The 72,089-nt window shown below is 40.3% G+C and overlaps 4 protein-coding genes across 6 annotated transcripts in view; 1 reads left to right on the forward strand and 3 right to left on the reverse strand.

The window, feature by feature from the left end:
- Positions 1 to 5,792, forward strand: part of LOC128622735 (stanniocalcin-2) — a 16,645-nt gene extending 10,853 nt beyond the window's left edge. The window contains exons 4-8 of the mRNA XM_053649443.1: positions 3,163 to 3,234; positions 3,303 to 3,531; positions 4,030 to 4,172; positions 4,849 to 5,060; positions 5,475 to 5,792. Coding sequence (XP_053505418.1) covers positions 3,163 to 3,234; positions 3,303 to 3,531; positions 4,030 to 4,172; positions 4,849 to 5,060; positions 5,475 to 5,724 — 906 coding nt within the window. The 3' untranslated portion in view covers positions 5,725 to 5,792. The remainder of the gene's footprint in view (positions 1 to 3,162; positions 3,235 to 3,302; positions 3,532 to 4,029; positions 4,173 to 4,848; positions 5,061 to 5,474) is intronic.
- A 1,873-nt stretch (positions 5,793 to 7,665) lies between these two features.
- Positions 7,666 to 25,642, reverse strand: bnip1b (BCL2 interacting protein 1b). 3 transcript variants are annotated; one of them, XM_053648010.1, is made up of 7 exons: positions 16,288 to 25,642; positions 16,030 to 16,122; positions 12,595 to 12,686; positions 12,395 to 12,499; positions 10,378 to 10,496; positions 9,011 to 9,056; positions 8,663 to 8,853 (listed from the first exon to the last, which is right to left on the reverse strand). In XM_053648010.1, exons 1-7 carry the CDS (start codon positions 16,432 to 16,434, stop codon positions 8,811 to 8,813), a joined length of 645 nt encoding a protein of 214 aa, XP_053503985.1. In that variant the 5' UTR covers positions 16,435 to 25,642; the 3' UTR covers positions 8,663 to 8,810. The 3 variants fall into 3 exon arrangements, with proteins under 3 accessions (XP_053503984.1, XP_053503985.1, XP_053503986.1); XM_053648009.1 differs by lacking the exon at positions 9,011 to 9,056 and having other exon boundaries at positions 7,666 to 8,853; XM_053648011.1 differs by having other exon boundaries at positions 8,751 to 10,149.
- Positions 25,643 to 26,339: 697 nt separating this feature from the next.
- Positions 26,340 to 44,670, reverse strand: crebrf (creb3 regulatory factor). The gene is made up of 9 exons (XM_053648006.1): positions 44,549 to 44,670; positions 37,294 to 37,477; positions 36,631 to 36,756; positions 35,309 to 36,521; positions 34,778 to 34,972; positions 34,066 to 34,255; positions 31,282 to 31,355; positions 30,934 to 31,056; positions 26,340 to 29,135 (listed from the first exon to the last, which is right to left on the reverse strand). Exons 2-9 carry the CDS (start codon positions 37,300 to 37,302, stop codon positions 29,017 to 29,019), a joined length of 2,049 nt encoding a protein of 682 aa, XP_053503981.1. The 5' UTR covers positions 37,303 to 37,477; positions 44,549 to 44,670; the 3' UTR covers positions 26,340 to 29,016.
- A 3,369-nt stretch (positions 44,671 to 48,039) lies between these two features.
- Positions 48,040 to 59,516, reverse strand: LOC128621961 (prenylcysteine oxidase-like). The gene is made up of 6 exons (XM_053648007.1): positions 59,168 to 59,516; positions 58,759 to 58,965; positions 58,021 to 58,195; positions 53,952 to 54,163; positions 51,946 to 52,086; positions 48,040 to 50,171 (listed from the first exon to the last, which is right to left on the reverse strand). The coding sequence occupies exons 1-6, from the start codon at positions 59,283 to 59,285 to the stop codon at positions 49,510 to 49,512; spliced, it is 1,515 nt and encodes a 504-aa protein (XP_053503982.1). The 5' UTR covers positions 59,286 to 59,516; the 3' UTR covers positions 48,040 to 49,509.
- Between the last annotated feature and the right edge of the window lie 12,573 nt (positions 59,517 to 72,089).

The raw sequence follows: 72,089 nt of genomic DNA on the forward strand, positions 1-72,089 counted from the left end.
CACGGCGCTCACTCACTCACACCTGATCGTCATCCCATTGATTGAAAACACCAGACTCTAATTTCACCTTCAAATGAACTGCTAATCCTAGAGGTTCACATACTTTTGCCACTCACAGATATGACATTTTGGGTCATTTTCCTCCATAAATAAATGACCCGTTGACTGAAAAGACTGAAGTACTGTGAACTTGTTATAAATTTTAGCGAGTACAAAACATCATCTCCATTTGTCCTCAGCAGTAGACACAGTCCTTTACTCACAGAGCCCAGATTTGTAAACACTTTAATATCATCTTAACTAAACATATGGGGGTGTGTGCAGCGGCCCCTGGGTTATTGATGTGGACAGTTTGTCTTTCCGTTTGCGGTCAAAAGATGTTTTGTACATAATTTGGTCTTGAGAAACCACTCTCTGACTCATCAAACTTACAGACTTGGTGTTTGAAGAAACACCACAGTTCCACAACACAACAGTTTCATTCAAAACAGATTCAGAATAGTTTTCCACAGGTGGGTCATTGGTCTGCGTCCAGTTCCCCCTGACATATGATAAATGATAAATACACACTGATACAAAAACAAGAGCTATAATGGATAAGTTAGCAAATGCATTGAGACTCCACAGGAAACACACTGTACACCACCCTCACTAATTCAACACTGATTAATGCTTTTCAGAATAGATTGTGGCCTTTTAATTTTTTTTTTTATTTTAATTTTTTGGCCACAACTGGGAAGGAATAGAATTGCTGGAATCACTAAAAATCTGATCTTTACGAGCACAATCATTTTAAAGTTTCTTTTTATTGTGATATACACCGATCAGCCATAACATTAAAACCACCTGCCTAATATCGTGTAGATTTGGTCCCCCTTGTGCCACCTCTGACCCGTCAAGGCATGGACCCCACAAGACCTCTGAAGGTGTGCTGTGGTATCCTGCGCCAAGACGTTAGCAGCAGATCTTTTAGGTCTCCGTGGATCGGACTTGTTTGTCCAGAACATCCCACAGGTGCTGAAAGAGGAATTAGTTGCCACTAAGGAATACTGTTGCCATGAAATACCCAGAGCATCACACTGCCTCTGTGGGCTTGCCTTCTTCCCATAGTGCATCCTGGTGCCATCTCTTCCCCAGATAAACGACACGCACACACATCTGCCTGTCCACATGATGTAAAAGAAAACGTGATTCATCAGACCAGGCCACCTTCTTCCACTGCTCCATGGTCCAGTTCTGATGCTCACGCGCCCATTGTAGGTGCTTTCGGTGGTGTACAGGGGTCAGCATGGCCAGTCCGCAGCTATGAAGCCCCATACGATCAGAGCCAGCATGAACATTTTCAGCCATTTGTGCTACAGTAGCTCTTCTGTGAGATGTTGTTACCTTCTGAGGTGTTTAATGATACTATATAAGCTCGCATATACTTTCTATCATTTTTATTCACTCATTTGTCTTCAATAATGGCTTTATACACAGGGTGGATGGCATGAGTATGGTTTGAGGCAGTCCATTGCAGGACATCACACACACATGTTCATTTACAATTGACAAGGTCAATTTAGAGCCACAGGCATGTTTTTGAAAGGTAAAGCAAAAGCTAAGAATCCAGAGGAACCCTACACTGATATGGGAGGACCATGGGACACTTGAAGTATTATCTGCCCACAAACAGTTCCAAGATGCCCATGATTGCCTAGGGTATATGTGATTGATAGAGGAGAGACATTATGCCATCCCTTCTGCCCAGAGAGCAATTGTGTACAAAGACATACTAGGTAATAAGCACTGTACAACTGGCCTTTAAAGTTTTAGCTATTTTGCCTTGACTACCTCTCACTCGGTGCTTGGATGGGTTTTTTCAGTTTCTGTCTCCGCGTTCATCGCCACTCGGTCCTGCTCTCTCTTATTTCACCTCCTCATTCCGCCATTCTGGTCAAACTGTTAAGCAAACTGACCGTTTAACTTTTATGACTGGCATGCTTCTTTTTTATTTCTTTTTTTATTGCTCATTGGAATAGCAAAACTTGTGTTGTTTTGGCCAGGTGAGAAAATGAATTAAGTCAAGGTGCAGTCCATAAACACTGCACCTGTGCTTGCCATATACTGATTAGAGCTCACCCTAAAATCGTTTTACTCCTTTATTATTATCCTGTCGGGGTTGTAAATAGTCTAATGAGTACCTCTTTGACCCCTTTTTATTACCTACAGTCAACAATAATGTTGGGGGAAGCAGTAATTGAATAATTGGTGTAAATCAGGGCAGTCGTAGCTCAGTGTTTAAGCTGTTGGACGCTTGATCGGCAGGTCATGAGTTTGAATCCCAGCACTGCCTAGCTGCCACTATTGGGCCCTTGAGCAAGGCCCTTAACCCTCAACTGCTCAGTTGTATAAATGAGATAAAATGTAAATCGCTCTGGATAAGGATGTCTCTCAAATGCCATAACTGTAAAACAATTCCAACGTTTCATTTTTTTACCTATACCAACTCACTGATGGAAACAGATGTGATATAGCTACTGTAGCCTACAACCTCACACACACACACACAACACCACCATCGAGACACATGCCTCTTTACATTCAGCTGCATAAACATTTCTATCCCCTCATTGTTTGCACCTCATACATTCTCATCTGAAGATTAAACTCTCGAATAATCCCACGTCCTTTGAGAAACACTAGCGCAGAGGAATGATCTGATCTGCAGTTAGTCTGATGAGTTGAGTATTCGAATGAAGCTCGAAATATGACTTGCTTACTTATAATTCATGATAATGGTATTTATTTCGTTTGCCCAGAGCTTTTAACTTTTAACTGCAAGAGGAATAAGACTCAAACATAGAAGAAGGTCTGTAGAAGTGGCCATAAAGATGAGAAAGTTCTTTGCAGCATTATTTTAGAGGTTCTGTGTAGGACTGTACCAACTGGAAGCTCTTCAAAGACTCTCTTAGTCTGTTACCCAGTTAGTCCTCTTCAGTACGGTTGGAATAAAAAAAATAAAAATATATATAATTGAGTTATATCTGACTAACTTGACCGCGCGCTTTGACCACGCGCCTCCTGGGTAACTATAGTAGCCCCTGGTGGCGCACTGATGTAGGCTGTTGTACAGAATAAGGCAGTGTGCGGTGTGGCACGTAACTCCTGCGCTTGTGATAGGTCAGCTGGGAGACTGACGGCACCTGCTCGTCTCCTTCCTCAAACACTGGAGAGCGTTTTAGTGGATATACTGTAGAGTAGTGAGAATCCATCCTCTGCAGCTCCACATTTGCGCATCTGTCTGATGCGCACTTGGATAGTCGCCTTTAGCTGCCTCTTACGGTTATGCTGCGGGAATCCGAAGGCGCACTGAAAGAAAGCTTCTGCAGTTCCAGCCAGTTTTATTAGCACTACCAGACATGTATGTGAAGCTGGCTGTAGTAGTGCTTGTGTTGACGGTACGGCGCAGACTGGACGCTACGGACACCTCTTCCTCCCACGAGAGGCCCCTTAACGTCCAGAAAAGGCGATTATCCCTACAAGATACAGGTAGACCTAAAATATGTTTTGTTTTCGGGTTGTTTCTCTCCTTTATTTTTTTTTTTTAAGAATAAGGTTTTCTATGTTTATATCCATGTACAGTGCACGCTTCTGTACTCCAAACAGCGCAAAAGCGCATAAGAAGGCTACAGGTGCTTATTCATTCACTAGGCTATCCAAAGCACTCTCTCCCTCTCTCTTTTTTTTCCTCCCTAACACTGATTCTCTCTTACATTTTTCGTTAGGCGAATGTTAAACCTAGTCTGAGATTTTGTTTGTGGTGAAAAGCCAAAGCACTTAAATACATGTCGGGATGTAGAGCACAACTTTACGCACCTAACTCACCTGACCAAAAATAATAATAATAATAAATAGAAAATTCCACAATTCCAACTCTGAATTCTTCAAGTCTTATATCAATATTAAATGTAAAGTTGTGTTGAAATGCTAATAGATGGGTTTGTGGGTGTCTTGTAACGCAATTGGGCCGCCCCTGCCTGGTTGTAGTGGAGATCCAGCAGTGTTTGCTGAGCGCTGGAGAGGTCGGATGCGGGACATTCGAGTGCTTCACTAACAACTCGTGTGAGGTTCGGGGACTGCACGACATTTGCTTGAGGTTCCTGCACAACGCCGGGAAATTCGACTCTCAGGTAACAAGCACACGTGTTAACACACCGGTAACTCCACTCATCATGAGTAGTCTAATGAACAAGCTGACTCTGTGAGACGCAGCAGGTTTCACAGCTGCACTTATGCACAGCTGTAGCTTTTCCATTTTCATAGGCTGGTCACTATGTACAGGACGCAATGAACGCATATCCTAATGTTCCACTACAACTAAGTGTAACTCGTGTGTGTGTGTGTGAGAGAGAGAGTATCACTGCCATTTGGGATAGAAATATATATATATATATATATATATATATATATATATATTACATACACTAATGCATTATTTGGTTGCATGTAGATGTTTAAGTCACTGTACACTGACTTATAGTTAAAGCTTCACACATCTACATGACGCTGTGCATGGCATTAACACCAATCTGACAATCCTTGAAATTTCATACTAAATAACTATTTTTATTTACTTACCAGAGACACAGTAGCTCCACGTATACTGAATTTAGGAAGGACCGTATATCAGAGGTTCTTATGTCCGTGTGCAGTTTGCCGATTTTCTAATGCTCTAAAACATTAAAAATGTCTATTAATAGTTGAATCAAAGCAAGTCATCAGGAGCCACCCTCAGCCCTCAGCACCTTTGCATTAGATAAGATGTCCCCTAAGATCTGAACGTCAGCTTTTTAGCATCTGCTGCAGGGCAAATCTTTCATCAAGGATGCACTGAAGTGCATGGCACATGGGCTACGTCACAAGTTCAGCTGCGTCAATCGCAAGTGTGTTTCCGTGAAGGAGATGGTGTTCCAGCTGCAGCGCGAGTGCTACCACAAACACGACCTCTGCTCCGTGGTCAGGAAGAACATCAAGGTCTTGATGGAGATGATCCACTTCCAGGATCTCTTTCCCAAAGGGTATGTGGTCTAAACTTATAACAAATGAGCGTCTTTTGATGATTTTTGATGGCCACTGCGCTACGCATTTAAGCGTTTTCGACATGTTTTTGTTCTGTACTAAAGCACAGAAAAATCAAGCGTCTAAGGCAGATTATTTGCTGCGCGGGTTAACTGATGCTTTAGTTTCACACCGTATTATGAGGGAAATGCTAAACATTTGATTAAATGTTAAAAGAAAGAGCAGGCTGCTAAAAAAAAATCTCGTATTACTATCACGTGAATGCTCTTGAGTAAGTGACCCTCAGTTCTTGAATATCTAGTAGAGGTGACTGGACTTGTGTTATCATTAAGATGATTCTCCGTTCATTCGAGCGACTCCGGAATCTTTGCTAATACACGAAGTTACCCTGTTGCTCACTTTGATATCTCTAGGCCTCATGTGGAACTGGTGAACATCCTGCTGGGCTGTGGTGAGGGGGTGCGTGTCGCCATTACCCGCCGTATTCACGCCCAGTGTGAGCAGAACTGGGGCGCCTTATGCGCCAGCCTGAGGCCCTGCCTGCCAGGCCACACCAAGATCCAGACGGTGCCCACCCTCTCTCCTGTGCCTGCTATGAGCAGCGCCAACTTCCTGCCTCCTGCTGGCCCTCCTCTCCCACACCCTGATGGACAGCAGGTTTAGATCCTTCGCTAAAGAATATGAGGCTCTTCCTTAGCCTTCAATGCCTTGATTGCACCGAAGTACGACACATCTTGAGGCCATCAATTCAAGCAGGTCTGTTAACGACACTCAAAGGAGGTAACCAAGTGTGTGCATAAATGTAGTATCGACGGTATTGTTACTACCATAGTAGGTTAGGACAGTAACAGCCCATGAAGTGACAGCTCCAGCTGCATTAAATACAAAACTGGAGACTCTCCATCTTCACATTTGACAAACTGGTGAACGTCTGCTGTCAACGATGGCGTCGAGAGAACTCTATAACCAGCGATCTTTTAAGCTCAAGCAAACACAATCGTTACAAATGACATAATGTCCATTTTTTTTCCCAGGTAGGTTATAAGAGTAAATTTATGGTAGTCTTTCTCAAGAGCATGATATATGTTTACGCTCTGATCCACATTTAGGTTTGGACAGTCTTTCTTCTGTCGAGTCGAATCATGCTTGGGAATGTCAAATTTATGTACACTGAATGTATTATTTCTGGGTAAAGCAGAGTGTCAAACGTGATTGTGTGCCAACTGATGCGGTAGAAAAACCGGGACTTGCGATTATAACTAATATCCAGCCACGTGACACGGCTAATTAAATAAACCATTTCATAAAAACGTTAGCAGGAGCACAGGCTTTCATTTGAGCATTTGAAGAAATGGAAAATCAAATTCAGATCTCTATGTTTCTGACCCATGATACGTATACTGACAAACAATAGAAAGAAAATGTTCTTTTTATTTTATTGAAAAGTTTAAAATAAATTGTGTACAACAATTCTAAGCAGGATATGAAACTACAGTAATATTTGGTACCTACCTCATCCTTTTAAAGCGCACCTATTACGGATTTGAAACAAGTAAATAAATAAAAAGCACTTTAACTTTCTCATCTTTTAAACTGCAGCATTACCTCCCCCCCACAGTGTCACAAACGACTCGTTAAATGATCCGTTCTAAAGGATTCGTTCTAAACTCCTCCTTTCAGAGAGCATACTCTGCTCTGATTGGTCAGATGTCCCAGTCTGTTGTGATCGGTCTACCCGATGTCTAAAAGGAAACTCCCACTACCGTAACGAGTTTCAGCTCTGTCTGTTTCGCGAGCAGCCGATGAAGACCGGAGGCGGGGTTTTATTGTTACAAACCTACGCGGATTGGTACAGGAAGTAAACTCTGGAATCACTAACGACTCGATTCGGGTGTTCAGAATCGGTTCCTTCTTTTGAGAGTCGATAACTCGGTTCGATTTTTGAAACCTTGCAGATGTTTTTACATTCTCAAACAGCTCTATAGCACACTACACGAAAGGTAATATTTAAAAAACCATAATAGGTGCACTTTAACATTTAATTATCAAGGCAACTTATTAAATGTACAGAGGTCAGTTACTCTCTGTGTAAATGTACATCTATTTTTTAAAATATTTATTTCTATTTTTCCAAATGTTATGCATGACTTGTACCTTCTGTACCATCATTCGTCACGTACAACAGTACCAGGTATGTGTTATTTTAATGTATTTTCTATACCACTTGTATTATTTATACGTTTTTGTATTGTTGTGTCAAATATTTCAGTATTTCCTTACATTCTGGTAGATCAAATCAAAAATCCACACGTTATTATCCACAAATATTATTTTCCCCACTTAAATGAATGCATTATTGGTCAATAAATTATGTTCGGGACATTTGTGTGCGAATTTTTTTCGTCGTTTCTTCTTATTAAACGACCCAATCTACTCTCAGGCATTCATACTTAGCGAAATGTTTATACAAACACCTCGGGGATGTTTGATGTTTTCTTTTCGTTTTTCTTGGGGGGGGGGGGGGATACAGTTTTGAAATAATTTTCAGTAGTGAATGTGCAACACAGTTCAAGAACAGAACTTAAATTATATTACAACACACACTTAAAAACAGTTCGTGTTTATTAAACAGTCATGAGGTCAACGGATTTGAATTAAAGATGTAAAACAAGGTAACTTTATCACAGTGGAGTCATCTGCAACAAACTATACCTGAATACAGGACACTGAATTTCACAGAGTGAGTGAAATGTGTGTGTGTGTGTGTGTTAGAGTGGGAAAAACACTCAAATGTACAGGACAGGTGGTACTCGAAGACTAGGGTTGGAAACCCATATTCTACTATTTTCTCATGTTCAGAGAAAGAAAAAAAAAATTGATATCTACTTGACAAAGTAATTGTATGTATTAAATGGAAAAAACACTACAGCACCATCAAGTGGTCTGACCTCTGAAGAACATCATGAGATACTAATAGCACCTCATTAATTAATAAATTACTATCAGAACGACTAAGAAAACAAAACAGGCATAATGCAGTGTACCTACACCTCAAGTATGTTTCTTCCCAATACTTCCTTTCAAAAATGTAGGCACAATCAACTCTGTAAAAAAAAAAAAAAAAAACACACAAAAAAAAAAAAACAACTAGAAACGGTTTCAAAATGGCTTAAAAATACGGCTTTCTAAAGGCCGTAAAGACCTCGCAAGAGCAAATAAAACGCTTTTACACTTTCAAATAGAGCGAGAGAAGGCACTTATGCGCACTGGTGTAAAGGTATGGTAAAAGAAAGCTTCGGGGTTTTAATCAAGATGCCTCCAACTAAACATACTTGGGCCAAGAATAAATATATTTCTAAAGAAAACGCTATATACAATGCCATTACTTCATAAACGCCCTTGAAATTCCCATTTTTAAAAATGTTACAACTTTTCCCATGTGCTCATACTGTTTCGTTTGCATAAAGTCAATACCAACGGCCCGACAGAGTATATATATACACACCACACTACCTCCATCACCAGAACAGTGCCAACAATTCAAGTATTTGCATATAGTAAAATAGACACTCGAGTTTTTTTTCCCCCCCTCATCCTAAATGAACGAGTAGAGCCTCTTTTTCAGGATGTAGAGTACGGTGGCAAAAAACAGAGCAAGTGCGAGAAAGATGAGGAGTTTGTCTGTGAGTTCACGCCGGTTGTATTTCAGGAGGAGCTTCCGTCCCAAGTGGATCGTGGACGTCATGGCTTTAAACCCTTCGCTTGTCTCCAGTACTGACCTCGACGATGTAGCTACGGATAGAGCAAAAAAGACGGACTACGTCTGTAACCGAGGCACATTTAGAGCCGTTCATTTAGCAAAAACATGTCGGCATGATTCTAACGCGTGGTCTCAAAGGTGTTATAGGAGCTGTGCTATGTTTTAGGAGAGGTGTGACGTTTTCATTACCCATTTGCATTTTTGCAGATTGGATCGCTGCTGATAGGACAGAGTTCTTGCTCGTATTAAAAAAAAAAAAAAGAAAGAAATAAGGGACATGCATATCAGATCCAGATCAGATTCTCTCCTTAGAAGAGTTGTGCACGCAAGTCTCCATCATTGAACAGCTGATCACTAACACATTAGACTGCGTGTTAAAATCTATAATGAATTCAGAAATGATTAATATGATGCTCATATTTATAAGTAGCTCATAAGTTCCTGGTTACACAAGTGCACCTTTTGACTATATAGTAAACAGTTATACAAGGGACATTATTTACAATCGCACTATTATTTACAATCATTCAGATGAGGATGGTTCCTCTCAAGGTTTCTTCCTCATATCACCTCAGGGAGTGTGTCCTTCGTACCGTAAACTCCGGCTTGCTCTTTGGGAACAAATTTGACTATTTATATAAAGTTGGCTAGCTAAGTGATAGGAAAGTACCAAGGAGAGTATAGGAGTCTCCGGCCACTACATCATCAAACAATAATGTATGGCCAAAAGTTTGTGTACAGCTGATCATCACACTAATATGTGCTTGTTGAACATCCCATTCCAGAGTTGGTCGCCCTTTGGTGTTATAATAACCTCCACTCTCCTGGGAAGGCTTTCCACTGAATTTTGGAACATGGCTGTCGGGATTTGTGTTCATTCAGCCACAAGAGCATTAGTGAAGTCAGTTACCGAAGTCGGGCGAGTCAGCATTCCAGTTCATCCCAAAGGTGTTCAGTGGGGTTGAGGTCAGAGCTCTGTGCAGGACACTCACGTTCTTCCACACAAATCTCCATGTCTTCATGGAGCTCACTTTGAGCACAGGGGCAATGTCGTGCTGGAACAGGTTTGGGCCTGTAATGCTGCTTCAGCATACAAATACATCCTAGACAATTGTGTGCTTACGACGTATCGATGTGATGGGCAGGTGTCCACATACTTTTGACCATATCACGTATAATCAATTACAAATCCTCCCCAAATTAGTTAAGTCCTAAGAAGGTGTCTGGCTTGCTAAATAGATACCGTGGCAAAAACTAACAGGTGTTTCGTCATCAATCGCACATCTCTGCAACTGGATGTTGACGGCATCGCAGGAGATCTCGGCTCTCTTATTGGAGGATTAGAGGATTAAGGTTTATTGTGGCAAAACGTCAGGTATTTATGCAGATTTTACTCTTTAAAATGTTTCACTAATTGATTACTAATCAGATCAGAGGGTCAGTCTCGATTGATAAACGAGCTGTATTTGGCCTGCCATTTGGATAACCCTGATCTAGAGATAACAACAGACATCATTAAATATAATATATAATAACAGAAAGCTGTGTGCTCTTACCCAGAGTGCCAATGGTCTCCTCACTTTGCTTCACCTGTTGGGCCATCAATCGGCTGATGCTCATCAAACTCTCAGTGATGCCACTGGATGTCTCCGTCAAGTTCTCCTTGGTGGCCTTCCTACCATCAAACAAATACAAGATAAAGTTATGGTCAGTAAGTCATCTAGGAGACATCAGAACAGCTTCAAAGTGCCTTGTGAGTGAGTTTCTCTGGAACTGTCCTGGAGGAATTATATCCAATTGATATTTCCCTCCGTTGCTGTTTTGATGATGGTGGAGGACAGTGCCTTCTAACAAACCGGTCCAAACATCTTGCACAGAGGTGTTCAACTGGGTTGAGATCTGATGACTGCGAAGTCACAATCCACCACAGATCATCCGTCTCAGTCAGCCTGAACACCGGAACCCCCACGGTGTTGTGTAGCGAGTCTTCCGCTGTACACACTGCTCACCCACGTCTGTGTCACTAAACATCACAGCGACCACATCACGATGTTTGCGAACGACAGCACTGTCACAGGGTTCATCAAAAACAATGATGAGACGGCCTACGAAAGAGGAAGTGAGACAGCTTGAGGTCTGGTGCGACGATAAAAATCTCTGTCTAAATGTCAGCAAGACTAAAAAGACCGTTGTCGACTTCAGGAGGACGTGAGCATCTGGAAACTGAGCAATTTCAAGCTTTTGCGTGCGCAGATCACAGACGACTTGACATGCTCAGTGGTGCTACTTGCATGTGTGAAGATGCACGTGCACACCCGTCCTCAACTGTTTCTACATGAGCGTCAGCGAGCGTTCTGCCTTGTAGCTACAGCATCTGAAACTGCAGAAACTGCTCTCGGTTGTGAAGGTTGTGAAGACTGCCCAGTCCATTAATGGATCATGTTTGAATGCTACTGCAGGACTGTTTTGAGCACACAGTCTGGAATATGTTCAGAGACACCGCTACATACCGCAACAACACAGACTTGGAGGAATACACAGCATCAGTGATTGGCTAGATCAGAAAGTGCATCGATGATGTAACTTCCTTCAAGACCATCGCAAACCAGAAACCGGTGCAGAGGTAAACTTGCTGTTGAAAACCTGAGAGACGCTGCTTATAGGTCTGACGACAAGGCAGCCCTCTGCACAGCAAGCGAGAATCTATCCCGGGGGTATCAGAGAGACAAAGCGCAACTACGCAGGAAGAAGCACAGTCACTTCATAAACACTAAGGTGACAAGGCGTATATGGCAACGTATTCAGGCCATCACGGACTACGACGGTCTACACCACCTGTCTGTGATGATGACGCCTCGCTGCCAGATGCACTGAAGGATTTCTACGCACGGTTCAAAGCGCAGAACGACATGCCAGCGTGGAAGACCACCCCAGCTCCCACTGACCGATTCCTTTGTCTGCATGCAGTAGATCCCAGGAAAACTCTGTCCAGAGTTAACCCACGGAAAGCTGCAGGTCTTGACAACATACCTGGCCGGGTGCTCAGGGAACGTGCTGATCAGCTTCAACATTATTTCTCTGAGCCAAGCAGTCATCCCTGTGTGCTTCAGGACGAGCACCATCTTCCCTGCACCGAAGGATAAAGCAGACACTGTCAAACAATGAATGAATGAATGAGTGTCCACACGCTCCTCATTAACTGGAAAAGCTTTTTACTCTTATCCAGATTCAAACACAGCGCTGATCTAATTGTGGAGCGGCTGTGGATCAGGTGGTAGAGCGGGTTGTCCGCTAATCGTAGGGTTGGCGGTTGGTTCGATTCCCGGCCCACGACACCACATGTCCTTAGGCAAGACACTGAAGCCCAAGTTGCTCCCGATGGCAAGTTAGCGCCTTGCGTGGCAGCTCTGCTACCATTGGTGCGTGAGTGTGTGTGTGAACGGGTGAATGAGACACACTCACTCCAAAAGCAATTAATGTACATCTGATCACTTCAATTAAGTAGCAAGTATTTAAAGTCATTCGAAAGCGGTTTGTTTCCCCTCAACACGTAGCACTGAGAACTTGACTTACCTTTGCCTTAATGACGAGTCCCCGCCGTGTACTAGCTCGTCTTTTTCCAGGTTATCGATGGCCAGCTTGCAGGCCAAGTTGGCTTTCCTCCATGCTGTCTGGTTACTGGTACAGAGGTGCAAAAACAACCATGACAGTAAATATACAGGCAACATGAAAAGTACAGCATGCAAAGAGCACAAGTCCCCTGAGCCTCTCACCTTAACATTTGTTTGTGATGACCTTCTGTTTCAGCCATAATACTGTTCTTATCGGTCTCTTTATCTTGTTCTTTAGCCATTTGTTCCATATCCTACCACCAAAAAGGGTGCATTGATCAGTTGATCATTTGTTGCAACAAAGGACATACTGGAACGACGACGATTATGGAGCTTTTCTGTAAATTCACCCAAAGGTGACAGATCTGAAATTCCCGGGGAAAACGTAGACACTTTCAAAGTGGTCAAAAAAAAAAAAATTCATGAATTTAGCTGTGTCAGTAGAACATAATATCTTTGGCGCATGACTGTGATTAGCTAAACGTTGACCATTCTGAAAGCATCTACATTTCCCGGGGAATCCCAGACTGTTCATCTTGTAACAAATTTACATTTCATCTTTAGATGTGAATTTTTGATATTTTGTATTTAGGGTCGAGAGTTTTTTTTTCGAAATCTTAAAACTGTACAAAACAAAGACAAAGTTCAAAAACAGAGAAAAAGACATCTGCAAACGTTAATCATAATCAAATGAAATCATATTCAAATAGTTTTCAGCTTTTCATCCATCCAACTCCCATCCGGAGTTGAAGTGGGTGTGTTAGAACAGGGGGTACAGGGAGGTACAGGACATTAGGGTACTCTAGGACCAGGGTTCAAAGGTGACAAGTGGAACAATCTAGTAAAATGCCGCCCACAGCATAAGAGCGCAACCCCTCAAGTTTTACCATTAATTTGTCACCAATCTGTATATGAGGACTGCAACTAACAATCGATAACGCTCACTTTGAAGAAAGAAAGAAGAAAAAAAAAAATCGACATGGATTTTTATATTCAAGTACTTGCTGCGTGCACTGTGTTCAGGTTTGAGACAATTTTAAAGAAAACAAAACAAAGGACCCTGGGTTTCAATTGTAAAATAAGTCCGACAGAGCCGTCAGATCAAATGTGAAAAAAAAAAAAAAAAGGTTTAATAGCAGCAAAAAGAAAGCTGTTTTTTTTTTTCTCAATGAAAAACACTGGTAGTTTCACTCAAACAAGTAAAAGCCAGATAAAAAACCACAGATAGTAGTGTGAGCATTTACTACATTTCATTCAATAGGTTTTTTTATGTAGTAGTAAAATGTGTAGCAATTATATTACTCGATTAGGCTGGTTAAGATATTTTAATTTTTTTTTTTGCCTGTTTAATTTTGGCTTGTTAAAGATTAATGATGAATGTCCATGTGCACAGTTTAGATAAAAAGGTAGAAAGAAAGAGCACAAATTTCAGATTTCTTGTGCAATTCTTGAAAATAAATTCCTTATCAAATCCCTTACATAATAGACACCATTTAATATATATATACGGTATCAGTCTTAAAGGCTCAGTAAGAAGTATGTTAAATTCTAAGGAAACCGGTCATGTAAACCAATAGTTTTCATATGTTAATCAGCAGTTTTCTTTTTTTTTTTTTTACTTCTAGCAAGAAAACCAGCTTTTGCTTTGTGTTAAGACTTTGCCCACTTCCTGCTTCCTGTGGGTTTTTTTGGTTTTTTTGTTCTTGTTGTTGTTGCAACTTAGTATCATCTAGTAAAACAGTACTAGATTAATTAATAAATACATTTTCTCATGAAAAATTATACAAAATATCGACAAAATATTCATCCTCAAATGTCAATTTAAACTGGAAGGGAGAAAACTGTTCTAAATGAAGTTGTAATAAGGAACGGTATGTATATAATTAATTAAGATCACATGAGCAAGAGCGCTGTACAGTACAGCGGCAGGATCGCGAGTGCGATGCTTCTTTAACACAACGGTTCTATAAAAAGAAATTAAAATGCTTAACTGAAATTTCAGACCCAATGAGCCTCATTTAGCAAGATGGATATGAATGGATTTATTTGTAAATCCTTCATATGAGCATTTAACACACGTATTCATAAAAACCTCGTACATTCTGAGAAACGCATCATTCGAAATGCATGCGTACGGAGACTAACTGACGTGCACCTTCGACTTGGTCGGCTTCAGATCATAATCTGTATGGGTTGCTGTACTTTTATATATGGCATATAACGACAAGGTTACATGGCTTGTTTTTATTTATATGTTTACAGCATTTATCCGGAACGATAGAACTTATACTAGTGCACTGTAGCTGATCAAAAACACATCCTCATGCTAGTCCATTAGGTCTGGGAGCAAGAAAAAGCAAAAGAGAAAAATTTTGTAAAAACCAGTTGTTGTATATTATTTATTAATTAAACAATTTAAAAAAAAAGTAAGCCAGCATAAATTAAGACAAATAAAACGAATCGTTTACCCTCATTGTTCATTTGATTTTCCCAGCTGTCTGTGCAACTGAACTTTTTTTTTTAAATTAATAAATAAATAAAAGTTTTGTGGACATCACTAAATGCAAATGAGGTGTGCTGGAAATTTGCTTTGCACGTTGTGGGTGAGCAACATACGCACGTGAGTACAAAGCAAATTGGGTGGAAAGTTTTCATTTAATTTGGCTCATGCAAATTTACACACCACTTTAAATTAAATGAGGTGATCAATGATAAGTGATGCCCATTGCAGGCAAATGTTCTGTATATTTTTGCTCAATGAAAATAGTTCCCAAAGAAGCCACAGCTGGATAGAGCATTGTGTGTTGCCATGCGATAACTGACAGCCTGTAGAACATGTAGTAATGGTTTCAATGTAATGAACTACTGCTAGAATGTGAGTGTTATGTAGTGCAGTGGTTTTCAAATTGGGGGCCGCCCAGGGGGCCTCAACAATTTGGTCGGAACCACCAAGCCCATCCCTCCCACGAGTATGTTTTCTCTTTCTCACTCTCAGACAACCCCCCCCCCCACACACACACACACAAAATCAATTCCTAATGTAATGTAAATATGTCAGATGTGATTATTAATAAAAAAAAAAGGGGAGGGGATATATTCAGAAGTCTGTATTTTTAAAGTGTGAGACCAATAAAGGTAATGGTTTTAATGGGAATTGTATTGGTTTTATTGGAAACTGGAATTGTCCCTGTGGTTATCTAATGGTAATTTGTTACCTTCTATTGGTGGCATGTTATGTCTAGTGGATACCATTAAGGACCAATAAAGGTAATGGTTTTAATGGGAATTGTATTAGTTTTATTGGAAACGGGAATTGTCCCTGAGGTTCTCTACTGCTAATCTGTTACCTTCTATTGGTGGCGTGTTATGTCTAGTGGATACCATTAAGGACCAATAAAGGTAATGGTTTTAATGGTTAGCTGAGGGATTGTAATGGTATTTGTGGTGGAAACCATAAGAATTTATGTGACGTATCTATTGTTTTGGTTGTTGTTTTTTTTTTTTGGGGGGGGGGGGGATCAGCATGAATATAATTAAACGATTCGGATTAGTACATTTACAATGTAAGTGGGTTAAATGTGATGTATATATCCTGACCTTTATTCGTTGAGTTAAGTGCTTGGATTTTTCCTTCACTGCAGCGTTCAGCTCCATTAACACGCTGTGTGGACCGCGACATTCTCGTATATCCTGGTATGAAAAACACAGCGAAGTGGAAACACGAGCAAAACTTATCCTGTTTCATTTCATCTACGTAGTTACTCATATTTACTGTGAGGCTAAAACATTTACAATTTAACCAACACTACTGAACACTAATGACGGAAAAAAAAGAGTTTGCACCCTACACCCTACCTGAATGAGAGCTTTAATCTCTAAATCATATTTGATGATTTCTTGCACACATATTCGAAAAGAGACGTCAGAAGACGACGCCATCTTTGTTGTGGTACGTAGAGCGAAAAGGTCCAAAACAAAACGAAAACGCTTTTTTGACGCCATCTTTGTTGTGGTACGTAGAGCGGAAAGGTCCAAACAAAACGAAACCGCTTTTTTGACGCCATCTTTGTTGTGGTACGTAGAGCGAAAATGTCCAAACAAAACGACAACGCATTTCTTTTTAGCTGAAAGGAGAGCTCCTCTAAACAAATTCAAAACTTTGGTGTTTTTTTAGTCCTTTCTACTATTTTATAGTAATAACCTTTCAAGTAAAGTGAAGAAAAACTTCTTATAAATACGTTGTTCTGAAATAAATTTCTACATGGAAATTCACTTCACCATTACACTCACAGTCCACTTTAATAGGAACACCATGGGGGCAGTACACCAAAACTGGACAGTTGAAGACTGTAAATAAACCAGGTGTATATTTATTTTTCCCTAATCTTCAACTGCTCAGTTTTGATAAGTCTGTGCCCATGATTCTTGTTCTTGGCTGACAGGAGCGGAAGCCGATGTGGTCGTCTGCTCTTGTAGCCTATCCAGCTCAATGTTTGAAGTTTTGTGCATGTTGAGATGCTTTTCTGCTCACCACGGTTGTAAAAGTGAGCATTTGAGTTACTATAGACTTCCTGGCAGCTCAAACCAATCTGGCGATTTTCCTGATCAACAAGGCATTTCCACCCACAGAACTGTCGGTCCCGCAATGGTTTTTGTTTTTTGCGCCATTGTCTGGAGACTGTTACGTGTGAAAATCAAAGCCGTTTATGAAATACTCAAACCAGCCCATCTGGCAGCAACAACCATGCCACGGTTAAAGTCACAGAGATCACGCTTTTCCCCAAGCTCTTGACTTGTATCTGCATGATTGGCTGACTGGATTAATGAGCGGGTGTACAGGTGTTCCTAATAAAGTGGATGGTGAGTGTACATTTGTCTTATTTCAACTATAAACCATTTTTTCTCAAAATGTCTCGTACAGTAAAAAATATATTCAATGTAGTGTGTCCAAATCTTTTGATTGGCAGAACATTCCATCCATCCTACACTTACCCTACACTTATTCTACACAGGGTTGCAGGGAGCCGGGAGCTGATCCAGTTTTTAACAAAAAATACAGTTTTTAAACGATAATGTTATTTATTGAAGCAAAAAAGGTATCCAATACCAACTGGGCCTGCGTGAAAATGTATTTGCCCCCATAGTTACTAATTCCCCAAATCTATGAAACTGCATTCATAATGGAGTTCAGCTGGACTAGACACAACCAGGCCCGATTACTGCAAACCCTGTTCAATCACATCAACACTTACATACAACTTTTTCAACAGCACAAAGTCGGTTAAAAGGTCTTACCCAGTAACACACTATGCCAAAATTGAAAGAAATTCCAGAAATGATGAGGAAGAAGGTGATTGAAATACATCAGTCTGGGAAGGGTTACAAAGCTATTTCAAAGACTCTGGGACTCCAAAGAACCACAGTGACAGCCGTTATCTCCAAATGGAAAAACTCGGCAAAGCAGTGAACCTTCCCAGAACTGGCTGAACTTTCAAAATTCCTCCAAGAGCACAGCGACGATTCGTCCAGGAAGTCACAAAAGAGTCAAGGACAACATCAAAGGACCTACAGGCCTCTCTTGTATCGATAAAGGTCACTGTTCATGACTCCACTATCAGAAAGACACTGCGGAAAAATGGCATCCATGGAAGAGTGGTGAGGTGAAAACCACTGCTAACCCAGAAGAACATTAAGACTCATCTGAATTTTGTCAAAACAAACCCTGATGATATTCAAACCTTTTGGGGGAATGTTCTGTGGATTGAGGAGTCGAACGTGGAACCATCTGGAAGACAGTGGTCCCGTTACATCTGGCGTAAACCAAACACCGAATTCCACAAAAAGAACATCATACCTACGATCCATAAGTTGAAACTCAAGCGTGACTGGATTATGCAGCAAGACAACGATCCAAAACATAGGAGTAAATCCTAGTCCTAGAAGTAAGTGAAAGTCTGATCTCCAGTTATTGGAAGCGTTCGGTTGCAGTTATTGCTGCTAAAGTCGGCACAACCAGATTTTAATTTTAAGGGGGCAATTAGTTTTTCACATTGATGATAGATGTTGAATAACCTTTGTTTTCTTGCTTCAATAAAATAAATAAATAAACAAACAAACAAACAAACATTTAAACAAGGTTACAAGGTTCCTTCTCAGGGACTTAGAATTTCAAAATCCTGCGTACATTTTCAACGGGATTCAGGTCAGGAGATCAGCTAGGCCATACGAGGTTATTTTGGCTGTATGTTTGGTGGTCTTGTTGAAACCTCCATTTTCAGATAGAGATTCAATTTCTTTGCCAATTACACATTAGGCAGATGAACATTACTTTTAGCATATTTATCAATGAATATTTATGTAATATTTATAGAAGCTATAAAGCTTAGAATTGAGATCGGTTTATATATATATTTTTTTCCACTATGATCACATTGTAAATAGTTTGTGGAACCTAAATGACTAAACGTCTTGTCGATATGACTTTTTCCACTTTGTCCATGTAGGGAAAACACGCCTATTGTTTTTTATTCAGAGAGACTGCGTTACTATTTCCAAGATCAAAGCAGTTGCAGTGTAGGGACCGGGGAAAACAAAGTTAGTAAGGGACAATACGATAGTCCCTTTGAGACTGGAGCAGTGATTTCAACGAGTGAGTCATAACTATTGATTTATTGTATTACTGGGCCACATGGGAATTTTGGTTAAGGATTGTTGTGCCATGAGGACAACGACAAATATTTGGCTTGAAGGACGCAAAAAGAGAGACAGAGCGAGACGGGTCATAAGCTAGAAAATATACGGAGTAAGACGGGGTTTGGGGTTATCCGGGCCATTTGGATATCAGGACAGAAATGTAAATTAAAACCCCAGAAACTAAAATACGGCTGTGTCTAATTTTTATTTGTGATATTAAAATCAATAATAGCATTAGACTATCATGGTTACAAGCAAAATTGTGGTACCAACTCCGGGCTGATACAATGCAGAGACATAATTACGGATAATACAAAATGAGAAAGAAACAAGAGGCACAACAGCACAAGTAGTTCAAAATTCATCACAATGGATTTTAAGTCTACTTCGTATCTGTACATTAACAATGCTCAAGTAACCGAGTTGTTTTCCAACCAGTTGTGCCTCTAAAAATGAAAGAAACAAAACAAAAAAAAAAAAAAAAACGTGAGAAAGAAAGAAAGGAAGGAAAAAAAAATCCAGCACAACACTGAAACATAAATAGAACAACTGTTAAGATATTGTATTTGAACAGGCATATATGTGAACTACAAATATAGACATTGCTAATAGGATCAAGTAACTGTTAGTTTCAGTAGGATACACTGCAGGTTTCTGCTTTAGAATCACCAAGAGATCTAGAACAGAGCACTTCGCAATGAAATACAGCCTTCCTACTGTGACAAAAAGAGATTTTACACTTGGGGGGGAGTACACACACAGTACTAGCTACTTAAAAAGATCCCATGCTAATTTATCTAGTAGAATACCATACAACATCAGAAGCATGACATCAAGGTAATGAATTGTGAAATTTTTTCTTCTTCTTCTTCTTCTCCTTCAAATGGCTGACGATTCCTTCAATTGAAAATTGAACGTTGTATGGGTTTCGAAACGAGCAAAGTCTTTTTTTTTTTTTTTGGCGGGTTTTCGTTTTACCTTTTTGTAAACCCCACGCCGAAGGTCGATAATTAGCAAGAACGATCGAAATTTGGCAAAGTTTGGAAGGAGATGTAAATCATTGCAGTGTGATGTGTGAATGTGGTGCTCAGAAAAAAAGTACAGGGGTTCTGTTATTATCAGGTTGTGTGGTTGTCTTCTGAACGTGTTCAGGACACAGTCGAGAAAACTGGGGCCAACAGTCCAGGTGACCCTACTAGTGCTCCAATGTCCTCCTTAAAGTAAAAAACAACAAACAACAAACAAACAAACACACACACAAGAAGAGCTACCACCGCTACATTTACACACCCTTCTCCCACCCGACCGCAGGTTCTGTCCATGCCCATCATAGTCATCCTTTAAAGAGGACGAGGCCTTGGCACGGGTGTTTACAGTGGCTCCAACTGATGTCAAATTGTCCACTGTCCAGCACAGTTTCTTGCAAGGGGGGGGGGAGGGGGAGGGGGAGGGGGGGAAAGAGGGGAAAAAAAAAAAAAAAAAAAAGTCCACGAGCCTGACAACAGATGCTAAGTCACAGCTCTCATACCACCGAGGGTGTTCAAGTATGTATTTTCAAAATTCAGCACCAATGGGCAGCGACACGGGACTCCTACCCAAAGTCCATATTTTGTTTTGCACAAATTAAGAGCTTCCTTACGTCCAAAAGCATGGAGGGAAGCGATGCGGCTATAGAGAGAAGACTCTGCACGTCTCGACGGAGGCGGTCAGGGAAAACATGCTGTCAGCTTGTACACGTGGAACGTCAACTGCTTCACTAACATATGAGCGAAAACAATACAGTCTTCTTGCTTCCTGCCCTCTCATCCACCGAAACAGGATCTCGGATCCATCGATTTCAGACAGGTCTACTTGTGTCGTTGTATTTGTATTTGGAAAACTGGGATTTCTGTTCGTCGGAGAGTAAACTGGTCAAGGCCATTTCCGTCGGTGCACGAATAACACTGTTCCGAGTAAAGTCACACATGGTAAATCAGAGGAACAGTACAACCAGAAGAATTGAGAGGCACAGTAATCTTGAACATCGGTGAGGGGACACAATGCTTACAAAGTCTGACATCGTCTTTCCAAGCTCCTCGGAGGGCCCTACGGAAGTCTTTAATCCACTACAGGTCTGCTAAACGTATTTCAGCAAGACCTTCTCATATATCATTCTGGAATTATGGAGAACAAAAATCAAGTTTCTTTTTTTTTTTTTTTTTTTTCAACTTCATATATCACTGTCAGCAAGCTGAGAAAAGAAATGAAAGTACAGGAAGTGTGATGGCAAGTAAAGATTACCGGAAAAGAAAAAAGAAAGAAGGTAAAGACAGTTCAGACTTGTGCATTCATCTACAAAACAAGAAAGAAAGAAAAGAAAGAAAAACGTGTGTATATTAACAATAACATTTTAAAACAAGTCTACATTATGACTGCAGCACTGTTTGAACGGTCTCTCAACGAGAATGTTCCACGAGTCATAACGTACAAGCTTAACATATTGAATTCTTCACTGAAGGAAGACTACATTCATCTTTACATGAAAACTGTCTGAGGCAAAGCAGCAACAGCTCTCATTCTACAGAAAGCTCAACACGATAAAAAGAAAACAAAATCTCGATTTTAATTCTTGGCATAAATGGGCTGAAGTCTTGATTTCCTTAGAAAACATCAATAAAAATCAAGTTCCTTTTGTTTGAATAAGGCACCTGATTTTGCAGGCATCATTTGAAAAACAAACAAAAATCCTTTTGTAATTTGAAGAAGTTGTTAAACCAAGTGCAACGAGGGTCTTTTTCAGCTGGAAGTTTCTGCAATCACAAACAGCTGGAGTGCCACTGAATTACGTCTACATCGAAATCTATAATACATCCCCCTTTGTGCTCATCATTTAAGGTCAGTGACGTGATTGGTTAGTACAGTCATGGACAAACGTAACGGCAGTGACGTAAACGTTGTGTTTTGCAGAAGTTTGCTGCTTCAGTGTTTGTAGCATTTTTTTTTTTCACGTTTCTATGGTATACTGGAAAACAATGATAAGCATTTCATGAGTTTGAAAGGCTTTTGTTGGGCAAAAACATTTATAGTATTTATAGTGTTGACCCTCGTTCTTTATAACTTCTGCAATTCAATCAGGAATACTGGATACCAGCTTCTGGGACGAATCCTGACCGATGGCGATCCATTCTTGCCTTATTAGTGCTCGGAGTTTGAATACAATTTGTGGGCTTCTGCTCGTCCGATCGCCTTTTGAGGACTGACAGGTTCTCTACGGGTTTAAGATCCGGGGGTGTTGTGTGGATACGGATCCAAAATTTCAAACGTAATGATCTCCAAGACGCTTCATTATCACTCTTGCCTTGAGACATGGTGCTCTGTCATGCTGGAAAAAAACGCACCACCGAATTGCTCCTGGATCGTTGGGAGAACTTGCTCTTGGGAGGACGTTTTGATACCGTTCGTTATTCATGGTAGGGTTTTCGGGCAGAATTGGAAGAGAACCCAGTCCCTTGGATGAAAAGCAGCCACACACATGGATGGTCTCAGAATGCTTCACTGTTGGAACGAGACAGGACTCACGCTAGTGGTCAGCTTTTCTTCTCTGGAGGTCTCAAACAGTCGGAAGGGGGCTTCATCGGAGAAAATAACTTCGCCCCGGTCTTCTGCTGTCCAATCCTTGTACTTCCTGCTGTTTACCTTTGAGAGAAGTGGCTTCTTTGATGCCCTTCTTGACACCAAGCCGTTATCCAAAAAAGTCTTCGCCTCACTATGCGTGCAGATGCACTCACACCCACCTGCTGCCGGTAGCGATCAAGCTCTGCACTGGTGGTGACACGATTCCGTAGCCGACTCCACAGGAGGACACGGTCTTGGCGCTTGCTGGACATTCTGGGACGTCTTGAAGCCTTCTTCACTGCAGTTCTTCACCTCTCTCCTTGAAGCTCTTGATGATCTGGTAAATGGTTCCTTCAGGTGCAATATTCTTTGCAGCAATTTCCTTGCATGCGAGGCCATTTTGATGCAAAGTGATGATGGCTGCATGTCTTTCTTTGGAGGTAACCATTACTAACACAACACCACAACGATTGGAAGCGCTTCTTCCCTCCTTTTACAGCAGTCCTCTTATAATCCAATCAGAACGATAGAGTGATTTCACCTGACTGGTACTCGTTCACTAGTACCTTCCTACGTGCTGATGATCAGTGAAATGATGTGAGCTAGTCGTTTTGTACCGGGCCAAATAAAATTTAAAAAACCCCCAATGAAGTGTGTGTGTGTTTTTTTTTCTTCCTGATAAAGTTTTAAAGTTTCTGACAAACTTTTTGCAATTATTAAAAAAAAAAAAATTGCATCTGATCACTCTGCACGATAACCTACAAACAATGTGAATCAACGCCCCACCAACTGAAGCAGCAAACCTGTGCGAAACACAACATTTATATCACAGCCAATACTTTTTAACCATGGCTGTAGATTCTCCTTAAAACAGGCTCATTGGATGGTCGATTACTCTGTCCTGTATGAAGTGAGTTAAGTCAGCATGCACAACGTTCATACTTTGTCATCATGCTCGAATAAATCAGATATTCATGAAACGGTACAAAAAACAAAACAAAACAAAACAAAAAAAACTTCAAAAGAACATTTACAAGCAAACGTAATCTTGAGGAATGCCATTCTATAGTACTCTTGAAGCGATGGTGTTTAAGCAACTAATCTCACACACCTACTTCTGTGCAACAATGTTTTAGGCTTTTAATTAGTAACAAAATAAAAGCAAAAACGCTCGGTGAAAAGGTCATTACACGAGAAACAAACTGACAAAACAACATAACAGACAACCATCCAATAGGTTAAATACACTAGAATGGGCATGTTTATTTAGCAACAGTAAGACAGGCTGCCTCTCATAATAAATGTTTGTCAAATGCTCTAAACCATTTATCATCCTTTTAATAGTAAATTATGGCCACCAGAAGGAACAACTTTTAGACTTAACCTGAACATTATTAGATACAATTTCTTAGAAAAAAAAACAAAACAAAACGAAACAAAAACAAACAAAAAAAAAAAAGGAGCAAACATTTCTTTACTGGGAAAGTTGAGAACTGAAGCAACATCCCGTTTTACTACAAAGACATACAAAAATGCACCACTTAGAGCAATGTCTCTCACATGCTCAGGACATATATTTACAAAAGAAAACTAGGCATGCCAAAATTACAAATGAAACGGAAAACACGTGAATGCAAACAGCTCTCTCTCTCTTTTTTTTTTTCTCAAACGTGTACTGTAGCCATTTTGGAGAATTATGCAAGAAACGTTTCAGTAACTTTCTACTAGGATTCCAACTGGCCGTTCTTTGTACAAATACAGTGGCAAATACTTAAACAATAAAAAATATTTTAGTTAGGAGTGGGCTCACACACACACACACACACACACACACACACACACACACGTCAAACAGAACAAGGAATGATTACTGATCTTCTGTACAATTTTACAAAATGATTAAGCAGCTTCAACCCAAAACAAACATTCATTTAAATTTTTTATATAGTGCAGACAACAAATAGAAGCACAATTTGGATTCAATAGCTAGCTTACTCGTTTTAAGATTGTAATCTGGCAATAATAAAGTTGAAATGGTAAATGAGATTCAGGATAATATGCAAAAACAAACAAACAAACAAACAAACAAACAAAAATACATCAAATAAACAAAAAACAATAAAATTGCTGGTTGGATCGTTATTTCTACCTTGGAAAAGCAGTATCAGTTGGAGGAGTATGAAGCAAATACAATAAAGGAATACATGCAAAATAAAATAAAATAAAAAGTTATGTACTCTAACTACACAATTGGTATTTTAAATATATCCCAGCTTAAGATAAAGTATGTATAATAAAATTAAAAAAAAAGTTTTGAAGATCAGAAATTCAAACTTCTTTTGATTAACCAGATTTGCAGCAGAGGCCCCATATTAACTCGAACTTAAAGTATATGTAAAACTCACATGATGCGATAGCTCTTTTTCATGCTGTTTTTTCAAAAACAACAGGAAAAAAAAAAAAAAAAAAAAGAGAGAAAAGAATTAAATTACTGGCTTTGAATAACAACCATTTCCTTAACTGTTCGAATGCCACAGAGTCTCCGAGTTAAACACTTAAACTCGCAATGTCGCATCAAATGCAAGAACCTGAAATAAGAACACGAGAGTCGAAGACAAACACAGATACTTTCCCACTACAGCAGGCCACTGACTTATAAACATGCACCTCCACCTTAAATCCCCATACTCGTTATCACTTGCCAAGTGTTTGGTTGTTTTTAAAAAAATTTTTTTGGTGGTTTTTTGATTACAAATTGGTCGTAACTATTGAGCGCCAACGCCAGGCTACGAAGCTTTAGCTCAAGTTGGTGCGACGAAGGCCCGGGAGATGTCGTCACAGCAACAAAGCTTTTAGAGCCTTCTATCAAGAATGGATGGGTGTTTGGAAAGGCATACAGGATGTAGTCTGATTAATTCCCTATGGCAAACGAGATTTGCCTTACAGTACAACGATATAGGTTTTTTTTTTTCAGTTTTTTTTCTGAGCCACTAATAAGGAGCTGACGCGTCCTCAAACACCTCAGAATTCCCCAGTTAAGTACTCATTACTTCTTTTTTAAAAAAAAAAAAAAAATTATTGATAACAATATTCACCTCTGGCAATGCCCAGAGAGAACATGTCAATACTGTACATCAACCTGAAGAACACCACAAAACAGAATTTGCACTTTTCCATAGGAAATGTCTACTAAAGGCAAATGGAGTTTGTGACACTTGACTTGTCACACGTGGGCCTGTCCTCTCGAGACTTCACTGTCAATCTGTCTTGGTTAAAGATGGTAAAAGTCAAGTACTCACTGCAGCATTCAAACAAGGCCGATTTAGCAGCAGATGGAAGGAAAAGAACGCGCTTTTTTTCTCCTTTTTTTTTTCTTCTCTTCCTCTTCTCTTTTTTGTCTAGACAAAGTGCTTTAGTTATCTTACATGTAATATAGTATTTTTGTATATACACAAGATAAATATAGAAGATATATCTCATTTCTAAGTATAAAGAGAACACTGCAAATTACAATAGCATCTAACATGAATGGTATGTACAAAATCTGCTACGCTGCCAAATGAAACAAACAAGAAAAAGAAAAAGAGAGAACGACTATGAGCTACGATGGTGTAGGAAACTTTTAGCTGAAATATCATAGGGGTTGTAGAGGAAAATATTCTCCCTTCTTTTATTCAATCAAAAATAAGAGCTCCACGAACACCCAAAGACAAACCATGACTATCAATCAAGTTTTTTTTTGTTGTTGTTGTTGTCGTTTTTCCTTTTTTTTCCTTTCAGATAACATGCAGTTCTGCATTGGGAAGTGCAGTGGCTTTTCACACTGGATAAGTATGAAGGTGCAGCAGCTAGCCATCATGGTGCAACTATAAAGCTCTCTCGCTCTCCCTCTCTTTCTCTCCCTCTCTTTCTCTCTCTCTCTTTCTCTCTCTCTCTTTCTCTCTCTCTCTCTCTCTTTCTCTCTCTCTTTCTCTCTCTCAGAATGCTTTCCTTCCTCAAAGTACAAGTAAGCACTCTTTTTTTTAGGCATGGACAAGGAAGAGCCTATGACTGGATCCGGGTCGGAAATATTTTGGAGTATGAGCTGCTGATGATAAATTCATCAAAGCCTTTTCTCCAACAAGGTTTATAGATATGCTCATAGAACATTAAAACAGAAAACCTCAAGGTAACCATTACAAAAATACAGAGAATAAGTCTTATTTTTGTTGTTGTTGTTGTTTCTTATTTCCGGGTTATTCACTGAATATAAAGCTATAGAAATGTGTCATGCTTATTAACATACGCATTGAAAAGGTACCATTTTATCAATACAAGTACGTGTATGCATGATTTACGGACTACACGCACGACATACGCAAAATAATGTATTTGTTGTATGCTTATTCTCCTCCGTAAAATTGAAAGAATATTAATTGTAAAATATTAATATTAAAGTGAACATTTTGGTTCTCTGATAACGTCATACATATGCAATTACAAAAAAAAAAACAAAAAAAAAAAAAACGCATCTTCAACTCTACAGTTTTAAAAGCATTAATGGACAAAATTGCAATGGTGGGAAACTGAACCGCTTGATCCTAGTACAAAGGTTTCCAAAGCAACGCTTCAACTTGAGAGCTGAAGAACAGCGCAAGAGCTCTAGGACGATGCGAATGAATGCTTCTTTCTGTAGATAATTGGACCCAAGCAAATTTCACAGTTCATTGAAAATCCCTGACCCTACAACTTTGTTGTTTGTTTTTTTTTTTTCCTACATTCAATACGGTGTCAGGATAGCTGTGCAAAACCTTACTGAAACTGGCTAGTTGCCAATTTACGTTGCATGTCTTTGGTACAAAAACAAAACAATCTGAATATAGTGTGCAAATCTCTTTTTCGTATTTAATATATATATGAATAGTTGTCTTAAAAGAAACCCTCCCCCCCCCTCAAAACACACACACGCGCGCACAAGCACACACATCCATCCATCCATCCATCCATTCTCCACTTAAATGAAGTACCAAAATAGAGAGAGGAAAGAAATATTTGTCAGAGCCATCTCTTATTTTTACCTAACACAGACTCTGTGGCATAAATCAATATTTTTTCCTACGTTCACTCAGAGTATCTTTATCGAGCTGAAATACACGACAAACCCGCAGGTCTGACGCGCCCTGCAGCTCTTCTTCTCCTTGAAGCATGGTCCACTTGCTTTCAAGTGAGATTCGCTATCCCCTCAACATCTACAAGGCACAATGAATCTTACTTTTTAATAAAAAGTACAAATATGAACAAGACCGAGTCGGGGGAATCGACTTTTGAGCCCCTTCGATGCGACCTCGGAAAAAAAACGTCCGGGGTCACTTGACGCGAGGGCACTTTGATCAAAGTGGGTGGAGTCACCAGTAAAAAATAATAGTTCTTCTCAGTTAAGGAAGGTTTAAATGGACCATCTGCTCCAGTCAGTCAATAATCTCTCTCTAGTCACCCTGAGACCATCAAGACAAAAGGAACAGAACATTCAAGCCCAGTCCTATCCTAATTGTCATGCAGTAACCCCTGTCCTTAATTTATACGCCTATCTTTCGCTTGGTTTCCAATAAAGATAGATGATTCAGATGTTTGTGTTTGCATTGGCTTTGTCAGAATTGGCATATAAGGGTGTAACTTGTTCAATCCTGCAAATGCCACAATACTAGAATAGGAAAGCAGAGGTTTAGATAAATGTTGTTGTTTTTTTTTTCTTACATGACCAGGTGATATATGACAATTAGTTAATCTCTCTAAAATGTCTTCTTTTTTTTTTTTCTATCCACGAGTCTTAATTACTGATCATAATGTTACTATATTCCCTAAAGAAAACATTTCTGCTTTCTGAATCCAGTAAAAGGGGCATCTGCTGGACATAAGGAAAAAATGGCTACAGCAGGAACCAGTTGCGTCTTCATGTCTAAATTGACGATACTTTCCGGGAGGTATCTCATAAATTGGCTTCTGAATTTTGCAAAATGGCGGCTTGCAGATGGAGGTTTTTGGGTTTGTTTGTTTTTTTTTTTTTTTTTAAACCAGCCACATGCACACGTGGTAAGGAAACTGAGACTACTGAGTGCAGAGATTTCTGTAGGTGCGTGGAAGGTGAACATATACATACGTATGCACAGAAAGACAGGTGTTCATATGCATGTATCCACATTAAGCATTTTGAGCATCTCCTGTTGACATGGGCATGCAGAGTGTTGGGCCGTTACAGTGTGAGACAGGAATGGCGTGGATGGCTTCGACTGTGCTTCAGAATACTATCTGTATATGCCTCTACACTTTCAGTGTGGGCACACGCAGTCCCACTAGACCTCCAGTGGGGTCACCCTTGCCTGTATTCTCAAGGATCTGGTTCACAAAGTCTGAAGTCTGGCCAGCTACTGGTGGCTGCACTGCACAAGGGTAAAGAAAGAAAGAAAGAAAAAAAAAAATGGAATAGAAAGCCAGCCATTATTCAGATCTTCTTTCAGATCTCCAATCTGAAAAGGCATATAGGTCATTATTTATTATAACACTACAGGTGCGTTTAAAAAAAAAAAAAAAATAGAATATTGTGGAAAAGTTAATAACCCCCCCCCAAAATTTAATTCAAAAAGTGGAACTTTCATACATTCTGGATTCATTACATATAAAGTGGAATATTTCAAGCCTCTTTTTGTTTTAATCTCGATGATTACGGCTTACAGCTCACGGAACTCAAAAATCCAGCATCTCAAAATATTAGAATAAAGAATTTATACTACAGGAATGTCGATCTTGTGAAAAGTATGTTAATTTATGCGCTGATACTCGGTCGGGGTTTTAATCCTTTTGTAGGAATTACTGCATTGATGCGGCGTGGCATGGAGGCGATCAGCCTGTTGCACTGCTGAGGTGTTCTGGAAGCCCAGGTTGCTTTGATAGCGGCCTTCAGCTCGTCTGTATTGTCAGGTCTGGTGTCTCTCGTAGATTCTCTGTGGGGTTCGGGTCAGGCGAGTCAGTTGGCCGATCAAGCACAGTAACACCACGGTCAGAAAACCAGTTACTAGAAGTTTTGGCACTGTGGGCAGGTGCCGAGTCCTGCTGGAAAAGGAAATCAGCATCTCCATAAAGCTTGTCAGGAAATGGAAATCATGAAGTGCTCTAAAATCTCCTGGTAGACGCTGCATCGACTCTCGACTTGAGAAAACACAGTGGACCGACACCAGCAGATGACATGGCACCTCAAATCACACCGGACTTCAAGCAACTTGGATTCTGTTCCTCTCCACTCTTCCTCCAGACTCTTGGACCTTGATTTCCAAATGAAATGCAAAATTTACTTTCATCTGAAAAGAGGACTTTGGACCACTGAGCAACGGTGTTTTTTTCAGTAAAAAGCTGTTTTGGTGTTAATTACCCGATTAGAGCTCTTCTCATGTCGACATTGCTGTATTATAACTTCTTTATTCTAATATTTTTGAGATACTGGATTTTTCCAGTATCTCACCTCCGTGAGCTGTAAACCGTAATCACCAAGATTAAAACAACAACAAAAAAAAGGCTTCAAATATTTCACTTTATGTGCAATGCATCTAGAATATATGTGTAATGAATCTAGAATTTTTTAATTCAATTAAGGAGAAAAAAATAAAACTTTTCCACGATATTACGTTTTTTTTGAGATGCACCTGTATGAGCAACGACTATAGTTCTGCACTAGCGGTCATAATGCTGTTATAAAAAAAAATAAAAAATGTAAAAAATTTTAAATCTACCAGCGAACCACTGCTGGATCTTTACGCAAGAACTTTAACTCTTAAATGTTCAGCTATATGGTTGGACTGTATTTGGCTTAATTTGTAATTTGCTATGAATAAAAGCATCTGCTGAATTAATCAAAGTAAATGTGCACCATACAACAGCTTTAAATGCTGAACATATAAAAACAGACCTCAAATAGTCTGGATCCAGTACTACTAAATATGCTGAGTAAACATGCACATCTGTGTGATGTGCAGAGGCTGTCTGTAAAATAAAAATAAAATAAAATAAAATAAAATAAAATGGACCAATTCCACAGGAATCTGTCTGTCCATTAATAATAGAACTAAAATCTATTTTTATTCATTATTAAAATTTAAAAATCACAATTTTAATTTCTACACAGTATTCGTTTACTATAAAATTTATTCGAGTTCCAAAATAAACGTATCTGAGAGAATTTCTTACCTAGTGTCTCTTCTATGAGCTTATCGAGCTTCTCTGCCATGCTTGTCCCATTATTATTGGAGTTATCTTGAACTCGGTTCACAATCTCCTCTTTGATTGTATTAATCACGAACAGCAATCGATCTGCAGATGAAAAAGCATACATAATATCGTAAACACAAGTAATAGTGGTGGCCTGGTTCCGGGTAAGACGCAACAACAAGATCAATCGTAAGCTGGAAGCTTCTTTATTTATTTATTTTTTTGCTCAAGGAAGTGAATCAAATTCCAGCACAGAAGTTAACGATCTCAAGCATTTATTTATTTATTTATTTTCATCCGGCTAGTGTGACTTCTGAAGTGCCGTACCATATTCAGTGCCAAGACCCCACAGCTTGACCTTGTTGGCTTCATACTGCGCTTTTTTCTTTAGTCTGCAGGCCCTGGAGGAACAGAGTAATACAGAGGTGTATTTGAGAGATGATACAGTATGAACATCTGAACATGACATTGTTTTGAGTAGCGGTATTCCACTATACCACTATGTTGGTATGCCACTCGTGTCCCTTAAAATGCTGGACATTGCTGATCGGTAGTTGGAATTTCTGTCTTTAGTAGTTAGTTTAGTAGCTGCTACACAATATGCATATAGAAGTACAGAACATGTACAAAACCACTCATCTGAGCACAATTAAATTTAAAAAAAAAAAAAAAAAAAAAAAAAAAGAGAGATACTTGGGCAATTCTGACCAAAAATCTGAAAATAAAAAAATTGAGATACTTGACCTAAAATCTAAAATCAAAAATGAGATACTTGGGCAAAATTCAAAATGAGATACTTGACCTAAAATCAAAAATGAGATACTTGGGCATAAATAAAAAATGAGATACTTGGGCAATTCTGACTAAAAATCTAAAATCAAAAATGAGATACTTGGGCAAAAATTTAAAAAATGAGATACTTGGGCAAAAATAAAAAATGAGATACTTTGGCAATTCTGACCAAAAATCAAATGTATTCCAACTAAAAAAAATGGAACTTTGGAGGGAAAATGCGTGTTTAATATGATGTGATGTTGGGATGTACCAAAATAGAATGGCGATAACACCAGTGCTGTTCTTTTCAGAACTAAATAAACCCACAATGTTTCACAGTGAGGAAAAAAAACCCCCAAAAAAACCCTGCCCTGTCCCTCACCCCTGTAGGTAGACACTACATACCTTTGCTTCTCTTTTACATAAAATTAGACTCAACTTTCTTTTTTTGATTGCTTGCCAGCCCAAATTGCGTCGCTAGTGGTCACTCTGACTTCTGTTGCCAATGTAGACGAATTAGACATATATATATATATATATATATATATATATATATATATTTTTTTTTTTTTTTAAATCAAAAAGCAATCTTTTCAAGATACCAGAGGATTAGCATTAGCTAATGACTCAGCTTGAAATGTACCTGCTAGATAGTTAACATAACTATAAACACACTTAACGCAGCTTATCTAAACGCTTATCTTAAACTTAGTTAGATTTTTATTGCACGTATCTCTCCGTTCAGGAAGTCGTAACGAGGAAGAAGTTGCTTAGAACCCTCGTTATAAACCTTTCTGATGGGGTATTATATCCTTGGCTAGGTAAAGTGTCACGTGCATCAGTTTCTCATATGGATTGCCTTTTTTTAAAAAACGCGTTGCGGTGCCGTTTCCTGCGTGAAGTTGAGACATGATGATATTTCACACATTTGAGCTGGCATACAACCGCAAATTGTGTCCAACTTCAGACCCGACACCTCTCTGAATGACTATTTCAGGATTACCCTATTCTAATTTTGTGCTTTGTCTAGACAGTGGACCACTCATGATTTAGAATTTGGTTCTTTTCCATGTTCATCGTAATAAATACTGATGCTGATATTGCATGCAAGAAGAACAGCTTACTGTATTATTGGAAGGTTACGCGTATTATTGTCAGTTACCTTGTTCAAACTCTAGCTACACTATGGTAATTCACTAACAATTTTCTGTAGTTATGTTCACTGTGCTCGAGATTTCCCACCTGAGAAATCTTACAAGTTTCTCACCAATGCTAGCTAGAAGGAAGTTATGCTTACTGCCACGTGTTTAAAGCCTTCCGTATCTTCCTGCAAAGAAATATGCTAAATAGGAATGGAAATTTCACTGTCAAAGTAGGGTCAAACATTACTTGTGAAAAATTAAATAAATAAAAAAAGAAGTTCACACAAGCTCAGGTGTAGATGAGTGTAGATTTTGAAAGATATATTCCTCAAGTCAGACAGCACTGCCATCTTAAGTTAAGCTCAACTGCAAAAAGTCAAAACATTCTGACTTTAAGCACGTTATCCAAGTCACTGGTTAGATTTGTTTACAGCTCAGGCTACTGTTTAGTACACCGAACCTTATAACCTTAACTTGGCCTAAACTGTCACAATGTTCTTCATATTTGACGCTACATGTGTCACTAGGCACGAGTAGTAAATTTTTTAAGTCTACGTTTATATAATGAAGTAACTTACAGTACCTAAATAGAAATTATTTAAGAAAACATAAGCTGAGTTACAGCTAATTTGACCTGATAGACCGGCATTTCTCCTTAGACTTGCGTTGGTTTACAATGTATTTGACCCGTTTCCATGTGGAGGTTGCTTTGACATATCACAGTTGCTAGCAACAGCGGCTAATATGGCACGTACTGTTTTCTTATTCTGTATGCACTGACCTATATTCATGTCTCTCTCACTCCAGAGAAGATGAGGAACGAACTACAAGCAAACGTATTTTGTTAAACATCGCTAAAGATAATGCTTCAAACACACAGATTATGCAATCATTAAGAGGCCGAGTAAAAAAAAACAGTGTATGGAGTGGGAAAGAAAAATACCCCTTTCATCGCCAATTTATACCAAATCCATGGAAAATCATTGGTCCTGGGGAAGGTTTTGATTGCTTATACTCACATAAGGAAGAACATCATAGTCATAAGACGGTGAAACTTTGCGCTAGCACACCTTTGTCCAAACAATCTCCTGGTGAGGTTTGTTTGGAGCACAATTTTGCAAGTGACGAGAGAACATAGTGGAGGGGGGGGGACGAAAAGCAGCTCCTGAAAACAGTGGTTTGAAGAGAAGCTTACCTGGACGCCAACTTGTTTTTCTCCTTCCGAGAGCGAGGGCGAGCAGTCAGGGGCAGCTCGCTAACAGGGGTCAGGTCACTAATCACCTTGTTAAGTTTGCGCAATTCGTTCCCGATCTGAAGCAGCTTCCGTGGGTTGGGGGTGAGATCCTCTACGTCTGTCCGCCGTGACTTCTTTAGTGTGTATTTTCCTGAGAAAGAAAAACAGAAGGTTATGTATGTAATAGGGGTGTAATGCAATGCCACTCTCTTTATCTGTATCAATTTAGTATTGTATCTTTATTCGGATTTGAACGGGGGAAGTAGGCGTGGCCTAAAACGGGAGGTTTGTTTAATTAAATGCGAACCCTGCCTGTATGCCCCAAGAAAAACTAACAGGGCTAATGTTAAATAAAGTCATTTTTCATTCACGAAATATAACAAATAGCAACCTTTATTTAACACCTGAACTTCTATAGGTCCTCAGCTATGTGACTTGAGTTCATTGGACTTTCTATCTGTGACTGATTAAGCTAACCATCTATACACAAAGGTTAGCGACACTTCATTTAACCTAAATTCTTGAGCTTAATCTTTAAAGATTTCCTGTTTGCTACCAAGAGAGCTAATGTTACGCTAACCGCTGTGTGTAAGTAATAACATTAGGGTTCGTACAAATGAATTTGGCTTTTCAAAAGCACCTTGTACGAACCCTGTTTGTCTCATCATCTCACCATGATGCAGGCCATTCTTTTGATACATGTTGCTGGGAAGGGTGTCTCGGTCCCACTCGGAAGGTTTTAGCATACGTTCTTGCTTAGACGGGGTGAGCTGCTCGCTGTATTCCCAGAAGTATCGGCGCTTACCCCTCTTTCTGGAAATTCCGGCCGTCAGACCTTTAACGTCCTCGACCATGTCAGCATCGCATCCTGTTCGAAAGAGAGGAGAAAGTTCAGATCGACAAGAGACAAAAAAAATTAAGGATCGAAGGCACAAAAAGCAGAAACGGACAAAGAAAAAGGTTTATTGAAAAGATAAATAAATAAACCTGCCACCTCAGCTGCAGCCTGACTTAACAATCCCTAGACATGTAATGTTATCGCAACGTCTCGTCAGTAAGAGTTCATACTAGGTCTGAGCTTCAAATATGTTTGTAAGTAATTAGCCTGTTGTGTGTAGCGAGACCTATAATGAAAACCCACGTAAGAGGTAAACGTCTGTCAAGATGCTCGCTCGAATAAGTTCATCGACATGCCGGTTCGTACCTGGCTCTGAGAACGCGTCGCTGATGTCGTCGTCTTTGTCTCCCTCATAATCGTCATCTTCTTCCTCCTCTTCCTCTTCATTTTCCGAAAGCTCGTGCTCGCTGCCAAACCCTTCGTCGTGGTCTTCGTCGTCCAAGTCCACCCCCTCTGCCTCCTCCTCTTCCTCTTCCTCCTCACCGTCTTCCTCTTCCTCCTCCTCGTCCTCGTCTTCCTCCATGTCGGCGGGAGCTTTGCCCGCAAGCCTCGCCCTGGTCAGGAACAGCGAGTAGTTGTGCTCCTCCTCTTTCTTCTTCTCGGCGGCAGCGGTGGCATCGGCACCCAGGGCGCTCACGGTGAGCAAGGTTTCACCGCTGCCAGCCACGAGGAAGTTAAGTTTCGATGGCTTTCCACTCGACACCCCCACGTCTGGAGTGGAGCCACATGGAGACTCGCGTTTACAGAGTTCCACTCTTTTCTCGCAAACCATGGGAATCAGAGAAGATGGAGTGTCAATAGTGGTCGCTTGGGCATTGCTGATCAAAGCAGCACTTGACTCATGCTCTTTGATAAGAGGGGAGCTGGCAGACACGCTGATCTGCTGAGCACAACTCTCTAGGAAGGTCTTGCGTGGTACGCTAATGCGAACCTTGGCTTTGCGTACGTAATCCGTGTTCTCTGGTTGTGGAGATCCAACCCTGCTAGGCCCTTGCATCTGGGCCTTTGCCATAGTCTCAGTGCTTGAGGGCACTGGCCACGTGGCCTTCTGAGAGCCTTCGGCATAATCCGGAAGTGTACTGTGGTTGGAGGAGGTGCCTGTGACAGAAGCGTTGGTTCTACCCATCGTCTTGCCTACCGCTGGTGGAGGAAAAACAGTCTGCTTTTGGCCTGCCACCGAATCTGGAAGGTATAAAGTGTCACACACAGGCTGCGAGTCCTCACTGTTGAGCTGGGCCAAGGTGGGTGTACGGCTTATGACTTCCTCATCCTGGTAAGGGCTGGAGAAATCGTCCAAGCCCAGGAAGTCAACCTCCTTAGTGCCCCAGATGTCACAGCTGGTGAGGCGAGTGTACTTGGTCAAGTCTTCCCAATACGTGTCCCACTGTTCAAAGTTGGAGCTGTAGGCCAGGTCATTGTCTATTAGTTCTGGAAGATTCTCCATGCTTTCAAAATCCTTGCAGTCCTCAACTCCGAACACGTCTCTTCCAGGGCTCTGGCGACAAGTCATATCTCTGTCCTGCGACAGGGATACATTATCAACAAGAAATAACTTTCAAAGTGATTGGAAACTTCTGCAGTCAAAGAAATTTTTTTAAAATAAATAAATAAATAAATAAAAATCTCACCAGTTCATAAATGAAGTCTGGGTCCGAGCTGTTGGCTAACAGATCAGTGCTAGTCAGTGCCTGGTCAGCGAAAGTGTAGTTTTGAAAAGCATCCCCAAAGGGAGGATCCATTCCACTGACACTAGGCTGCATGAAAGATAAAAACAGATACTGCTGAATTATCAATTCAAGGGTATAAATAAAGTTTTTTTTAAAAGGTTGTTATTTGTCTGTAATAAATATTGAAAATAGATACAGTAGACATCAGCTTGGGATCAACGTTTCAAACATAATGATAATGAGTCTTTATTGATCACATATACATTACAGCACAGTGAAATTCTTTTCTTTGCATACCCAAGCGTGTCAGGAAGTTGGGGTCGGAGTGCAGGGTCAGCCATGATGCAGCGCCCCTGGAGCAGAGAGGGTGAAGGGCCTTGCTCAAGGGCCCAACAGTGGCAGCCTGGCAGTGCTAGGGCTTGAACCCCCGACCTTCCGATCAGTAACCCAGAGCCTGGCAGTGCTGGGGCGTGACCCCCCGACCTTCCAATCAGTAACCCCAGTAACCCAGAGCCTTAATTGCCAAGCCACCACTACCCCATTATTATTTATTGTGATCTGTTGGAAATCTTTAAACTTATAACATATCCGAATACATTTCACGCATTACATAATAAACCTTACCAGAGGCATTGCAGAGAACAGATGCCTGGGTCCTTGGTGGAAACTTTTCTGCCACCTCACGTTCCACAATTCCTTTGTTCTTATGTCAGACTCTGGCAGAAAATCAACGTGACCACCAAGTTGTTCTGTAATAACAAGGCCTTAGCCACAAGTCCGGGTATGGCTGTGTTCTCCCCTCTGTTCTCTGCAGGTAAGGAAGGAAAAAAAATAATAATCATAAATAAACAGGTAAATGATACATGATCTGTACGTGTGATACACTTCAGCATGAGTGACACTTCTGTAGTACAAAATGTCACTCACAAACCGCAATTCGGTGCACAAACGGTACCTACGGGCAGCTGTCACAAACGGCTGTTTGCTGAATTTAGAACAAGCACTAGCAGCATCGGCTGATAGACCTCTCCGTTCCTCGGTGCGGCACGACACAAACAGCAACAGGAGACAGGAAGAAATGGAATTTCTCCTTCGTGCAAGGTAATGCATGTCTAGCCATGGTCGAAAAAGGTTACCGAGGCCCTCTGAAAAAGGCGATTCAGCTCCATGGGAGAAACGATAGCAGCCCTGAAGCCAGAGTCCGGAGGAAGGCGAGAGAGCGAGAGTGCCGAGCGCTGGGGCTATTTTTAAACAACCTCTGCAGCACACTTTCCCCACTGCCTACAGATAGTCATAAACAGAGGAACCCGAACAGCCTAACGCCCTTTGCATAACAAATCGAGCGAAATGTGCGTGCGAGCGCCACAGCTGTACTGCTCAGCTGCAAGACGGAGCGGAACAGCCTTCTTCGTGTGCTAGATGACATCATTTCCTCTCGAACGAACGAGCAGTAGAGCCTGCACACAAACCGTCGAAGAAGACTAAGAGGAAACGCAGCGAAACGCCATTTTAGTGCCTAGTACTCGCATGCAAAACTTTCCAGAACACACGACGGCTGCATAGCACCGATACCGACTTCACGCTGCGGTCACAATCCCAACGCGATTAATAAAGTCACCTGTCGTGCTGACTCACGTATACGTACAGTCGCAGCGAGGAAGAGAAATCGTCCAAGACGTCTCTTGGATAGATAAGACAGACAGTAAAGCGTACGGTACTTTCACCGCGTTATCGTAAAACGTTACACCGACGTCTTGTTAATTCGACGAATACGACACGGTTGTCTTTCTATACTAGAATTCTGATTAGAATTAACGCGCCGCGATTTATCCCGAAGCAAAAGGTCATGGCTCGGAGGCAAGTTGATACCAGCCTTTGAAATGATTGTGCTGCGAAGAATGGGCCTGGCTGGAAAAAGAAATGCTGCACAAAGAGAAAGAGAGACCTTGGGATTCTTCCTAGAAGGGCTCAGGTTTGATACTTAGATCCGTACTGGTAAAAGTAGGACAGCGGCGATGTTGTGCGTTTTTCTTTTCTAAAGCGAGCGAGCAGGTTAGGCTAGGCTTGTGCTTTAGAATGATATTTCACTAGAAGCTCCTTTAACAGGGACGTACAAATCAACGTGAGCTAGCTAGTAAAGCGAGCCTGGCTTCTCCGAGAGCTATTTCCGCTAACGGAGCAAAAAATAAACAGAACTGTACCGGCCATATTGTATATGAACTCTAACTTACTCTATGTTGATTCCTTGTTTATAGAAACAACCTACGGCACCGTGTGGGATTCCTGCGGCGAAACACGGTCGTGCTGATATTCTGTATAACCTCACTCTTGCTTAAAATCATCCCTACGCGATATTACACTGCCACGATAACCAGTAATGTTGACTACCGTTCTATTGTATTACCAGACCTGCCAGTCTTTACGCATTTTGAGTAGGAACTCTGCAATTGAAATGTACCGCGGTAAAACAGGCGATCAGGAGCCGATCGGCATCGATCTGGAATGATTTACGCAGGTGCTTTGAACTCTGTGATATTAAAGAGCACCTATTATGGTTTTTAAAACATGCCTAATTTTGTTTTAAGGGTTTCATAGATAGCTTTACGTGCATTTTCTCATCATTTACACTGCAGGTCGGAGTCGATCTGCCGTGGTATCGTTTAAAAAAAAAATGAATGACGCTTTACGTCCTCATCGATCAACGTCTTCTAGACATGAAGCCAACTCTTTCAGGACGCAACCTCGACCGTAGCGCTCGAGGGCGGGCCAAAGTAGACCAGACGCGGGGGTTTTTTGTTACAAACTTACGTAGGTAGAGTACAGGAAGTAAGTCTGGAATTACTGACGACTCGTTTCAGCCGTTCAGAATCGGTTGCTTCTTTCAATAACTCCGTTTGTTCGTGTTTGTGAAACTTTGCAGACTTTTTACATTCACAAACAGCTCTCGAACACGCTGCATGAAAGGTAATATCTGAAAACGCATAATAGGTGCACTTTAGTATTACCTCGCACTGCCAGGAAGCCCCGCCCCCTCCCCCAGACATCTTGCGCCTGCTCTCGGCTGAACTTGCACGGTAGCCCTCACTTTCTGTCGAGGTAAACGCAGACTGTTCGGAGTTCATATAATGTGACATAAAATCGATCAGTTTGTGTTTGATCTAGCTCGCATTAGACGAGTATAATATTAATTATTTTTTATAAAAGGCACGTCACTGGGGAAAAAAACGGATCGGAAACGGTCGGAAAAGGCTTTTTGATTTTCGGCTGCGAAAGAAAACAGAATGAAGACTTTGATCTAAAAATATCGAATAAATAAACGCGGCGTCAGATCCAACCTTTTACGAATAACGTTAATGGCGGTGCTAACTCGAAGGTGATTAAATAACCTGTTTAGGCTCTTGGTTCCGGATGATTAAATAGTTTACGACAACGACGTACTAAAAACTGATCCCCGTTCACACGGATCCACGAAAAAACGAGTAAAAACGCTGTATTATGCATGTCCTACGCAGGCTTTCGACATGCGGGAGTTTCCCTTCGGCTCACGATAACCCCGAACGCCATAGGTAAACGTTTTCCCAAACGAATGAAGAACCTTGAGAGGCACCAGACGGGTGAGTGGGATTATAAATCGTTACGTTCAGGAGAATACTGTGAATAAGAGCCCAGGAATAAGCACAAGTCCTGATGTGGTGTTCTGCTGTTGTAGCTCATCTGTAGTCTCAACATCCATCCATCCATTTACCATACCGCTTATCCTACACAGGGTCACGGGAGAGTCTGGAGCCTATCTCAAGGGACTCTGGAAACAAGTCGGGGACACCCTGGACGACGTGCCAACCCTGCCTCAGCTTTTGGAGATGCTTTTCTGCTTGGCATGTTTGTAAAAAGTGCTTCGATAGACATCCCTCTCTCATCAACAAGGCACTTCGTCCATAACTACGCTCACTGAATGGTTTTTGTTTTGGTTTTTTTGCACCATTCTGTGTAAACCCTATAGACGGTTGTATGTAGAAAATCCCAGGAGATCTGCAATTTCTGAAATAATTAAACCAGCCCATCTGGAACCAACAAGCATGCCAAAGACAAGCTCACAGATGTGAAGCTCTCGACCTGAATCTGCATGATTTATTTGTTTGGTTGTGGGTTTTGTTTTGTTTTTTGCACTGCGCTGCTGCTACATGATTGGCTGACTGGATGACTGCATGAATAATCAGGTGTACAGATTTTCCTATAAAAGTGGCCGTGTGTAGAACAAAACAAAACAAAACAAAAGCTGGAATAAAAAAAAAAAAATCAAACATGGGTAACTTTTGACTGATGTGACGCTCGGTGAAATGTCTGAAGCAAGAGGCTTTTCTTATTCCGCCGATAGCTTGTTGTGGTCTCAGAGTCACGGTGCTCTCTGTAGAGAACGCTCACTGGCTGTTAGTTCTGTAGTTTACTGGGACGCCCGAGTACACCGGACCTTAAACATTTTAGGGAATCTTTCGGTTCCTGCTTGCTGCTGTCCAAAGCTGTTGCTGTTTTTTCACAGCTAATAAACTAGTAGTAGTAGTAGTAGTAGTAGTAATAGTATGTTTATTACATCTCATGTAACACAAGCGGTATTTCACAACAGTCTACTTATTATGAAGTCTATTGAATGTATTGTCTGATATGAAGATGTATTGAATCGAGAGCCTCGTATCGAATAACAATACACTGTACAATTATACAGAGTGTCCCAAAAGTCTCCGTGCACTTTTTTTTTTTTTTTAAGCAAAACTTCTTCCAAAATTGCTCAGAATTTGTTTATATTATATATTTTTTCAGGATGCCTTTGACAAAAGAAGAACGTATTGAAATCATTCTCACGGCTGGATCGGGAAGCTGGCGCAAGGTTGAGATTTTAACGGGAAAGATGGCGAGTGCATCACAAACGCTCGCGTGACATTGACGCTAAACTTATTAACAAATTTAAAAAGACTGGAAGCGTCGTGGACCGACCGAGAAGAAGAGGACGTCCACGAACATCCACTGACGAGCGAAGGCATGGCCGGCGTGGTGCTGGCGCAGGTAGTCCTCTACGTATGGAGACTTTTGGGACAGACGTAAATAAACATCTACTTTACTTTACATCACATTGCAGTATCCTAATCCTAATCCACATTTTTCTTTCCCACGGGTTTGATTGAAGAACTGGGTCTAAGCATTAGCTTTGACTCCAGTTCATAGCACTTGGAATCGACTGGTTTGTTGAAAAGGTTATGAAACGTCGATTTATGAAATTAAAGGCTTTTTAAAAACTATGAACTCAAATGAAATCTGGTAAATGTCTTAGCAATGCCGTCTACATAAAATCGGTCTCGACTACGTTCCGAGTTCTCCTTCAAACAGTTCCAGCTGGTAATCGACAAACTAAAGAGCCGATATAGCCCTTTTTTGTTTGTTTGTTTGTTTTTTTTAAACGTACAATGGTGATTCGATCGTCTCCAAACATTAAAAGCAACTAGTTCTGCACTCCGTCTGGCTGGCATGTCTCTGCAGAAAGCACTCCGGAAGCAAGAACTGAAGAATCTTAAGAATGGGGATGTTGCGATAAAAATCAGCGCTGTTCTTCCCTGAACGTTCAGACTCGCTGCGTCTAATGCAGTTTGATGTTATCAAAAAGTCGCAGATTATAGTAGTCTATGTCACTTTCGCCGTGCCGAGCAGGTCGGTTTCATTTGAACAGCTCGGGGTCCAGACGTGTCCGTCCTTTTGTCTATTGGATGCGCAGTAATGTCTGGTTTACACTGACAAGCTTGTCAGAACTTTTCCGAGAACAGCCCAAAACGCACTGTGGGAAGAAAAAAAAAAAAAAAAAAAAAAAAAAGTGTTCCCCCAGTGTTCTTTTTTCAGGAACAGTAGAGGGACCGATGCATCCCATCAAACAATTTATTGGGTGGTAAGGAACAAGGAGTAAATCTGTAAAACAACACTGTAAAGATGTGCAATGTAAACATGACACCAGTTACAACTACCAGTGCATTGTGGAGATTGGGCTACTCGTGTTGGAAATCTCTGCTTGCTCAGGCAACCTGATCTCTGTCAAATCTCCCTTTTTCTCTTTCTTTTACACAAAGAGCCTCATTTTATAAGCAAATAACTCCGTGTGAAACCCAGCGTGGCTTCCTCTGCTGTTCCTCTAACAGCATGTAGCCGCCCACGCAATGTTTACAAGAGGAAATGTTGACCTACAAAACCTCAGACCCTGCCACATCTATTATCATCATCATCATCAATCTATCTATCTATCTATCCATCCATGTCTGCGAAACCAAACGAAGCCATGAAACACCCGCTTACAAGTGGAACCCTATAGTAACTCTGGTTCCTGCTCCTTTAAATCAAGCCGAAGCTTCGCGTCTGACTCTGACCTACTCCACAACACGGGCCTCTATCGAAAACAAACCTCAACCAAACCTTCTAGCGCACTGCGCCAACGCCCACGCTTTCCAGCGCTCTCATTGGCTGCACGCGTGCTTAACCCCGCCCCCTGCGCACTGCTGAGCGGTTGGACTGAACGTCAATCACAGAACACCGTAAATATCCCTTCAGCTATAAGTGTGGTTGAGAACGCCGAGCAACAAACAACACTCAAGGCCTTCCCCACGTTATGTAAATAACTGGATTACACACACACACACACATATACATACATATATATATAAATAATTTATTATCCCGTAGTTTATTATGAACACTCTACTCCCTAGTTGTTTACATGTTAGTGGTGAATAAACAATTTTCCGTGACGCGGAAAAGAACAGTCGTGCAGATTTCTCGCAAAAAAAAACAAAACGAAAAAATAAATAAATAAAATCGAAATGTCAATGCAAATAAATCCATATCATGCAAAGTTATTTTTTCTAAATATCTGTATTATTATTGCATGGCAAATGGATACCCAAGAGCAACTTTGGAAAGCGTCTGTCACTTGGCGTTGTGTTGTAGGGGGGCGTGTACCCAGACTAGCCTGCAATAGACTACTCACCCTCAATATACAAGGGTTTATCCTTCTTATATATATCCAACAAAAACATGAGCAATCTTCCTATAATAAGCAAATAATTCCTACGATCCACAAGGATACATTCAATTGATACTGATAGTCATTTATTTGAGCTGATTTCATCAACTTCTACACATACTGCTTGGTTAATCGAGCTGTTTATATTAACCTATCTAGCATTTATCTTTAATAAATAAATAAATAAATAAATAAATAAAAAAACCAACGTTGATCGTGTTGCTTATTCATTTAGACCGAGCTTTGAACGGTTGTTGGACTTCCTGATCCCTGATGCAAATCTACATTTAAGCATTTTTCTTCCTTCGTGTGGATTTTTAATGTATTTTTATTTATTTTTTTTTAAATAACTTTATCCACAGATATAAAGACATGGGAAATCTGTATGCACAAAACGCCTAACTGGCCGTATGCCTCGTATTCAGCAACGTTAACCTTGACAACACAGCAAAAAAAAAAAAATCTTCTAGAACAATTCAGCGATTATGATACATGATAGTGATGGCAAACCAGCCATGATCACAGTTCTCCAGTAGCACTAACTGCAAAATATGTATGTATATGTCTATTTAGAGTAGTAACCTGGTACATCAAGCACACTAAATATGTCAAATCATAAGCAGAGTGGAGTGTTTAGTGCGGAACTAAAACTTGCTGTGTTGCTTTGATAACTATGGCCTCCGTCCCTCCCACTCTCGGCTAGCTGCTAGCTCCTTATCACAACTTAGCTTCCGAGCTAGCAGCTGGAGACACTGTTTGTATTCATTTTTAACGAGTACTTCGACGGTGTCTGCGACTTTGACTGCTGATAAAAGCTATACTCACGTGTAACTAGGATCTACAGTTGTCAAAGAAAGGCTTCACGCTTCGGCAGGAGTCGTCTGGACGAGAACTTAAATGAAATTTCATCACAAATCCACGCTGTCTTCTTTCTCTCTGGTTTGTTTTGTTTATCTTCTTCCTGACGGGTTCCTGGAAAGCGCGTGACTCCCTGGCAACGTGACTACGCCTCGACCAATCAGAGCGCGCCTTCGGGATTGACTCAAAAACTAGACCTGGAGCCATTTAAAACCCCCTTTTATACAGCATTGTCATCGAATGAATAGAATAATCATCGAGTCTGATGGGTTTTTGTTTATGTTTGTTTTTTTAAATCAGCTGTTTGTATGTTTGTCGAGCAGCACTAAAAGAAAGGACTTTAGGAGTCTTTTCTAATACTTTCTGCTGGGTAATAGGGAATGTACATGGAGAAGTTGACCTACATGGAGTTTCTGACATTTAAATCATTGCATATAATAACAACTTCTGTCACAGAGCAAACTTGTATTTCGAATATCATATTAAAAAAAGTGGTGCAGACAAGTTATCAGATGTTTTGCAACATTGACGGTAGACTGTTAAGTTCACGGTGACGCTCATCAAGCTTCTGGAGTAGATCTTCTGGCCTACACGTATACACATGATTCTTTCCTTAACATCATCAGGTCACGCGCAAACTCGAACATAAACGTACCCGAGGTGTCCGAGTGCTTGAATCTTGAAAAAGGAACAAGTGCAAGATTCCAATAGTGGGCAGGGCGTCCGCCCCGGTGGAAACTGGCAAGCACACCGCAATGTACTGAGTGCTTGTATCTGCCCATGGCCCTGGGCTGCATGCCAAGTCCTCTACTAAATAATAGCATCTATTACTCACAAGAAGGAAACAAAACTTAAAAGCCACCATAATGTGGCTTTGTGCTCTACAGCTTGAGCGCTCAAAATGACCAGGTAACCGATTAGGTCCGAGATATAAGGAACACTATTCCATACAGTATTCATATATGGCGCTTGTTGAACCATATTTTCTTACCTGTTCTTATTGAACTGATGCATAATTTGATCAACAGATCAAACGTTTCAAATAAACTGGAACGTACGACGACTTATTCTGCTTTTACACTGAGCTTGTGGATTCTAATGAATGTTGCTGGTTTCTCTTCACGCCTGCATTCAGGTACAAAGCAGTTATGATCCAGGTCCTTGCGCTCAGATAAGCCAACGTCCAGGCCAGTTGTGCCAGAGGTACCATATGGTGTCATTGCTCAGTGTTGGTCCAAACAGTAGGTTCAGCTGAGCTAGGATGGCCATCAACCAGCTATAAAGAAAGAAAGAAAGAAACAAGAACATTGTTGTCAAAAGGAGCAATACACAATAAGGCTCTCCTTTACTGTTCTGCCAAACCCCACATTTTTGGGATTCTAGAGAAGTGAACGATCTTCTTTTTGTTATGGTTACCCGTTTCGGATGAAAGGACCAACCACACAATGTAGTCAGTGTTAGCCTTCACAAGACAAATAATCGCTACCATTAGAGGACTTGGGTTAAAAGGAAGAAGAAGAACAAAAAAAAAAAAGGACATTTAATCATTAAGTCATGCCAGGAATTACAAGAGGAAAAGAATGAACCAGAATTTCTGGTGCACTCATCTGGCAAACATTTGGCTATGATGTATACCTTAAACTCAAGATCACCAAAATAGGTCAGAGACCATCTTTTAAACAGCGTTATCATAAATATAAATGCTCATCACTGAAGTGCTCTCTGTACTTGCAAAATAGGTTGGAAGTTAAGGGCCATTAGCTGAACGTCAAGAATCACACGTCATTTAGCCTGCTTCCATGTATTAACCTTCATTCTCAAAACTTATAGAGATTTATAGAGATCCATCATTCACTATCTGTTACTCTGTATACAACGAGGTGGTTTCCTAGACACGGTTCTGAACCGTGATCCTGGCACTGAACAGTCCCAGAACTACTGCGCTGCTATAAACTGTGTGGCTTGCAGCTGTATTCTTCTAATTAAAGGAACACAATGGTACAGTGACACAAAGAATTGGCCTCAATGGTTTATGAATGGGTTGCTATGTAAATACATTCCACAAACTATCTATAAAAGTGGATGAGGGCTGTGCTGTTTGTTTCTGCCGTTTCCTGGATTCGCTCATGCAAGGCAGGGCGTTCTTGTCCTGCATGCGAGGCCTAACCCGTCTACTTTGATGTGAAAATAATGTCAGCATATGGCAGAACAGACTGTACGACAACAGAGTACGAAACAGAATCATGGCATTACTTAATTACATTAGTAGATCTGTCAACTTAGAACAGCTGTTACGTCTTCACTGACGTGTCCATCTGCAGACTCTAATCTCTGCAGTCATACACTAGTATGTAAAAGATCGTGAGGGTCCAAACTCTGTCGGAAAGTCATTAACTGCTGAGACATTAAATGGTAAACGGTCTGCACTTACACTCTCGGTCAAAAGTTTGTGGACACTCGACTGAAACGTTTCTCATGATCTTTAAAAACCTTTTGATCTGAAGGTGTATGATTAAATGTTTGAAATCGGTATCGTAGACAAAAATATAAGCGTGCCGACGTATTCGTTTCTTTCATTAGAAAACTAACGTTTTATTTACAAAAAAAACTTTCTTTTTCTTTTTTTAAAAAAAAAAAAAAAAAAAAACGGACGACTCGGGGTGAAATATTCCGAAAAGCAGCCGATATTTGTCCAGCGTAGGTGGGAACTCCTTTAATACTGTTTAAAAATGATCTCAGGGAAATTCCTCAAGAAAACGCCAAGAATACATTTCTGGAAATTCCAGGCGAAAAGGGCGTCTACTTTCACTTATTCAGAATTTTTTTATCACAACATAATTCCCATAGTTCCATTTGTGGTACTCCAGAGTTTTGATGACTTTATTATTATTCAAAAATGTGGTAAAAAAATAAAAATAAAGAATGAGTATGTCTAAACTTTTGACCGGTAGTGTATATAGCGCCTTCTAAACTTAACAGTTCTACAAAAACGCTTTACACTGTTTCTCATTCCCTCACACACACTCCAATGGCAGCAAGTCACATAAATCTCAAATGCTCAGATTGTATTCTACCTCACTTCTTAGAGCATCTGCCAAATGAATAAACGTAGATGTACGAAAGAAGATCTTTGTGCTATCCCGAAAGTTTATGAAAGGAGTTCTGGGTCTTAAGCGAACAATGTGTTTATCTGAAAACTTGGATCTGAAGTTAAAGGTCTTTTACTTTATCCTCTTGAGAAATGCACTGGTTCTCACAGCAGGGCTGGACAAAAAGGCTGTTCTGTTTCTCCACAAGTTTTGGCAGAGATGACAATGAGGAGGAGGAGGAGGAGAAGATCCAAACAGCTGACTGTAGCGCCATCTGTGGCTGATCAGAAGTAAAAACAGTTCTTTGATGTGATACCTGCTAAATAACCTGGCTTGCTTTTTAATTAGGTAGGTGAATTGAGTGTTGGAAACCATTGTGCATTGTATTGCTGATCAGAATTTTAAAAACTTTACATGCTTAAATTTTTACTTGCATGAAAAAGGGAATTAAAAAGTGAAGAAAAAAGTGTGGGGGGGGGGATACTTACAACAAATAGCAGCAGATTGGTGTCAGCACCAACATGGTCACGAGAACACTAAAGGAAAAATACAGAATAGCACGACATTTATTAATGAATGATATTTAAGACTAATTTCCTAAGGCTTCATGCACATTTATATAAGATGTGAATCCTGAACCCGTCCGGTTGATCCCTGAAATATGCAAATCATCAGTAAGTCTCTTTCCGCCACGATTGGTTGAGATCACTAAGGGCTCCTCATGGTACATTAAGTACCCTTTTGAGAAAAACAAGGCAAACATTTTTGAGTTTGTAACGAGTTTTAACGAAGGATGTTCAGCCCCCTTGGGAATGAGCAACGGCACAGCTCTACCAACAAACACCCAAAACAATGTCACTACAGATATTGGTATAGCAAAGTAATGCTCATGCATTCTGCTCTGTTGGTATGCATCCTAATAATTGTTAAAAAAAAAAATATAAATAAATAAATAAAAAATTCACAAAAATACGGTTAAGAATTATACGCAAACAGGATTCGCAGACCAGGAAGTGATCAAGTTCATCAACGACACGTGTCGATCCTGTCTCCTGTGCTGGGATTGGCTAATAATCCATATCCATAAAGAGGTGCTTTGGGCGTTAAGCAGTGCAGGAGGCGGGACTTAGGGAACACGGATGAAGTAAAGTGACAAAAACAACGTAGTATTTTGTTACTTGAAATGAAAGTTTCCTTGTAACGCTCGTTAAACCATTTAGACACAGTCCGACTTCTTAAAATGACTTCCCCATTAAATGTACGCAGTGTAACTAAATCTTAAAGTATTCTAATAATCTATTGTTATCCATATTTCATTTCTCTGCATTAAAAAAAACTAACCAATGGAACCATGAAATGAATGAACTGTGTAGTAATTAGACTGTACAAAAGCCAATACTGTATTAGTGCAAAATGTGACAATAAATCAGGTGTTACATGAAGAAGATACGTGTGTTACATTGCTATAAGAATGATCTAGAAAGAATCTTTGGTTGAGAACAGCAGATCTTTATTCCAACTAACTAATTACGCAAGCAAACCACACATTTAAGATTTAAAAAAAAAAATCTGATGGAAAAAAAAAATCCCAAACCACTTTAGCTCTCATTAATTTTTTTTTTTTTTTTTAAATTCAGCAGTAACCATTTTATCAAAACAATGACTGGAAATTTTGTAGCAGATGTGGAAAGGGCCATGTCCTCCAAAGCAAAGCACTCAATTTCAGATTCAGGACACAATAGTCTTCAGCTAGTGCTGGCTAGATTTTTTTAATGAAAAATATTTTGTTTGTTTTTTTTTGTTTTTTTTTTACAGAAAACTGTTGTTGGTCATAAAGCATCACAGTTCCGTCTTGATCTTGTGCATGAGGTCCTGCTGGTCAATCATCTCAAGCTGCCTGGTCCAGCGATGGTAAGCCAGAAGCGCAATGTTCTTAGCAGCCACAGAGCTCATCTCCATGGCACTCGCTGCCCATTCAATTCCATTGAGGTAATAAAGACCGTCATGCAGGATCATAGGTGGCATCTCCTGAGAGCTTCCGTATCGAGGGTATGCCTTCCAATCAGTGACCTGCACAGAGTAGTAAGACTTAAAAAGGGTCTTTAGCTCATCCTTTTCCAGTGGTTTAGGGGAGAAGACTTTGTAGACGCCGGCCTCGTGTGGCTGTTTGCGACGAAAGACGGTGCTGATGTTGACGGGGCAGATGCTAGAGACGCTGTTGAAAAAGAGATCAGCCATTTCTGTGGTCAGCACACTGGTGAAGGGGAAAAGCTTGGGGTCAGGGAAGCCAAAGTAAGTGCAGTTGAGATAACCATGGACAATAGAGGCCACCATTGTGTGGTAAGACCCGGTCATCTCTGATAGCTGGGGTTCGAAGCCTAGGAAAGAGATTCCTGAGTTGACATTTTGCTGGAGAGGACTGGCTATGATAACTATGTCGTAGATATCTGATGCAATCCCAGCTTGAGTAGTGTAATCGAGCTTGTACTGGTAGGATTCACCTAGAATGAGCAAAAATGACATTTATTATATAAGACACGTTATGTCAGCCAGATATTGAAGGCACATTGGACAGAATCAAAAGGTAGTACTACTGCACAATGTTATGGCATTGGAAAAGAACAAAAAAAAAAATTACTCAACGCAAACCTGGGGCCGTATTCACACACAATCTTATCTTACCTCAAATAGTTCTCCTAGGTGGCAATAAAAGTTCCAAACTAGTTCCTCCTTAAAACCTATTCACGAAAATGCTGAGAGGAATTCCTACGTGAAGAGTCAAGCCGGGGCCCTGCTGCTATGAATAATGAATATTGCAGGACATTGATTGGCTGATGATGCAGTTAAGCATTAAAAAGTATTGTTGATTTCATACATGAATCTCACATGAAGTGTTTGTACTTGATTTGTACTTAATGTTAATTTAAACAGTTCTTACGTAGCAGACTACACCCCCGAGAGTTTCTCCTAAACCGGCCTGTAAAGAGCTAGTTTTAACTTTAAGATCCCTGATTTTTTTTTAATATGTCTCCTGGCATGTACCAAGTCAGTTGTATAACATACTGCAATATTATATACTTGAGGGCACTCCAACAACTATTATACACAATGCTCGGCAGGAATGTTACTCCAAGCAAGAAACATATTTCCAGATAAAGTAAACTGTCTTGTAATCTTGTAACTTCTATAAAAAAAAAAATTTAAAAAAAATTTCTTTACTATTGTGGTTAATAGTAAAAATGACCTTTTTACAAACTATTTTTAATATAAGCCAAGAATCTCTGCATACGTGTCAATTCCAAATAAAGAAATTTCAACTGCACAACACAAAGTAAGTGCTACTGAAAAGTTAAAATGTGATGCCTCCAAAGGTTCCATTTGAGTTCAACTGACAGCACGGGTATATTCCGAGATGCACTACATGGCCAAAAGTTTGTAGACAACTGACCATCGTACCCATATGTGGTTCTTCCCCAAAAACTGTTGCCACAAAGTTAGAAGCAAACAAACGTCTAGAACGTCTTTGTATGCCGTAGCGTTACAATTTCCAAATGGCCCAAACCTGTTCCAGCATGACAATGCCCCTGTGCACAACGCGAGCTCCATGAAGTCCTGACCTCAACCCCACTGAACAGCTTTGGGATGAATCGGAACGCTGACATCAGTGCCCGGCTTCACTAATGCTCTTGTAGCTGAATGAGCACAAATCCCCACAGCCACGCCCTAAAATCTATTGGAAAGCCTTCCCAGAAGAGTAGAGCTTACAGTATTATAACAGCAAAGAGGCGAATAAATCTGGAATGGTGTGTTCAACAAGCACAGACGAACGAATATGACGGCCAGGTGTCCACAAACTTTTGGCCATATAGTGTATAATCTTGGCCAGAAGGTGGTGATTAAGTTTCTATAAGAGCAGTTCTGACAGTACATCTGTCAGTAATACAAATAATAGGTTTTTAATGAATGAACTCGTCTAATATGTTATCATCTATATAGTAACAGCTCGCTCACAGGGAATTGTATGGCAGACAATTTACATTATCTAAGCCTAATAATAAATGGATTAAATAAAAGTGTCATCTAACAAAATAAATGAAGAATAGTTTATATGGTAAAGGTTTCTGCATGTAGCCAGTTATTTATTTTTATATTTTTATATATATATATATATATATTAATCAAAGAGTCTTGAGTGTCAGCTTTCTGGAAGGACATGAGCTTTGAGAACCACTGACTTGACTTTACAGACATGTGGTTATGAGTACATGTAAATACCTGCTGGCTGAAGGGAAACGGTGGTAACTTGTGAACGGATCAGGTTGGCCTTTGCCAGTTTTAGAAGTTCAGAACAAACTAATTTATTCCCTCCTTCCACTGCCCACAGATTGGCTTGTGCACCAGCCAGTGAAACGGCACCTGTGAAAGAAAAACAGAAATTTAAATGTATGCGATTTATGTGCTAGAACCTCCAGCGAAATCTTCCGTCTGCTAAAAGTGAAAGTTCGCATGATTTGAGAAGCAGCAAGGAGTAAAGCGAGAAGAGAGCAAGAAAATGAATAGGTACAGTCATATGATAAACAGGCTAGACTCTATAAATTAGACTCATTACGTCCTTAAAAAAATCTACTATACCATATTAACCTACATATTTTTAATCAAAGGCCGTTTGCAACGCTGTTCAAATTATTCCCCGATCTTAGCGACCGTTCCAAAGCTTTAGCACAAGTAAAGTTAAAGAGGTAAATATGAACAAAAGCGCTAAGTTATCCATCCATCTTCTATACCGCTTATCCTTTTCAGGGTCACGGGGAAACCTGGAGCCTATCCCAGAGAGCATGGGGCACAAGGCGGGGTACACCCTGGACAGGGTGCCAATCCATCGCAGGGCACAATCACATACACACTCACACGCCCATTCATACACTACGGACACTTTGGACACGCCAATCAGCCTACCATGCATGTCTTTGGACTGGGGGAGGAAACCGGAGTACCCGGAGGAAACCCCCGCAGCACAGGGAGAACATGCAAACTCCGCACACACAGGGCCACGGTGGGAATCGAACCCCCGACCCTGGAGGTCTGAGGCGAACGTGCTAACCACTAAGACACCGTGCGCCCCATAAAAGTTAATCGAGGGAATATTTTAAAAGCTAAATATAATCACCGCATCTTTGGTTTTTCCTGTGGAGATAATGAAATGCAATTTCAATTTAAAGTGATTTAATTCACGAGAGTCAGTTTTAAAAAAACAAACCAAAAAAAAACCAAATGGGCCTCGTTTGTCAAGCTGGATACGAACGCATTTATTTAAACTGTTCCTACTAGAACTCACGCAAGGAATTTTGAGTCACGAAAACGCCTTAATTGCGGAAAAATCTCGGTGTCCGACTCGAGCTCCGAGCGCGTATATGTACTTTACGCACAAGAAGACTGACTAACGTGAATCTCGATCGATCGGCTTCGGATCATATCATTTGCGACGCGTCGCTGCACTTTTATACAAGGACTATGTTGTCAAGTTTAAATAGCTTATGTATTTCAATTACACACACAGATGTAATGAAACTTTTGTGAATCCCTGGCGTTTCATATTAATGTAACTTGTGTAATGATATAAAATGTAAAGTGGCTGATAAGTGACTGATCTGGTATGTCTCAAGCTGCAATGTGCCTCATGCTCCTTAGTGTGTTGCATGACATCATAGGATACATAGGACACCCGTGGGCTGCGTGACTTCCTACGACGCCCGTGTGTTTTTCCAAAATGTTATCAGGGAGGACTCATTGGCCTTTTTATAAACAATCTATATCTCTACTGACTTATGACCCAAAATAACGTTCAGTTGTACCTCCGTCAGCTTTTTGAGCCTTTTTTTTTTCGGGGGGGAGTTTTATGGGTGTCACCAAATGCAAATTAGCCATGGTGTGCACGTGCCTGGAAATTTACAGGACTTTTATCAACACACACGTGCGAGTTTGAAGAAAATCACCATTTCTGAAAACTTTGGAAAATCCAGCAGAAATTTGTAGTTCAATTTGGCTTACAGAAATGTTTGCACGGAACTTCGCTGAAAAATGTGATCACAGTCAATTACATCTGATTGCGGAAGCCCAGAATATTGAACGCGATATCGAAATACGATAAATTGTGCGGTCCTTCTCTGTGCATCCCTTACGTGCTTACGTTGCTACCGAGCGCCAATATGCTCCCTGCTTTCGACTCATACCCCCATACTGCATGTGATGTAGGTGATCCACGCTACAGCGAATATACCTACCGACAAAGGCTGGAATACTGACATTCTGGCCGTAGTTGACCCACATGATCGGAGCCACGACTTCATCAATGAACCGCTGAGACACACCCAACTCCAACAGCGACTCGGACAGAGAGCGACGGGTCATGTTGAGAAATCCTGACCCGCCCAGCGAATTTAGCAACTCATCCACTGTACTGAATGCGTAGCCGTGAGCCTGGTATTTATAGATTCTGGGGAGAAACAAATATTATTATGTAGTACGGACATAATAAGTCAGTTCTTAATGAAATGAAAGCACAGAAACTGGAGCACGCCGGAACATGCAAACTACTAAACATAATGCAAAATATTTCACCACATGTCTCACAGGGTTGAAACGACGGTTCATTTTTTTTTCTCTTCGCGCAACACCCACACACACCCAACATTCCTGTCAATACACAAGGCAGATCATTGCATTGCAGTGGCGGGTCAGTTCAACGGTTAACGCTCTGGGTTACTGATCAGAAGGTCAGGGGTTCGAGGCCCAGAACCGCCAAGCTGCCACTCTTGGGCCCCTGAGTAAGGCCCTTAACCATTTCTCCAGGGGCACTGTATCATGGCTGACCTTGCTCTCTGAACTCAGCTTCCTAACAAGCTGGGAAATGTGAAGAAAAGAATTTCACTCTGCCTTAATGTACATGTGACAAAAATAAAGGCTTCTCCTTCTTCTGCGTTGCACATACAACTACCGCCACGTTGTTTGCCGTCCATCTTTTACATGTTTAGATTTTTCTTTTTCTATTTCTACGCGAGTCAATTCTGTTTTGTAAAAACAGTTGCAGAAAGCATTTCACTGCACGTTGTACTGCGTACAGTCGTGTGCCCACCGATTTCACTGATTTGAAAAAAATGAACGGAGCACAAAGACAAGAGGGACGGGAGACTGAACGGAAATATTATTATTAGAATACCAGCCTGTGTGAGTTTTTAAATATGTTTAATAACTTGATATATTTCGATATTTGGAAAATAGATATACATTAGGGCAGGGGTTCCCAAACTTTTCCAGGGCAAGGCCCCCCAAATGGCATTAACATTTGACCGAGGCTCCCCTTTTGCAAGATGTCTTTAAAACACATTAAAAATACAGACTTCTGAATACATCCCCCTTTTTATTAATAATTACATCTTACATCTTTACATCACATTACAATAGGGATTGATTGTGTGTGGGTGTGTGTGGGTGTGTGTGGTTGTCTAAGAGCGAGAATTTATATTTCACACCAAATTGTTGAGGCCCCCCAGGCGCCCCCTGGTGGCCCCCACTTTGAAAACCACTGTATTAGGGGCTGCACAGCTGTTCCGTTTTACTAGTCAGCCTGTAATTTTAAAAAATAGCATCACTAAGATAAAAACTGATTGATGCAGTGCACTTCAAACAAAGTGAATTACCTCACTTTAGTGAATCGTGATCCATTCAAAGGAAAGATAACTTCTCCCTGTGTAGTCTTACAGCGACTGCAGAATTTGCTACATCTAGTCTAAAATATTACATATAGACAGCTTCTTTTTTTTTTTTGCACTCTTGACCATCTGCATGACTGTTTTTTCCCCACTGACCCCGACTGGTGAATGCCACCCCATTACAGTACAAAATAAAACCAAAAGAAAAACAACCTAAATCAGTAGAATAAATGTTATCACCTACTCTACTTTCAGAACCTAGGATGTTGGTGTTAAACAGAGATAATAATCTGTTTAAAAACACTCGCTTTTGCTTTATGCCCTTTTTGTGACCCGTGTTAGAGGCAGGTGGCTCGATAGCACCCCCTGTGGCATTTTTCTCAATTATTGGCATCCATTTTAATCTTCATGTCACAAATTTATTTTGGGCATGGGAGTACCTTTGAAGACTTCTTAGGCATTTTTGAGAGCTTAAACAAACAGTGCTGCATTGGCAAGGCGATAAATTAAGGTCATGCCATGCAAACAGGAAGGGTGCCATAATTCCACTGTACATTATGCAGTATGACTCAAAGTTCATATGAATTGTATGTTCAGTGATACGGCACAATAACATTCGTATGCCAGTACTGGATCGTTGTTTTTGAGTCATTTCATTCTGTGTGATGTGAAACCAAACTTCACAGCAAACGAACCACAAGAATCCATCTCACCCTGATTTAGACTCTGCAAACGGACTACTAGGTGTGAAAGCTTCCCGTGTCACGAAGGCCAAACCATAATCCTAAAATACGGCTGTTTGAGATTAACAGGCCAATTAAATGTGTGTGTTTGATGTATGCCAACAAGCTTTAATGTACTGTGCTGTGCAAAATTCGGGGATATTTCTGGGGTATTTCAATGATTATATTAATTAGCTGAACACCTGCAACATACTGGCTTTCTTGCTTAGATAACAAGCCAAACCGTCAAATGTGGGGGGAAAGGTTTAGCAAAACCGATAGAAAACTAAGTGCTTTCACTCTCTCTCTCGCTCATAACTTTTAATGATGGCAGCATGGGGTGAGAAATGAAAAAAAGCAAAACCCATAACACTGGTAGTTTTGGTCAAAAAAAAAAAGAGAGACACCTTCCACAGGAGTACACCAACTTAACGAATGCAGCTGAAATCTCCTGCTTGGTGAGTGAAATATACTAAATGCTTGATATGATTTAAATGATTTATATAGCCTCTTTTACCACAGCGTGGTTGAAATCCGACTGGTATAACAACACGGCTCGGACCGTAGTCCCAGCTGCGACATGAACGACAGGTTCACGCACTGGTTATAATACGCTATTGTTTCTATAGTTAAGTATGTCAGCTAAGACTAACAATAGAGGGATTTTAAAAATGTGACGTATTGTTTATAGGAGACATTTCTTTAACATTTCGGAATGGAGTCTCTGTTCTAAGCCTTTTGTCACATTTACAGTTGCTTTGCAAAAAATTTCCCAGCACAGTTTCAGGACAGAGGAGTATATGCTTTCTCGGTAAAATGAGATGTATTTAGAGAGAGTGAGAGCGTGTGTGTGTGTGTGTGTGTGTGTGTGTGTGTGTGTGTGTGTGAGAGAGAGAGAGAGAAAGAGAGAGAGAGAGAGAGAGAGAGAGAGAAAGGAGTGACTGTTTATTACAGCTATAACATAAGTGAGATCAGAAACTAAATTGTCTCTTGGACGTTCCACAATATTAAATGTAACTATAAACTGTTAAAATACGCAACATGTCTTTCATTAATAAATTAAACATGGTAATCGCTGTGGTATAAGCGGGATAATACACTGCATGGTGGGCTGTTATACAAAAATAACACACTTCAGAGGGGTAACATCATCAGCTGCCACCACCAATTCTAACATATATATACACACACACACACACACACACACACACACACACACACACATATATATATATATATTCGGTGGTGCGATATCTCAAGGAGGAGTGGTTCAGGGTCACAGCAAGGTCAAATGTCTGAAATAGTTTTCCTCCATAGCTTCACTCGTGTCTGAAGTCCATTTTAAGGGGATTTCCAGCATAAAATTTAGTAACAAAAAAGGATTAGACTTATACTGCCGAAAAACGTTTGCACTAAAACTTCTCTGCGTTTTCAATAAAGTATTGGCACACTTGGCTTCATTCGGATGCATATGCTGCATGCACATTTTAACATCAAATCAGATGTACCTAGCTTAATTTTATTTTTATATATACATACATACATACATACACACACATATATATATATATATATATATATATATATATATATATATATATATATATATATATATATATATGTATATACACATATACACACACACATATATATATATATATATATATATATATATATATATATATATATATAATAATTAACTACTCATGCACATCACCACCTGACGACCTACAGAAAATTTCTTCTTTCACAGGCAATATTATATTAATATGATCATGATATAGATAGTCAATCATTATATAGATTATGATTTAACATGATTGTGATATAATCCATCATGATATAGATAGTCCTGGCTTTGTTGGTTTTTTTCCCCCATGCTGTGCTGTTTTGTTCAGTTGAAAAGTGCTGCTCCTCACCTCATGAACTTCTCCATGATCTCCTCAACCCACATTTGCATCCGGATAAAGCTGATGCCGTAACGCCACCACAGGCGGAACAGGTCGAGCAAGTACCAGTCGGTCTCTTCCAGAACGAGCTCCTTACCATTCGACACGGCCATCTTGCCTGCCACACTCTTTCGATATTTCAGCCCTACCACAGTAAAACAGTGCAATACGGATCAGTATCCTGGACTGGATCATCAAAATCCTCCTCAACTTTAATTTCCCCCATCAAGACCCAGGGCTGTTTCTGAGGACATCTAGAAACACTGTTAAGTTTAATCTCAAATACACTTTGAAATGAAACCTCTCTGGACACGATGTCCAATGAGGGCAAAGTTAGAACAGTATACCGTAATAGTTAGAAGACTCTTCACTTAAACAGCAATATGACATTTTCAGCATGAAATCTTGCATTTTTATGTGCGTGTATAATCAGGGTTTTTGTTTGTTTGTTTGTTTGTTTTGGGAGAAAACAATGAGCTGTTTGGTGCACCTATTTCCATAACTGTTGTTTATATTCCAGATGTTGGGTTTTTTTTTTTTAATAAGCTACATTCGCCGTAACACACGATAAAATACATTTTTACAGATGCATGACTATAAAACCAGTCGAGATGACAAATCTCTGGGAATTGCAAACTGCTATCTGTTAAACACACACACACACACACACACACACACACACACACAGTGTGAGAGTCAGGTACAGACCCAGCTGTTTCATAAAGTCCTGCATGTGCAAGTTGAGGGAATGGATGATGGAGCCGCCAGTTTCGTAGGCTTGGTTGTTAACAGTGACGGTTGCCAAGCGACCACCGACCTCCTGCTTCTCGAACACGTCAATGCGCACTTCCGGTCCAAAATGCTGCCGCAGGAAATGCGCTGTCGCGGTTCCGCCGATTCCAGCGCCAACAACAGCTAAACACACACACACACACACACACACACACACACACAGAGTAATGAGAGATTTCACTACCATGCAGAACATTTTGGGTTAAGGTATGACGTTATAAACATAAACATAAGTCTCCACAACATATGACGTGCATATGCACTACAGGCTCTACCTCATAGGAAACATTAAGTGCTCAGCTATAGTGCGTTCATTCTAGCCTACCGATTTTAGAAGGAGGTGCGCCGTCCAGTTGCGTAAAGCTTGAATCCCCGCGCGTCGGGCCAGCGCATATTACAGAGAGATAAGCTAATGAGGTGAACAACAACATGGCGCTGGACATTCAGATTCAATTTAACAAGAACAGGTGCTGTCCATGCAGGAGGAGGTCATACCGGCTGCTGTATATGTGTATATGTGTGTATATGTGTGTGTGTGTGTGTGTGTGTGTGTGTGTGTGTGTTACAATGTCAGAGTGGAAAAATAGTTTCCGAACCGTTTCACATCAAAGGAAGCGAAGCGGCTTGGCGATTCAATTCCGGAGGTGTCAAAGTCACGTGTTTCCGCTGAGCGCAGTGTGATGACGTCATGCTACCGAAACTTAGGAAACGTGTTGGCCCCTTGTGTGTGAGTGTGTGAGTGTTGCCCGAAACACTCCTCTGTGTGAAAATAATATGGCATACTCATACCGATTGTCTAAAGAATAAACGTTATATCTGTGTATTAACTATAAATGATTCCCTGGACAGTAACCCTAAAACTGAAGTCCATATTCAGATTGATCTTATACAATATAAAACATATACTAGCCTGTATAAAAGTATTATAGCCCAAAAGTTTGCATACCCCTTGCAGAATTTGCTAAATCTTAATACAGTAAAAAAAAAAAAGAAAAAAAGATAATAATAATAATAAGAGGGATGATAAAAATCCCATGTTGTTGTTCTTTGTTTTTTTTTTAGTTCTGTCCATGAATAAGCTATTTCACATAACAGATGTTTACATATCGTCCACAAGACAAGATAATAGCTGGATTTATAAAAAATTACCCAGTTGAAAAGTTTGCACGCGCTTGATTCTTAATACTGCGTGTCGTTACCTGGATGATCTACGACTGTTTTTATGTTTTGTGATAGTTGTTCATGAGTCCATTGTTTGTCCTGCCTACTGTTCTTCAGAAAAATCCTCCAGGTCCTGCACATTCTTTGCTTTTCCAGCATGTTGTGCATATTTGAGCAATTTCCAACAGCGGCTATAGGATGTCGAGATCCATCTTTTCGTACTGAGGACAACTGAGGGACTCGTACACGACTATTACAAAAGGTGCAAACATTCACTGATGCTCAAGAAGGTAACACCATACATTAAGAGCCAGGGGGGTGTAAACTTTTGAACAGGATGATCGGTTTTAATTGTTAGTATTTTGTCTTCTGGGAGACATGTAAAAATCATATTTAGCGTCTCAAGGGAGGTACTAAATGGAACTAAAAAAAAGATCTTTAAATAAAATAATAACAATTTACACTGATCATCCTGTTCAAAAGTTTAGACCCCCCCCCACCCCCCCGGCTCTTAATGTATCATGTTACCTTCTTGAGCATCAGTGAATGTTTGCTCCTTTTGTAACAGTTGTGTACGAGTCCCTCAGTCCTTTGTATTTTTAACTGCTTTGATGGGAGGGGAAAAAATCCTTATTTATTCATATGTTGTACATTTTAAGTAGGAGAAATGTATAGTTCTGCACACTCACTGGAGATTTTATCATCGTTGCTAGACTCTTTTTTTTTTTCAACACATCAGTGTTAGTGCTGGGTTAAGAATAAATAGTCCACCAATAAAAAAGAAACCCCAGCCAACATCAGTCCTGTTAGAAAGCAGCCACTGATTTAGGAGTAGAGAACGACAAAAAAAAAAAAAAACAGGTGTAAAAAGAATCTGTTTATTTCATATAAAAAATATTCTGTTTTTTAAAAAAAAATATATATATATACATATATAATTTCACCTTTCCTGCCGGTGCACCCTGTGTGTGCGGAGTTTGCATGTTCTCCCAGTGCTGCGGGGGTTTCTTCCGGGTACTCCGGTTTCCTCCCCCAGTCCAAAGACATGCATGGTAGGCTGACTGGCATGTCCAAAGTGTCCGTAGTGTATGAATGGGTGTGTGAATGTGTATGTGTGTGTGTGATTGTGCCCTGCGATGGATTGGCACCCTGTCCAGGGTGTACCCCGCCTTGTGCCCGATGCTCTCTGGGATAGGCTCCAAGTTTCCCCGTGACCCTGTAGGAAAGATAAGTGGTATAGAAGATGGATGGATGGATGAATTAATTTTTCGTATTTTTTCATACACAAAAAAACCCCCTACTTTTCTGTAAAGCCTTTGAATAATCAGAAATAGGCTACCTGATATAGTAAAAAAACAAACAAACCCAGAAGTGGGAACTAAAACAGAAAGGTGAACCGATCAGCATTTTCAACAGGAGTACTTTTGTTATGTTTGTATTAAGGTCAGTCTTTGCAGTAACAGCTGACTACTGCAGATTACAACATGTGCGTGCGTGTCAATCCGCTGCTCACATTTCGCAATAGTTTCTTCTCCACATATTTGTTTTTAAGCACCCAGAGGTCAATATTTATGTACATGTTCAGTTCCTGACATTTGTCGCCTGACTTTAGGTCATCTGGAGCCTGACGTGACTCACTTCCTCCATCATGTGAGTTCAGGCAAGTGTTTATGTGGGTGAAGACGGGACACTTTGTGTGTAGTATATATATCTGTGTGCAAGTGCAGGAATACTACACTATAGGTCTTGGCATATGACTTTAACGGTGTAAATAAAAATCTAGACCCGTGATGAGATGAGAAACAAATAACAACGAAGTTCTCCTTGCAAAACCAGATTAAGCGCCAAACCTGCTCAGCATCATACATGGTATGATCCCTGCAATATGACCTGTACGAAAGATTCACTGAATCTCAATGCTCCGAGGCCATATATTTTAAGAGCTTAAACTCAGCTAAAGATCTTCAAAAAACTTCAACAACAAAATAAAAGAAACAGCAGCGAAGACGGTTACAGAAGGCGAAAGCTCGTGGTGCTTCAGGATTTCCCCGTCACAACCCGCGGAGTTTACAGAGCGGAAATGGTGTATCGACTGCTTCACCGCCGTTTCCTCCTGTTTCCAGCGGTTAGGGGTTTTCTCAAACACCACGTCGCCTTACAGCGAGCTCGTATAGACGGGAGGTGGAGGTGGTGGAGGTGGAGGAGGAGGAGGAGGGTACGAACACAACCCTGTTGTTATTTGAGCAACGCATTCATTTCATTTCAAGCCATCACAAACACTATTGCAAAACTATTTCCGTGTTGCCGGATGACGCGGCTCTGTTATCATGGCAGCCTGCGCGCATGAAACGGATGAAAAACGGGAATTTCCACCGCAGGCCACGGGTGCGCGCGCGTGTGCAAGGCTAGAAATGATATGCAAATGAGCACCCGGCTTTATATAGGCCGAAACGGGCCCGGGCCAGAGGAGTAGGCGGCTCAGTGCACGCCTTTTATATAGTATTATCAAGTGCACTTATGATTCAGCATCCTGAGCCCTGCTGCTACCGGAATGACTCACCGGAGCCTTTATAGGAGGGGGAAAGAAAAGCCAAATAAGAGGTGAGAGCGACAGGAGGAGAGATAAAGATAAATGACGTTTAGGGATCTTAAGTATCTCAGGATGACTATGTTTATTAGGGGATTTGCACGTGTTTAGTGTTAAGGTGAGATCTGGGTGTGATGCTCGGTTCTGGCTGGCCGGCTCTTATATTAGCATTATAAAATGTAAAAAAAAAAAAAAAAATTATTCTATTCTACTTTTGTTAATATAAATACTTCAAACCTCGTAACTAGGCTTATATTTATCACCTTTTTTTTTTTTTTTTTACACAGCGATTGCATAGGATATGTGTGTTTAAAAAAAAACAAAAAACTTGTGTACCACGTGCACAGCTCATATTGTCTTACATTTACTACAACTAGTGTGTTATAATAATTAAAACTGCTCAGATGTTATAAAAATAAATACCTTTAATATTTTTTAAAATAAATAAATAAATAAATAAATAAGCATTAATATAGCTAGGAGGGCAAGTTAAGGACAATGTGACTGGATACAGAATTGAACATATGATGTGCTGGTCAGCTTTGTGTGGGTTTTTTTTTTTTTTTTTTTTCCCTCCTTCATTTTAGAATGAATGAACTTCTTTTCTAAACAAAATAAGTTATTTGAATGTTTTTCTTAGGGAACGTATCAGGACAGATTTTCTTCATGTACTTCTGTCAGCTTGTGAAATACTTTCTATATAAAGCCTAGGTAATAGAGAGCCTTCATAAAATAATTTCTTAGCAATTGTTTTTTTTGTTGTTGTTTTGTTGTTTTTTTTTTGTTAGTTTTACTTATACAACCATGTTCGTTGTATTTCTTCTCATTGAAGTCCTTAGGATGCCATAAATTTTGGTCTTTTGATAATCGTTTGATAATTCGATCATTTTTCCGTCTCTGAAAGCGAATAAAAGTCTCATGTGACGTTTCTAAATACAAATAACGCCTATCAGATATATATATATATATATTATTTTTTTTTAAATTTTAGACCTTTTAATCCATATAGCCCAGTTACTCTTTTCACATAGCCTGAAGTTGCTACTTAGGGTTGACGTTCGACATTGATGCATGAATGAATTGTTTTAGATTATTATTATTTTTAAATCCCTAGTGTCCAGTAACTTTCACACAGCAGCAGTTACTTATTGTTGACCTTAGACATGTATATATGCAGGAAGTGTAGCTTAAATCATGCACAGTTACAGATGAGGAACAAGGAAATGAAGAGAAATTCCCAGACCCAGAGGAAAATCAACAGGTGATCAACAAAATGTCCGGAAAACACAATTCAATACAAATGATTTATTTATATGTACACTTTTTGGGGTTTTTTTTGTTTGTTTGTTTTGTTGTTTTTTTTTTTGCTTTAGGACCAAAAAAAAACAAGAAAAAGTGGTGTAAATTTCACACTGCTGTGAACTGAGGTTTTGGCTTTGAGAACTGAATTCCAAGGGTGTTCGATTTGCATTCAACCCACGGAGTTCAGTTCTTAAGCTTGGATGCTCCAAACAACATGGATGGATACAAAACAGCTGCAGAGAAACCACCAGCATCGTGTTGCTAAACACACTGAAGGTGATGATTCAACTGGTGTTGTGCTGTTCAAGTCTTGGGCATGTATAACATACAGAATTATTCACGAAGTTCTGAAGAGGTTTGGGTTTATTATGCGTTTTCTCAAATGCTCAGTTACTATATAAATGCCGTAGATAAAATATACGTATGCCTATCATTTAATATTCATTACGCCTTTGTGTCGGGTAGAGAAGAATACAACTAGGACATAGCACAACTAGCACTTACCTCGATGTAACAAATAAGACATACATATAACACTTACATCTCTACACTTTAAATGTTTAAATATCTTTATTATTATTTTTTTTAAATAGACCAAATGAAAAGGCCACAAATGGTGTTTATTAACCAAATGATTGACGAGGGTTATGACTGATTTTTTCATGAGCAGGGTTTAATAATCAGATGTGAACACTTTTATATAAACAAACATGTCTTTATCTTTTGCAATAAAAAAAAAAAAGAACGCTAAATGAAGATACAATTATAAGCTGCACATACTTTATGCAGCTGCAGATTTTGAATATTAATAAAGGAAATGGAACTTTCATGATGTATCAGTGCATGACTATGACTAATTGGTATTTATGAAACATTGGTATTTATAAATGAGCATTATATGGTTTTAATGAGGCCTAGGAAGTATATGTAATGTATAGGAAATGTGTAGGTTACCTTGTCCTGATTTATTTGATCGGTTTATAGTAACTTATTTACTCAGTGTGTTTAACATTTTTCTCAGTTTTATACACTATATAGAATAAGTGTAATCATATTAATGGTTAAGTATAGTAAATTATTATTTTTGTTGTTGTTCTTTCTTAATTGTAAATAAAGTTGTGTAAGAAATTTGTCTTCATCTGATTTCACACCATATAGTGCCACAAAGGGGTCGCACATACAGGATGTTTCAAGTCGTTTTGTGAAATTTTCCGAGGCATATAGGCAATTCATTCGCTAAGGTGTGCATATATTCTTTCTTTGTACGTGAATAAATAAATAAGAATAAGTGTGGGGTTGAGTATATACTCGGCGGCCACTTTATTAGGTACACGACGCTTACATTTACACTCACTGACTATTTGATTAGTTAAACCTAACACATGGGTGCATTCTGTACATACATGATTACTAACTGTCTACACCCCCCCGAATTAGTAGAAAGGTATGGTCATAATCCCTGCTCTGACTAGATATTATATAGGTAGTGGACAACCGTCAGCGATGTACGCGCACCCAGATGGGTAAACCATATCCTAGCCTCGCACACCCTCTAACCCTCTGCCTTACAGACTCCATTGAGTCAATCATTAATCATGCCGCTACTATTGTTTACGGTTAACACGGCGTTTCGTAAGATCTCGATATGTGTTTTTCATCAGATAATATAACGAACAGATGTAATATTAATTCTAGTGTATTTTCTTCACAGACATAACAGACTATTCGTCGGAGTGCGTTGTGTAACAGTAGTTTAGTGATATAAATGCGAGCAAGTGGGTCACAGTGATTAACGTAGACCGTACACTATTTGGCGAGCGCCTCACACAAATATCAGCGCATAATGTGATGGTGGCACTGAAAGGGAGAACACGAAGACATTATGCTGATCCACACACAGATGGCCTCCTTTAACCACCCCCAGGCACATGCTATCGGTTATACCACTGCTATTATAAACCACAATTACATAAGTGACTTGCTACAGGAAAAAGAAAAAGAAATTCTACATGAGGTTCGAAGACCAGCTGCACCGTATCACGGCAAGATCTCAGATTCGTGTACATACGTTTGATTTCCCTGCAACTGACCACGAATCCGTGCTAGGCCTTGCAGGCTGTATTTTATGCATGGAGTGCTCCCTCATGGCTAGATCTGCTGTTTTATATTTTTTAGAAAGAGGAAATAAGACTCATCATGAATTGTTCCTGCTGAGAATTGACCTCATTAGACATTTGCATGCCTAGCCGATTTGAATAGAAAACAGAAGTGATGGATGCATTTACCAAAATGTACAGTAATGTAGATATGGAATTGTTTTGGCTCTCTAGTCTTAACGCTCATGGATTAAAATGAACCAGCGCAGAATTCAAGCTTTAATCCTCGTGCTTTTGAATCTGGGTGTGCAATAGAGAAAACCCAACTCTCTCTAAACATTTAGTTTACCTCAACTAGGTCCTCTCATTTCAGAGGAGCAACGGCTTACTCCAGGTTCTCCAAAATTGCTAGGTTCCTCAAGCTGTCACGGGAGTAAGCCCAGCAATCCTTCGGAGGAACCTCATTTGCACCACCTGTGGTGATCTCATTTGTGATTGTATTCTTTCAGTCATGATCAGAACTCCTCTCTGAGGTCTCTCCCCTCATGTGAAGGGAACATCCCATTCTTTTCAATGGGAGAACCAAAGCCTCAGATTTAGAAGTGATGGTTTTCATCCCAGCCATCTCGCACTTTTCAAGGGCGGAGATACATTTAGGATGGTCCGAAGAGAATCTACAAATTACACGTTACCTCTAGCCACTCATAGTGGACACCTCGCGAATGAAACCATTAAATGATTTCAACTTAACACCAAGAACGTGAATACAATTATGACTGCCCTTATACAGAGACCGGATGACACAAACGGTGACCGGTCCATCGCACATACTAATTCAGGATCTTAAAACCACTGACAGGTGAAGTGAATAAGATTTATTATCTCATTACAGTGGCACTTGTCAAGGGGTGGAATATATTAGGTAGCAAGTGAGAAGTCAGTTCTCGAAGTTGACGTGTTGGAAGCAGGAAAATCGGCAAGCTTAAAGATCTGAGTTACTTTGACAAGGGCCAAATTGTGATGGCTAGACGACTGGGTCAGAACATCTCCAAAACGGCAGGTCTTGTGGGGTATTCAAAGTATGCAGTGGTTAGTACCTACTAAAAGTAGTTCAAGGAAAGGCAACCGGTGAACCAGCGACAGGGTCATAGGCACCCAAGCCTCATAGTTGCAAGTGAGTAGCAAAGGTGTGTCTGTCTAGTCCGATCCCACAGAAGAGCTGCTCCGTGGTCCAGTTCTCATGCTCACATGCCCTTTGTAGGCGCTTTTGGCGTTGTACAGGGGGCAGCATGGGCACTCAGCCCATACGCAGCCCCATATGCAGCAAGCTGCGATGCACGGTGTGTTCTGTAAATACACACTGATACAGTGTGTGATGAGTTACTGTAGCCTTCCTGTCAGCACTTCCTGTCAGCAGAATGCCACTGAAATGCTCAAACCAGTCCAACCATGCCAAGGGCAAAGTCGCTGAGACCACATTTTTCCACATTCTGATGCTGTATGTTAACACTAACGCTCTTGACCTGTATCTGCATGACTTTATGCACTGCACTGCTGGCACATGGTTGGCTGACTGAATAATTGCACGAATGGGCGGGTGTACAGGTGTTCCTACTAAAGTGGCTGCTCAGTGTATAACTGTATATGTAGTATAAACAAGGTGCACCTTCACGATATTAGGCAGGTCGTTTTAATTACATGGCTGACCGGTGTCTACAGTAGAAGTAGGTGAATTCCCTCATTTTGATCCACACCTGCTGCTTAAACTGTAATCATCTGTTAACTTCTCACTACATACTTCTGTTTCTCTCTGTTCTTCTTCCTTTCTTCCCCTTACTTTTTCATCTTTTTTTTTTTTTTCATTTTGCCTCAATGCTTTTGTTGTCTTTGTATACCTACACTCTTTTGAACACGTAAATGTAAAGCTGTAAGCAGTGTATAAAGGGGCCAAGCACCAAAGTCCCAGCAAGCGCAATGCAGAGCCCGAAGAACACGAAGAGGAGAAATAGAACGAACGTGAATGATTAAAAGATAGGTTCGGAAGCACAGCTGAGAATAAGACTGAACAGGAAATTAACAGAACAGAGGCATTTATTTGCATGCCAAGAGGGTGAAAGTTTGCAATGCTGAGCCGCAAATGAAAGGACCCGAATGACAAGATTACAGACACTTTTAAGAACTTGCACCACATGGGAATCGAACCATCCAAGCCCTTTAGAACCGAAGCTTGTCGTTTATCACAGCGCGCCACACAGAGAACGCACGTTCGGTTGGATGCCGAGGAGAGCTTCCAAGGTGAGAATGGGCACACAAAAACGCATTAGTTACGCCGAATCCTAACTTTTGAACAAATATTAATATCAAAATTCTGCTTCTGTGTGGCTCTGTCCACTGATCATCTGAGCCAACTTTGGTGGGACTTGGACCGGATTTGAACAAGGAGTAGCGAAAAAACTGAATCCTGTACATTTCGAAATGGCGACTAGTGTAATGGGTGGAGTCTTAATGTAAGACATGGACTGTAATCACCATGAGGAGAGTAATCTGATGAACTCAATATCTTTTCTCTAGGACAAAGTTTTCAACAATCATAACTTTGAAAATTGAATATTTGAACTAGTGGTGGCGCTAGAGCGTTAACATCTGGAACCACTTACCTTCTTTCAAAAGGCCAGGACAGAAAACAGCCAAAGAAATACTGAATGATAACTTGCCTGCCTACCACATACAAGACCTTCATGGCCACCATCGCCATCATAATCTGCAATCACCTGCTGAACAACAGCATCTTTCTAGAAGAACAGAAAAGGCTGTTCAAAGGCTTCAAGAGGATGCAAAAAGCAGCTGCTTATCAGCAAGATGATCGTGACACATGCAAAGAAGTTGAAGAGAAATCTAATAATGGCTTGTAGACTACAAATAGGCCTTCAACAGTGTGCCACATTCCTGGATCCTCGAAGCCCTGAGACTCTACCAAGTATGCCCAACTATCACCTGGTTTGTGGAGGCATCTATGAAAGAATGGAGGACTGAAATGCTCGTCTTCCATCAAGGAAAAAGGGTGACTCATTGTCTCCCCTATTATCTTGCTTAACACTAACATCACTAACAAACATGCTGAATAGACAGTGTCTTGTGTGTATATATATATATATATATATATATATATATATATACCTGACAAACAGCCCAGCATCTGCTTTATATGGATGATCTCAAGCTGTTCCCCAAAGATGAGTATCAGCATGAACAAGCCCTGGTAACTGTAAAAGCATTCAGTGATAACATCACGATGGAATTCTGCTTGGATTCTTCTGCTCTGTACTGTATATCAAGTTGCGGCATGGTAGCTGTAGACTCCCAGAACTTACAGTGGTGCTTGAAAGTTTGTGAACCCTTTAGTATTTTCTATAGATGTGCATAAATATGACCTAAAACATCATCAGATTTTCACACTAAAAGTCCTAAAAGTAGACAAAGAGAACCCTGTTAAATAAATGAGACAAAAATATGATACTTGGTCACTTGTTTATTGAGGAAAATGATACAATATTACATATCTGTGAGTGGGAAAAGTATGTGAGCTTCTAGGATTAGCAGGTCATTTGAAGGTGAAATTAAAGTCAGGGGTTTTCAATCAGTGGGATGACAAGGTGTGAGTGAGCACTCGGTTTTATTTAAAGAACAGGGATCTATCGGAGTCTGATCTTCACAACATGTTTGTGGAAGTGTATCATATCATGAACCAAGGAGATTTCTGAGGACCTCGGGCAGATTGTCTACAAATGGGGTGAATTCAAGACCATTGAACAAAGATCACTCCAAGAGCAAGATGTGTAATAGTCCATGAGCTCACAAAGGAACCCAGGGTAACTTCTATGCACCTAAAGGCCTCTCACATATTGGCTAATGTTTAATGTTTATGAGTCCACCATCAGGAGAACACTGAACAACGATGGTGTACATGGCACGGCTGCGAGGAGAAAACCAACACAACATTGCTGACCTTCTTCAGTTTGCTAAAGATCACGTGGACAAGCCAGAAGGCTATTGGAAAAATGTTTTGTGGACGGATGAGACCAAAATATACATTTTTGGTTTAAATAAGAAGCGTTATGTTTGGAGAAAGGAAAACACTGCATTCCAACTTAAGAACCCGTGAAACACGATGGTGGTAGTATCACGGTTTGGGCCTGTTTTGCTGCATCTGCGCCAGGACGGCTTGCCATCATCGATGGAACGATGAATTCTGAATTATACCAGCGAATTCTAAAGGAAAAGGTCAGGGCATCTGTCCATGATCTGAATCTCAAGAGAAAGTTGGTGTTCCTTTTATACGATTTTACTTTACATTCCACCTGTGTCACCTGTCTGCATCTTGTGAGCACCAAAATCAGTAATTACTCTCTGATATGCTGATAGGATAGACAGCACATTATATAATTCTACAGCTGCACACAGTCAGTTTACCTGCTATTACATTTTTCTACCACCAGCATTTCTTGCATACACATGGTCAGCAGTGTGAGGACATATGCACACATCCTCGGACAAGAAAAACTTGATCAATCCCATTCAGTGCAAAGAAATGTGTGTATGCACTGCTCTGTCGTCAACCTCAAGCGTCTTGCTTAAGGCAAGCAGCTAAAAGTCCTCTCAAATAACCACACTGACGAGGAGAATCCAGTATATTCATTTACTTGAAGGCAGCTGAAGTAGGGTAAAACTGAGAAAGAATCAACATGGGTCACCCTCTAGACGCATAATTAACTCGAATACTTACGAACGAACTGAAATGAAAAGAGATTCAATTAAACTGACACGAAAGATAAGCATTGTGTATAATGACATCTACAGAAAGGGATCCGTTATATCACCATTAACAGTGAAATCAGCAAAGATTAAATGCTCTGTATGCATGAGACATTAGCATTCAGTAAATCAATCACGTTAAAATTCACACAAACTTCACAAATACTTGTCAAAATAGAAAGATGACCCGTAGAAAAGACTTCCTACATACCAACCGTGCCATCTAAAGTCAATTTCTAGAAGATGTTTAAAGATAGAATAGAGAGAAGATTGCCATGCCTGCACTGGCACCTGCGTGAACCAGGCGCACGATGATGACGTCATCAACTAAGAACAAGTCACATCACTCAAACTGCGTGTAGAACATTGTCAATAGGTGGCACCAATGTACAAGTACGGAATACCAAAACACAACGTCTATAGGACAATGCATGCACGGTTTATGCGTGGTTGATAAACGAGGCCCCTGGTCTTGTCTCCATCCCTTGTGTTGTCCTTTGTGGGTCTCCTGATTGTATCAATCTTGTTTCCTGTTTCTAAATATTGATTGTCTTTTTTGATGCCTCTCTGCTCCACTGAGGAAATCGCTCTGCTCCTTGCTCCTCTGAGGACATTGTTCCACCTCCATGCTCTGCTGAGGACATTGTTCCACCTCCATGCTCTGCTGAGGACATTGTTCCACCTCCATGCTCTACTGAGGATGTTACTCTGCCTCCCTGCTCCACTGAGGAAGGCAATCTGCGTCCTTGCTTCTCAGACGTCGTGCTCTCTCTGCCTCCTGGCTTCATCCATGTTGTGGTCTCTCTGCTTCCTGTCTTCTTGATGTCATGGTCTTTCTCCTCATATTGTCTCCTCTCTGTGTTCTGTCCTCGACTACGGCATTTAGTTAATGATCATCTTGTCTCTTTAAGCCCTGATGTGTTACTGTTTGATTGTGATTGTGACGATTGTGGAGATGATTTTCTGTGTGGCCCATTCTTATTAGGTCAATCATCTGCAAGGTTACCAGATTTTTCTTGTGTTGAAGTGTCTCGATAGTCTCAATAGTATCGTAGACCACTGCCTTTAAGCCAAAAAATAGGGTTTCTCAATCATGTCTGGGGAAAGGAAATGTTCACTGAAAGCAATTTTCCCAATTAAAATCAAGATAACTAGAATCCATCCATCCATCCATCCATCTTCTATACCAATTAATCCTTCCTTCAGGGTCGCGGGGATCCTGGAGCTTATAGAGGGAGCATCGGGCACAAGGCAGGGTACATCCTAGACAGGGTGCCAATCCATCGCAG

This window comes from Ictalurus furcatus, chromosome 18 (genome assembly GCF_023375685.1).
Source record: "Ictalurus furcatus strain D&B chromosome 18, Billie_1.0, whole genome shotgun sequence".
NCBI lineage: Eukaryota > Metazoa > Chordata > Actinopteri > Siluriformes > Ictaluridae > Ictalurus > Ictalurus furcatus.

Bases quoted from the DNA above. Each gene is read 5' to 3' on its own strand.
- bnip1b (XM_053648009.1), bottom strand. From the start codon at position 16,434: ATGGCGTCAAAAAAGCGTTTTCGTTTTGTTTTGGACCTTTTCGCTCTA. The intron at 16,123-16,287 runs GTAGGGTGTAGG...TTTTCATACCAG, and splicing joins AGATTAAAGCTCTCATTCAG to GATATACGAGAATGTCGCGG. The intron at 12,500-12,594 runs GTGAGAGGCTCA...CCTCTGTACCAG, and splicing joins CATCACAAACAAATGTTAAG to TAACCAGACAGCATGGAGGA.
- crebrf (XM_053648006.1), bottom strand. The intron at 34,256-34,777 runs GTGAGATGATGA...TTTCTTTCTCAG, and splicing joins AAAGAATGGCCTGCATCATG to GAAAATACACACTAAAGAAG. The intron at 29,136-30,933 runs GTAAGAAATTCT...ACCCTTGTGCAG, and splicing joins GCTCATAGAAGAGACACTAG to TGCAGCCACCAGTAGCTGGC.
- LOC128621961 (XM_053648007.1), bottom strand. From the start codon at position 59,285: ATGTCCAGCGCCATGTTGTTGTTCACCTCATTAGCTTATCTCTCTGTA. The intron at 54,164-58,020 runs GTGAGGAGCAGC...GTTTCTCCCCAG, and splicing joins ATCATGGAGAAGTTCATGAG to AATCTATAAATACCAGGCTC. The intron at 50,172-51,945 runs GTATTTACATGT...TGCTCATTCTAG, and splicing joins CGTTTCCCTTCAGCCAGCAG to GTGAATCCTACCAGTACAAG.